The 72089-nt window shown below is 47.2% G+C and overlaps 1 protein-coding gene, 1 non-coding gene and 2 pseudogenes across 2 annotated transcripts; 3 read left to right on the top strand and 1 right to left on the bottom strand.

Annotated features, from left to right (window-relative positions):
- Positions 1–11614: 11614 nt before the first annotated feature.
- LOC125979070 (U1 spliceosomal RNA) lies at positions 11615–11780 on the top strand. Its single transcript, XR_007485195.1, has one exon. It is a non-coding gene; the product is annotated as a U1 spliceosomal RNA (small nuclear RNA).
- A 1300-nt stretch (positions 11781–13080) lies between these two features.
- On the top strand, positions 13081–13165 carry LOC125979065 (U5 spliceosomal RNA; annotated as a pseudogene).
- A 4621-nt stretch (positions 13166–17786) lies between these two features.
- LOC125979064 (U2 spliceosomal RNA) lies at positions 17787–17994 on the bottom strand (annotated as a pseudogene).
- Positions 17995–27511: 9517 nt separating this feature from the next.
- On the top strand, positions 27512–38131 carry LOC137840806 (janus kinase and microtubule-interacting protein 3-like). The gene is made up of 4 exons (XM_068652630.1): positions 27512–27657; positions 27879–27941; positions 28028–28144; positions 38096–38131. Exons 1-4 carry the CDS (start codon positions 27589–27591, stop codon positions 38129–38131), a joined length of 285 nt encoding a protein of 94 aa, XP_068508731.1. The 5' UTR covers positions 27512–27588.
- The last annotated feature ends 33958 nt before the right edge of the window (positions 38132–72089 follow it).

Raw genomic sequence — 72089 nt, forward strand, 5'->3', positions numbered from 1 at the left:
GACAGAGCTTTCTTTAGGTCTTCAAATGCTGCTTTTGTCCTTTTGGGGCACGACCACCATGCCGGCACACCAATCAGTTGGCTCCTTCACCCGACTAATGACGCCCAGAGCTTCCATGCGCTGGAGCTCTCTCTTGACTTCACCCACCAGTGGTAGTGGAATCCTCCTGGGTTTTTTTACTGAATATGGCACGGCACCTGGCTTGACCTTTATGGTGTATGGTTGTTGTAGCTAACCCAGACCGCTGCGCAACTTGGGGTAACTTGCCTTGAAAGTCTCCATGTCTATGCTGTCGACTCGGATAAGCAAGCCAAGAAATGTGCTCTGGTTTTGATCAATATATCAGTGTTTGTTTTCATTTGCCGTTCTCATCCCTGATGTTTAGCTCTGCTTCAAAATGAGGCTTGTCATCTTTCTGTGGCAACTGTGATTTTTTTCTGTGGCTCATCACCTGACACCTACCCACAGTTTGCGGTGTATTTGTCTCCCTAGACTCAATATATATATTTGTGTGTGTATATATAAACAGTGATCTCCAAGAACCACCATCATGTGTTTTTTTTTTTTTTTTTTTTAACAACGATTACTTCTAGAACATTCCTTGAAAATAATATGTCCTCATCAGTGAGTTGTTTTAGAACAGGCCTGTCGGCTACTCATGTGGTAGTTGGGGGCTGCCTTTTGCCAATGGGCACAACTGTAGTGAATGCAAACTTCCTGTGTTGCAGAGAAGAACCAGCGGACACACATAGTCATTGCTTTTCTTTTTGTACCTTTAATCAGAAATCTGCTATTGGCTGTAATGAAGATTTGGCACACAAAACGTACCTATATTCCTGGACTTGGACTCTGACTCGGGGACTCGGACTCGGTCGGACTCTGTCATTTTTGCCGGACTCGGACTCAGACTCGGTGCTGATTTTGACCGAGTCCACCGAGTCCGACAATAAAACAATCACGTTCAATTTTATTTTCATCATGCTGCTCAGAATGCGAGTAGGAATACTGTCCACAGCCCTGCTTACGATCAATGCGGCCACGTTGAGTTGCACTTAGGCTAATGTTTACATTATGTACCAATGTCAAGGACGATTATGTCACCCAGCTTATATCATTGATGTGTTTCGATAGTTGTGGGGTCGTCACTAATTATTTGTGTTTAGATAAATGTCTGAGCTATAATGGTGTAATTAATGATTAAAAAATATTATCTTACATGTCCCGTGTTTCAGAATGGTTATTTAATTGGGCAAGAGTGTTTTCAAGCATTTTGCCTCATGCCAATGGCACTCAGGGCTAAGGGTGGGCTTCAATGACCATTTTTGTAAAGCCACGCATTTAATACCATGTCAAATAATATATTAGAGTGTAGGTTATGTTCCAATGTATCCACTTCTATCGGTTAAATTGTCAACCGTACATTTATGACTATGCCTCGAGTGATCTACGTTATGAACTAGCACAACTCCGGTGGGGCAGGGAAAATGTTATCGATCCGACGTCCGATTGGAACGTCGCCTCACTTTTACGTCCGCCCTCTCAGCAAGGGATCCTGTATAAGCCGAACCAGCCAGTGTGAAAGCAGTTGTGTTCGTTCTGATAGATTTTGATCTAAATTAGCCTTGACTAAAGACGAAGCAGTCACATGAATTAACGGAAAAAATTGACAGCCGGACTAGGACCCGGACTCGGACTCGGTGGTCAAGAGGCCGGACTCGGTGCAAAAATCCGACCGAGTCCACAGCCCTGGCTCAAACCTCATTGAATAAAGTACATAAGCAGACAAGTATATTCACATATTAAATAAATAAAAGAAACATTTTAAACATATAATTATACCTACACACCAAATCAATAAAGAAGACATAACTAGACATTTTTGATAAGTGGTAATGAGAAAGGTTTTTATAACTTTATGATCTGATATATATATTTCTGAGCACTTTGAAATAACAAATGTTTTTTGATATATTGCCTGAATAGCTTAATGACCCTTAAGGAACTGTTCAATGCATGCCTGATGATTTTCTAAATCACGGACACTGCCAAAGTCGTCTAAAAATGTTCAGTACTTGATTGTATCTTATGTTTTGACTAATTCTAGACACCAGTTTTCGATTACTACTGAACGTTCTGGACAGAGGGAAATATTTTGCCTAACAAAGAAAAGATATGGTTGAAAGCATGATTAAACTAAGAATATGATGACGTAAGCAAGTACATGGAGATCAAAAGAACAAACAAACAAAAACATGGTAAGTGGTGAGTACAAACTTTGCATGGTCAGGGAACATTAATAAATAGGTAGATGATGTCACAGCCAAAAGCTCACATAATTCCGTACAAAATGACAAAATTGAAAGAATGATGAATGGATGAGGTGGAACAGTATATGTGCAAGAATGTTTACAGGAAGGTCACTTGGAGATAAAACCAGCAGGTGCCAGAGGGAGACAGCCAAGCCAAAGACGATCGTCAAGGCTGAAAGACGGAAAGGACAACAACAGCCCCCACAAATCGAATCTCCCATAATCAGCACCCAACCCCACGGAACCAGCTCTCACCGAACCAGCACCCACTCCCATGGAATCAAACTCTCCTGTGAACTTGCCCCACCCCAAAGACTCATCACCCATCAAACTCGGCCCACACTGGCCGACTGAATATAAGCTGACCAAAGAACCTTGAACGTGGCCTTTTCTGAATGGAGACTTTGCGCTCTTGAAAGGCCCAGCGCTGTATTGTACTTTCCTGAAGACAGAGCTTTCTGAACAAGAATTGTGATTGAACTCAACCAACCTGTGTAAGTCTAATTTCTGCTTCAGTGTCTTAGCATTTTCCTAAATCTGAAGAAATCAAACGAGCACACAGTGAGTAAATTGGATAACTGGTGATTGGCAATGACTTTTGCCGTGAGGCGCAGATAGTGCGCTCCCTAAATTGTGGACAAAATCCAACAGGTGCATGAACTCAATCTGTTCTTCAACAGATTTGATTCCGCCTCCCCCCCACCCCTTCACCTCGCTCCGCATCTTTTTCTACCACCTTCGACACTCCAGCCCCCCCGCCAGCTCACCAACCCCCTCCCCCGGAGTCACTCTTCTGTCTCCTGTCTCCACTCCATCACCCTGGTCTTCCGACATCCCCCTCTTCTTTACAGATCTTCAGGTTCACTTCAGAAAGATCAAAGCAGGGAAGACCCCGGGCCCAGACGGCATCTGGCCGAGACTGCTCAGGGATTGTGCGGACCAGCTGAGTGGTGTGGTCAGGTACCTGTTCAACCTAAGCCTGAGCCTGAACAAGGTCCCAGTACTGTGGAAGACCTCCTGCGTGGTCCCTGTACCAAAGGTGCCATGCCCCAAGGAGCCTAACCACTTCAGGCCTATTGCCTTGACTTCCCACCTGATGAAGACTATGAAGAGGATCATCCTGGGTCACCTGCGTTCACTAGTGGGAGCGCAGCTGGACCCCCTGCAGTTTGCTTATCTGCCTGGTGTTGGGGTGGACAATGCATTGATTTATTTACTGCACAGAACACTGCTTCACCTGGAGGACAACAGGAGCACTGGGAAGATCATGTTCTTTGTTTTCTTCAGCGCTTTTAACACCATCCAGCCGTCACTGCTTAGGGTGAAGATGGAGAAGGCGGGTGTGGACCAGTGCCTGACTGCATGGACAACGGACTTCCTCACCGACCGGCCGCAGTTTGTGAGGTTACATCGCAGTGAGTCCGACGTGGTGCACTGCAGCACTGGTGTCCCCCAGGGTAGGGTGCTCCTTTCCTTTTCACCCTGTTCACGTCAGACTTTACCCACGACACCGCACACTGCCAAATCCAGAAGTTCTCCGACGACATGGCCATTGTTTGAAATGTCGCAGAGGGGAACGATCTGGAATATAGGTTGGTCATCAAGGACTTTGTCAGCTGGTGTGAGCTCAACCAGCATCAGGTGAACAACACCAGCAAGACGAAGGGGTTGATTGTGAGCTTCGGGAGGACAGCACCCATCTTCACTCCAATGAACATCCAGGGATCGGACAGTGAGGTAGTGGAGAACTACAAATTCCTGGGTGTTCGCCTTAACAACAAACTGGACTGGACTGGACTGATCACACCCATATCCTGTACAAAAAGGGCCAGAGTCGCCTCCATCTGCTGAGGAGACTGAGGTCCTTCGGTGTGTGCAGGGCTCTCCTCCGGACCTTCTATGACTCTATGGTGGCCTCGGCCATCATCTACGCTGTGGTCTGCTGGGGTGGGGGCAGTAGTGACCGGGACAGGGGGGGACTGAATAAGATGCTCAGAAGAGCGAGCTCTGTTCTGGGCTGTCCCCTGGACTCCATTGAGGTTGTGGGTGAGAGGAGGACGTTGATTAAGCTTAAATCCATCATGGACAACACCTCTCACCACCTCCATGAGAGTGTGCGGTTCCTGAGCAGCTCCTTTAGCGGCAGACTTTTGCACCCTCGGTGTAGGAAGGAACGGTTCCTCAGGTCCTTCATTCCCTCTGCTGTCAGACTTTACAACATGCATGCCGCCTGATAAAATGAATGTGTTTCGTCTCTACTAGCAGCACTTGTGTTTATCCTTGTCTGTTATTTACCCTTTTTTGTAATTCTGGCACTTGTTCTATTCTTGCACTCGTATTATTATTGCACTGATATGCGCTGCTGTAACAAGTGAATTTCCCTGCTGTGGGATGAATAAAGTTCAATCAATCAGTCAAGAGTTGGTTCAGACTGAAGTCAAGTTTTTGATTTCAAAGCATGACACGTTAAATTGACTATGAAAGGGATCGTCTGATCCGAAGTCAGGTGCCTTATCCATTAGGCCACATCGCCATGTGAAATACTCCATGTTTTCAGTGTGGCCTTGATAAGACTGTTTAACGGTTCCCAACAAGCAAGGATGCCCAATGTGGGAACCGAACCCACGGCCCTGAGTTTAAGAGTCGCATGTTCTCCCCACTGAGCTAACCAGGCTTTTCGACCTTGGAATTGTTTCATTTTTTCATTTTTTTGAATGGGTTAGGGGAAATAGAGAAATGTTTTAAGTGTGGCCTCTGAAACACATCTATTGATAAGACTAAAGAATCAAAGGTTCCCGACAAGTGTGGGCTGCCCAATATGGGGATAGAACCCACAACCCTGAGATTAAGACTTGCATGCTCTACCACCTGAGCTAACCAGGCTTCTCCTATTAAGAACTGTTTCATTCTTTCACTTTTTTTAATGGGTTTGGTTCACGAAAACCAGAAGCCACGTTTTAAATCTGGCCTCTGAAACACATTCGTTGATAAGACTAAACATTTAAAGGTTCCCAACAAGTGGCAGCTGTCCAATGTTGTCTCTAATTGGAAACCCCAGCCCGAGTTGGAAACCCTAATTGGAAACCCTTGCCCCAGTTGAAATTCCTAGTTTGAAACCCTACCCGGAGTTGGAACCCTAGTTGGAAACCCTAGCCCTAGTTGGAAATGCTGGCTCTAGTGTGCAATAGAGAAAGCATTTTTTCTTTTGGTTTTTGTCACTTTGTTGCACTGAAAATGGAGATTGGGGGGGAGTCAGCACAACAAAAAAGAAATCAGAAACCAAAACCTTTCTGACAGTATAGAAAAGAATAATAAATAATACATAGAATAAGGTTTACTGTCTGTGAAGTTGAGTTTAATTGAAATGGCCAGTGGTTGAATCAATTTTACAGTAAAATAGCTTTGTAAAACCAACTATTCATTGCCTCGGTAGCGCAGGCGGTAGCGCGTCAGTCTAGTAAACTGAAAGTCGTGAGTTCAACCCTCACACGGGGCTATGTTTTATTTAGTCCTAACCCTAACTCGAGCCCTTGTTGGAAACCCTAGCCCCAGTTGGAAACCCAACTTTGAGAATGGTCAGACAGAAGTACCTTTTTCTTTTGATGAAGTTCAGTTTCATGGAAATGGCCGGTGGTTGAATCAATTTTACAGTAAAATAGAATTTTAAGACAGGTGCCACAAATTCTCGTTGGCGCAGGCGGTAGCGCGTCAGTGTCGTAATCTGAAAGTCGAGAGTTTGATCCTCACACGGTGCATGATTTATATATATTCCAACCCTAAATCTAGCCCTACCTGTAAACCCTAGTCCTAGTTGGAAATCCTAGCCCTAGCCTAGTTAAGTTTGATCAAAATGGGCGGTGGTTGAATCAATTTTACAGTAAAAAACAATTGCACAAATTGCAAATGCATAGCCTCGTTCGCGGAAGTGGTAGTGTGTCAGTCTCATAATCTGGAGGTCGTAAATTCGACCCTCACACAGGGCACACTTTTATATAGTCCTAACTCTAGCCCGAATTGGAAACCCTCATCCTCGTTGGAAGCCCCAGTTGGAAACCCTGGCCACAATTTGAAACCTTAGTTGGCTTCCCTAACCCGAGTTGGAAACCCTAGTTTCAGAATGCTCAGACTAAAAGTCACTTTATCTTTCTGTGAAGTTCAGTTTGATTGAAATGGCCGGTGGTTGGATCAATTTTACAGTAAAAAAGAATTGTAAAACTGTAAATGCACAGCCTCATTAATGCAGGTGCTAGCATGCCAGTCTCACAATCTAAAGGTCAAGAGTTCGGTCCTCAGGTGGGGCAGACTTTTTATATACCTAGTCCAAACTAGCCCTAACCCTAACTCTAGCCCTAGTTGGAAACCCTAGTCCTAGTTGGAAACCTTAGTTGAAAACCCTATTTTCAGTAGGGAGCAGGTTGCTCAGACTAAAATAACTTTTTCTTCTTTTAAGGGGTAGGGCAGCAAAGTAAGCAGGGATTGTGAATATCAGCAAGCACAGGTTGCTCAACTGGAGTCAAGAGAAACAAATTAAAAATTGTACATCAGATGAAAAATGTGCCTCTTTCTTTTGGCTTTTGTCACTGACATTTGGGGTCACCACAACAAAGATCAAAACAGCACAAAAACAGTTTACCTATATTTTGTCACGTCTCGCCCCCAACTGCTCCACTATGTGTCTGTCTTGGTTTCTGTCTGTGTGCTCGCCCCTCCCCTCCTGTGTGCCCATGATCAATGTGATTGTTCCCACCTGCCTCTCGTTACCTGTCGTGTATAAAAGTCCTGTCTGCCCCTCTCTCCCTGTCGGATCATTGGTTTTGGTTTTGGTTGCTGTCGTTCGGTGTTGGCGTGCTGTCTTGGTGCCGTCGTGTCCTGCTGTCTTCTTGTTTCACGTCCTGGTCAGTCAAGTTATTGTTTAGGTCATGTCAGTTTACCGAGTCTGTATTTTGAGTTGCTTCGGTGGACCCTGGTCCGGGCTGCACTTGGTCGTCCTGCTCCATGCTCCACACCCGACCGTGACAGAATGATCCGACCATCACAGCGGCCAGCGCTTGGACCACCCTTCACCACCAGCTCCCGCTGCGACGCACGATCCACATCCGAGCATGTTCCAGCGCCATGGGCTTGCAGCCGCCATCGGATCTTGCTCCAGCGACGCCGGGCTCACGGCCGCCATCGGAATTCCCCCCCGGCGCCATCAGCTCTGCGACCGTCGTCGGACTTCGCTGCCGCGACGCCGGACCCGCGGCCGCAATCGGAGTGCCCCCCCGGCGTCATCAGACTCACGGCCGCCATCGGGCTCCACCCCAGCGTCGCAGGACCCGCGAACGTCGCCAGACATCCAAGCCAGCTGCGTCGGATCCGCGATCGTCCCTGGCTCCGCTCCCTCTGCTGCGGCGCGTGATGGCTCTTGCCGCCGCGCACAGCCCCGCCTTCCGAATGTCGCCGATCACTGTACGGACTTTGTGAGTGGCCGCCGATCGCTGTACAGACTTCCCAAGGCGCCGCCCCAGTGCGGTTGTGTTTCCCCGAGTTTCCGCGGAGTGCGGTTCTGTTTCCCCAAGTCGCCGCCCGTGTGCTGTTGTGTTCCCCAAGTCGCCGCCCGAGCGCGGTTCTGTTCCCGAAGTCACCGCCAGAGTGCGGCTCTGTCCCCTAGGTCACCGCCAGAGTGCGGCTCTGTCCCCTAGGTCACCGCCAGAGTGCGGATCTGTCCCCGCAGTCACCGCCCGAGTGCGGATCTGTCCCCGCAGTCACCGCCCGAGTGCGGTTCTGTCCCCGAAGTCGCCGCCAGAGTGCGGATCTGTCCCCGCAGTCGCCGCCAGAGTGCGGATCTGTCCCCGCAGTCGCCGCCAGAGTGCGGATCTGTCCCCGCAGTCGCCGCCAGAGTGCGGATCTGTCCCCGCAGTCGCCGCCAGAGTGCGGATCTGTCCCCGCAGTCGCCGCCAGAGTGCGGATCTGTCCCCGCAGTCGCCGCCAGAGTGCGGATCTGTTCCCCGCAGTCGCCGCCAGAGTGCGGTTCGGTTCCCCCAAGTCACCGCCCGAGTGCGGTTCGGTTCCCCAAGTCGCCGCCCGAGTGCGGTGCGGTTCGGTTCCCCAAGTCGCCGCCCGAGTGCGGTGCGGTTCGGTTCCCCAAGTCGCCGCCCGAGTGCGGTGCGGTTCGGTTCCCCAAGTCGCCGCCCTAGTGCGGTGCGGTTCGGTTCCCCAAGTCGCCGCCCGAGTGCGGCGCGGTTCGGTTCCCCAAGTCGCCGCCCGAGTGCGGCGCGGTTCGGTTCCCCAAGTCGCCGCCCGAGTGCGGCGCGGTTCGGTTCCCCACGTCGCCGCCCGAGTGCGGCGCGGTTCGGTTCCCCAAGTCGCCGCCCGAGTGCGGCGCGGTTCGGTTCCCCTAGTTTTTTTTTTTTTTTGGGACGTCGGGAGACGTCCCTTGTGGGGGGGTTCTGTCACGTCTCGCCCCCAACTGCTCCACTATGTGTCTGTCTTGGTTTCTGTCTGTGTGCTCGCCCCTCCCCTCCTGTGTGCCCATGATCAGTGTGATTGTTCCCACCTGCCTCTCGTTACCTGTCGTGTATAAAAGTCCTGTCTGCCCCTCTCTCCCTGTCGGATCATTGGTTTTGGTTTTGGTTGCTGTCGTTCGGTGTTGGCGTGCTGTCTTGGTGCCGTCGTGTCCTGCTGTCTTCTTGTTTCACGTCCTGGTCAGTCAAGTTATTGTTTAGGTCATGTCAGTTTACCGAGTCTGTATTTTGAGTTGCTTCGGTGGACCCTGGTCCGGGCTGCACTTGGTCGTCCTGCTCCATGCTCCACACCCGACCGTGACATATTTTCCTCTTTCAATTTGATGATACACTAGACATGAATACCTGTTTAGATTTGAAATCTTATCCATTAGGCCAGATAGCCATACAGGAAATTCTGACAAGTGATAGCAGTGCAATGATTTTTGAGCATATACAGTAAATCTACAGCCTAGATTCAAGTGGAGTTAACTGACTGGATCAGAAGATTAAGGGGTTCAAGTCCCTTCGTTGTCAATTTAATGAATGTCAAGAGGAAAGTAGCCTAGTGGATAATGTGTCTAACATTAAATAATAGTTTTTATTTTGTTTCTGCATTACCCAATACATCTCCTTCACATTGTGACACATTCTCCCATTATCTGTCTGTGTTAGGTAGAGAAAAATATTTTAAAGGAAAGGTAAGTATTGTTGTGTTGTGTTTTGTTGTATTGTGTGTTGTCATTACCGTATTTTCTGGACTATAAGTCACGTTTCTTTTCATAGTTTGGGTGGGGGGGGCGACTTATACTGAGGAGCAACTTATACGTGATTTTTTGTCACAAATTTTCAAAATAAAAAAAAAAAACGAAAAATGGATAAACGAACCGTGATGTAGCAAGGGATTACTGTAGTTTGAACTGCAAGTGACATCAGCGGCGCGGCGGTTGTTTACTTAAAGGACAAAGGATTCGATCACGGGATGACGAAGATGACGAAGGGCCCCATGTACTACCGGCATCTTTAGTGGCTTTGCTTGTAAGTGACACAGAGGACGAAGAGTTTTTTTTTTTTCCCAATGATCATCACACACACATCTGGGTGTGGTGAGATTTGTCCTCTGCATTCAACCCATCCCCGTGTGATTTTGATCCATCCCCTGGGGGAGAGGGGAGCAGTGAGCAGCAGCGGTGCCGCGCTCGGGAATCATTTGGTGATCTAACACCCAATTCCACCCCTTAATGTTGAGTGCCAAGCAGGGAGGCAATGGGTCCCATTTTTATAGGTATGACCCGGCCGGGGTTTGAACCCACAACCTTCCAGTCTCAGGGCGGACACTCTACCACTAGTTTGAAGGATTTAATGATTTGGAGTGACACAGAAGGTTTGAAAAACTATTATATGTTTCACGCACACCCGGTCCTATTCTATGGAGCTCTCTTCCACCTCTGTGGCTGGAAGTGCCACCTCCAGGGATGGAAGTCCACGCTGCCACACGCCTGGAAGTCGATGCCGGTGCTTGGGGCTGTGTGGCGGTGAACTGTTTATGTTATTGTTATTTGATATATTTGTCATTTTCAAAACTTGTTCAGGAAAAAAAATATTATTCAGTGGTAATGTTGGACGTTTTCAATAAATACAAATTCATACAGTTTTAGGGTTCTCAGGTTAAAAAAGGCAATGCATGCACGGGGGCCCCCAGGGCTGCGTGCTCAGTCCATTGCTCTTCACCCTGCTGACGCATGACTGCACTGCGACCTACAGCGACAACCGCATAGTGAAGTTTGCTGACGACACGACTCTGGTGGGTCTCATCACGAAGGGCGACGAGACTCGGTACAGGTCGGAAGTTGACCTTCTGACCATGTGGTGCAGGGACAACAACCTCCTGCTGAACGTCAATAAGACCAAGGAAATCGTTGTTGACTTCCGGAAGGGTCACACAACACACCTGCCGCTGATCATCGACGGTGCTGTGGTGGAGTGGGTGAGCTGCACCAAGTTCCTGGGGGTGCACATCAGTGAGGACCTCTCCTGGTCCGCAAACACCTCGTCACTGGCAAAGAAAGCTCAGCGCCGCCTGTACTTCCTGCGGAAGCTCAGGCGTGCATGTGCTCCTCAGGCAGTCCTGTCTACATTCTACCGTGGCACCATTGAGAGCGTCCTCACCAGTTGCATCGCTGTCTGGGGTGGTAACTGCACTGAACAGAACTTGAAGGCCCTGCAGCGCATAGTGAATACGGCTGGTAAGATTATTGGTGCTTCGCTCCCCTCCCTGAAGGACATTTACACCTCCCATCTCGCCCGCAAGGCAACCTCGATTGCCAGAGATGTGAGTCACCCGGCTCACTCTTTGTTTGACCGTCTGCCCTCTGGGAAGAGGTATAGGAGCCTGCGCTCCCGCACCACCAGACTCGCCAACAGCTTCTTTCTCCAGGCTGTTAGGGCCCTGAACTCGCTACCCCCTTCTGCGTAGCGTGCGGCACTGTTGCGCTATTTTCTGGAATGTCTGCTGTACGCACACTTGCTCCTTTTTTTGCTCCTCTTATTTATTTATTTATTTGTTGTGTTATTTATTCATTATTTATTCAGCACGCTTTTGTTATACTTGTTTACTTGTTTGTCTGTTGTGGGCCATGTCTTGTCACCATGGGATAGGGGGGAACGAAATTTCGGTTTCTTTGTATGTCTTCGGCATGTGGACAAATTGACAATAAAGCTGACTTTGACTTTGACTTAAACAGTTCTACGAATCCTGTTTCATCCACTGAGTGTGTATGTGTGCCACACGTTTTTAGCAATTAAGCCCGTGACTGAAGATGGCGTGTGCGGTAAAGACGTCGGCCCATGATCAAGAAGGTGGTTCACCCCATGTGAGGCTCAGCCATTGCACTACGGTTGTGCTGACCTCTGCAAATTCCCCTACTGTGTGAATCTTGACTGCATTATTTCTGGTAGTGGGGGACTGTGTTCGCGCTCTCCTCTGGTCTTTCTGATGAAAACAAAAATTAAGCGCAGTAGTATGCACATGGAGTTTAAGTCTGCGATGCTGTGACACACTGAACGCTTTTGACTATGTAATTAACTGTACTCTGGAACTGTGTGTCAGGGTTCTCCAGATTATCCTTATCGTATGATTATGTTGGAATGCAGCCTGTAATAAATAACCTAGCTAGATTAGTTTTATGCTTATGTTGGAATGCAACCTGTGATAAATCACCTAGCGTGTCCCATCCTACACAAAGTCGTAAAACACCCCTTGCTATGTTTTGACTAGAGGTCAAGGGCTTTCTCTATTCAGTCCACTCTTACCCCCACCCTGTTTCTCTTAATAAAAATGCTCTTGCAGGAGGCGAGAGTCAGACCTCCATTCGAACATCGCTGTACGCACAGCGACGAATGGACTCTCCACCTGCAGGTGTCTAAAGGGACTTATCGTCTCCCGTGTGGTTCTTGCAAAATAAGTTGGACTGAGCGAATCTCTAACACTGTGCATTTGCTCGCTAAACTGTATTCACCAAATTAGCAAATGCAAAATAATATGTAATTACCACGTTCCTGACTCGTCATATGATATGAACGTATCAAAACCTTTTTGTCGGCTGTAGGTCTGTCTTTTTAAGAATGCGCCCGATTGTTGTTCCTCATACATCACAAGTATGGATTTCTAGAAAACAACTTTTACTTTCTAAAGTAAAATGACAGAAATATTTTCTAATGTCAAATATCAAACGCCACCAACGCAGTGGAGGTGAATTACACTCCAAACCATGCCAGCAACGTCAAAAGCCTCAATTATTTGCGACACAAGGGAGACATAGAGCATTTCCGAAGTTTGAAAAATCATTTGAGAAATTACGATCGTATTTTGTTTCCCGATTTGTGTTGAATAAAGTTATGAAATTACAAATTTTCAAATAAAACACAGGGATGGGATCATTTCCCGTTCTCTCAGACCAAAAGTACACGTACCAAGACATACAACTGTTTTTACCATCAATAATCAAAATAGACGCCCAATATAATTGAAAGAACGAGCGCCATCAGTGTTCGATCAGATACCTACAATCCTGTGCGCCAACAATGTTTAAAGTAAGTGAGACATTAATGAACACAAAATACTCGTTTAAACATTCTATTTTGCTTGAGTCCTTGTAAGTATAGTAAATCCATCAACTTCTATTGTTTGTATTAGAAGGAATGGTTGCTGCAATTTGAGTGTGAGACCGCCTGTGAATTTAGTGAGACCAGCAGTGGGGTGGCCCGTTTTGACTCAGATTTTCAGATCACTCGTTTCTCTTCAGATCGAATAAATCTTTCGCCTTTTACTAAAGATTTCTGTGGAGAGGAACAATAAAGAGTATACCATTTCCGTGGAGAGGAACAATAAGAGTATATCTCAATTTGTTGATGCTCTGCGAAAGAATATCAATATTGCAACGGATAGCCGCCTATATCATACTCCGTGCAACAATCATACGTTCACATAATTCATACCGGCACGTGTGAACATGTTCACATAAACAGAGAAATTATGCCGAGTGCAGACAGACAATCACGTTTAAAACCTCGTTTATCATCCATCCATTTATCCATCCTATTCCGCTTATCCGGGTTGGGTCGAGGGGGAGACAGCTTTAGGAGGGACTCCCAGGCTTCCCTCTCCCCAGCCACTTCATCCAACTCAACCCGGGGAATCCCAAGGCGTTCCCAGGCCAGCCGAGAGACATAGTCTTTCCAGCACGTCCTGGATCGCCCGCGAGGTCTCCTACCGGTGGGACATGTCCGGAACACTTCCAAAGGGAGGCGTCCAGGAGGCATCCTGATGAGATGCCTGAGCCACCTCATCTGGCTCCTCTCACCGTAGAAGAGCAGCGGCTCTACTCCGAGTCCCTCCCGGATGACCAAGCTTCTCAAGGGAGAGCCCGGACACCCTGCAGAGGAAACTCATTTCGGCCGCTTGTATTCTGGATCACGTTCTTTCGGTCACGACCCAAAGCTCGTGACCATAGTTGAGGGTAGGAGCGTAGATCGACCGGTAAATTGAGAGCTTTGCCTTTTGTCTCAGCTCTCTCTTCACCACGACGGATTAGTACAGAGTTCGCATTACTGCCGACGCTGCACCAAACCGCCTCTCGATCTCGCGCTCCATCCTGCTCTCACTCGTGAACAAGACCCAAAGATACTTGAACTCCTCCACTTGGGGCAGGATCTCATCCCCGATCCGGAGAGGGCATCCCACCCTTTTCCGACCGAGGACCATGGCCTCGGATTTGGAGGTGCTGACCCTCATCCCGACCACTTCACACTCGGCTGCGAACCACCCCAGTGAGAGCTGGAGATCACGGCTTGAAGAAGCCAACAGCACCACGTCATCTGCAAAAAGCAGAGACGCAATGCTGAGGTCCCAGAACTGGACCCCCTCAACGCCTTGGCTGCGTCTAGAAATTCTGTCCATAACCATTATGAACAGAATCGGTGACAAAGGGCAGCCTTGGCAGAGTCCAGCCCTCACTGGGAAAGAATCTGACTTACTGCCAGAAATGCGGACCAAACTCTGGTATTGGTGATACAGGGACCAAACCGCCCTTATCAGTTGGCTCAGCACCCCGTACTCCCGAAGCACCCTCCACAAAACTTCCCGAAGGACACGATTGAACCCCTTCTCCAAGTCCACAAAACACATGTGGACAGGTTGGGCGAACTCCCATGCCCCCTCGAGGATCCTGCCCAGGGTGTAGAGCTGGTCCACTGTTCCATGGCCAGGACAAAAGCCACACTGCTCCTCCTTAATCCGAGGTTCGACCTCCCGACAGACCATCATCTCCAGCACCCCTGAATAGACCTTACCAGGGAGGCTGAGGAGTGTGGTTCCCCCATAGTTGGAACACAACCTCCGGTCTCCCGTCTTAAAGAGGGGAACCACCACCCCAGTCTGCCAATCCAGAGGCACCGTCCCCGATGTCCACGCAATGCTGTAGAGGCGTGTCAGCCATGATAGTCCCACAACATCCAGAGCCTTTAAAAACTCTGGGCGGATCTCATCCACCCCCGGGGCCATGCCCCAGAGGACTTTTTTGATTACCTCAGTGAGTTCGACCCCAGAGATTGGAGAGTCCACCTCAGAGTCTCCAGGCCCTGTTTCCACAATGGAAGGCGTGTCGGTGGAATTGAGGAGGTCTTCAAAGTACTCTCCCCACCGACTCACGACGTCCCGTGTCGAGGTCAGCAGCACGTCATCTCCAGTGTAAACAGTGTTGACGGTGCACTGGTTCCCCCTCCTGAGACGCCGGATGGTGGACCAGAATTTCCTCGAAGCCATCCGGAAGTCATTCTCCATGGCCTCGCCAAACTCCTCCCACGCCCAACTCGGGCTCCTTTTCAGTCAGAGAGGCGATATTCCATGTCCCAAGAGTCAGCTTCTGCAGCCAGGGATCGGTCCGCCAAGGTCCCTGCCTTTTTCCGCCGCCCATTTTGCACTGCACCCGACCCCTTTGGCCCCTCCGGCAGGTGGTGAGCCCATGGGAAGGGGGACCCATGTTTCCTTTTCGGGCTGTGCCCAGCCGGGCCCCGTGGGCGAAGGCCTGGCCACCAGACGCTCGCCTTCGAGCCCCACCTCCACGCCTGGCTCCAGATGTGGGGCCCGGTGACCCGCGTCCGGGCGAGGGAAAACAAAATCCATTTATGTTTTTCTTCATAAGGGGCTTGTGAGAGCCGTGCTTTGTCTGGCCCTTCACCTAGGATCCGTTTGCCATGGATGACCCTACCAGGGGCATGAAGCCCCAGACAAGATGGCTGCTAGGATCATTGGGGCGTGCAAACCCCTCCTCCACGGTAAAGTGATGACTAACGAAGGGGCTTCGTTTATCAATGCAGTTTAACTTCTGGTGGGACCCATTTGAATTGGCACATGCCAGTCTATTGTAATTTGGCAAAAAATATTGTTTTTAAATAAAAAACAATAACCAACCCTGTCAATTGCACAAGCACTCCTCTTTACTGTTCACAAGCACAATCACAAGTACAAGTCGTCTTCATCCATAAGCACATGAGTCTTTCCTTGTTAAAACACAGCAGCCCTACAAAAAAAATGTTCCATCAACTTTTAGTGTCTTAATAGACAATGATGGTATTTATTTAAATATTGAAACAAAATATCTACCTCCTTCAATGTTACACGTGAATGCACATACAGAGAGAAGTTTTATTCATTTTGATAAGGCTACATGAAGCAAAATATAAAGGTGAATACACACTGTTTTCGTGCACCATTTTAGCCCAATTCCAACATTTCCTTGTCTGTCTGTGCCTCCTTACCAGCAAATTTCTGGAAGTCCACATGGCGTCTTTGATGGCAGCAAAAGTGAGCCACTGCTTTGTAAAGTCTTCTTACTTGATTTTCAACGGGCTCACCCCATAGAGTACAAGGTTCAAGATTCAAGATTCAAGAGTTTTTTATTCGCCATGTTTGAGCGTGCCAAACAAGGAATTTGACTTCGGTAAATCACAGCCTCTGTTCAACATTTAGGTGACTAACAACAACATGTGAAAAATGAAAGATATTCTCAAACATCCCCTGATCTTAAACTGATCTTAAACTCCCAAGAGGGCAAGGAAAAACTCATAACTCCAGCTAGGGGAAATGAGAAACCTTGAGAAGAGACCACAGATGGGAGGGTCCCTCTTCTAGGATGACCAGGCTGCAATGGATGCAGAGAGGACACATAGTACAAACAGTGTAAACAAAAAAGGTGTGGAAAGTGGGATGTTATTGCACAGTAATGACTCTGAGACTCTAAGAGTGGTGTGAGTTCATCAGAGCGACAGCCTGGGGGAAGAAGCTGTCTCTGTGTCTGCTGGTTTTAGTGTACAGAGCTCTATAACGGCGTCCGGAGGGGAGTAGTTCAAACAGGCTGCAACCTGGGTGCGAAGGGTCTGTTGAGATGTTGATGTCTGCATTCAACACTTCCCTTGCCGGGAACTGCAGGTCGCCCACAGGTATACGGCAGCCATGAACTACCTGAGCAGGTGCCACACTGACTCCTGGGCGCCACAGCCAGGTCGGGGGCACGTTGAGAGCGCTGATATGCCCCGGGAGTGCATAACGGACCTGACTGGGAGGCCATCATGGGCCACCATCCACGACAGGTCCCAACAAGTTTGTTTCGAGAGGGCGGGGTGGTTGACGTTGTGCCAAACTGTTGTGGGCTCGCCGAATGCGGGTCCGAGCACTGGACAAACCACTTCCCGCTGTACGACAGAGATCATAGATCTGTGACTTGTTAAAATGTCACTATTTTCTTGCTCTAATTTAAAGTTCCTCAAAAACATTTTGGTGAAGAAATAAGAAGGTGGCGCGTTAAAAGACACAGGAATTCATTGGTCGATGGGTATTAGCTTTAGTTTCCGGAGGTATTTGTCACGTCTCGCCCTGCTCCACTATGTGTCTGTCTTGGTTTCTGTCTGTGTGCTCGCCCCTCCCCTCCTGTGTGCCCATGATCAGTGTGATTGTTCCCACCTGCCTCTCGTTACCTGTCGTGTATAAAAGTCCTGTCTGCCCCTCTCTCCCTGTCGGATCATTGGTTTTGGTCATTGGTTTTGGTCATTTGTTTTGGTTCCTGTCGTTCGGTGTGTCGTCCTGTCTTGGTGCCGTCATGTCCTGCTGTCTTCTTGTTCCACGTCCCGGTCAGTCAGTCAAGTTATTGTTTAAGTCATGTCAGTTTACCGAGTCTGTATTTTGAGTTGCTTCAATAAACCCTGGTCCAAGCTGCACTTGGTCGTCCTGCTCCATGCTCCACCACCCGACCGTGACAGTATGAGCCCATCCAGAATCGTGTCATTGCTTGGCTTTTCGATGCATTTGGTGTAACGAGCGCGCTTCGCAGGTGCAGGGCAACATATCTGCTTCCGAGGAAGAGTTTTAAGTTCGGGACTCCTTCTCCTCTGTTTTTTTTTCTTTTTCTTCATGGTGTCCCTCTTCAGTCCCTCTGACTTGGATTTCCAGGTGAAGTAAAAAATGGCTCGGTCCAATTCTAAAAGCAACTTACTTGCTGGGATGAAAACAGAACTGATTAGTAAAAGCAAGGGTAAAATCACCACTTTTATGGTTAAAATTCTCTCTTCTACGGTCAGCTCTCTTAATCCCCCAAACCCAAGAACAGATACTACACTTTATCTTAGCCAAAAGGCAGAGAAGCGATGGAGTAGGCGAGTGAGGGACTCGCTTACAGGCTTCCCCGTCTACCCATTCTCACCAACGGTTTGTTAGAATAGGCCTCTTTGGCACATGTGATTAGCTAGGGAGCTTGAGCTATGCCATTATATCGCTGTAACACTTTTCTTGCTTTATTAGCTTTCTCTACTCTATGAAACCCTTTGCACATATGTAGAAGTCGCTCTCGGTTAAGATGACAAGGTCACACATTATCACACAGGCTAGGCAGTCGCCTCCTTGCAGGAAGGCGGCCAGAGTAGTATAAGAGCAGGAACCTTGGCGCTGGGAGAGGAACCTTCTTCTGCATCTCGCAGAAAGGGCTCCACAGCTGTGCATCAATCATTTTGGCATACATTAAATAGTTAAACTGTGAAGGCTTTCTCTTGGTAATTACTGTTAGCATATCGAGCATTAAAGATAAAGAACTGGGAACAAACCTAACAGGTTACAGTACGGAACAGAGTGCTGCTCTAATGGGCACTAAAAAATCGGCAAACTTGTCTGATGACTTATTTGTTCACTCTTCTTCATCCACAGTAATGCATGTAGTAGTTCACGAGGCATGTATGTGTCCCCTTTGACCAGTCTCTATCCAAATACACAGTGTAGATACCTATTAAAATGGTAGACCCGATGAACATGAAAGGCAAAGATTGAGAATTTGCCAAGAACTTTCCAGGGTCATCATATGTACAACGGCTGCGCCAAAAGGAGTCAGGCCAGAAGAATAGAGCGGAACTAACACAAGATTTGAACGCACGCCTTAGTAGAGACTGAGAGCCTAAATCCAGCGCTTCAGCGACACTACCTACCAACTGCAATTTCAACATTGAATTTTGTTGACATTTCTAATAAAATGTGAAAGTGGATAAAAAGTTGGTTTCTCCACCAGCATCCAGGTTAGTGCTGCCCGACTGAGCTTTGTTCATAATGTAATGAGTGACAGTCAGAATCCAGTTACGAGTTGGAACCGAATGCTTGTTAGCCGATTAGAGGACTTGATGAATTGCTAGCACTGAGCAGCAGAGTGGCGCAGCGGGAGCGTGCTGGGCCCATAACCCAGAGGTGGATAGATCAAAACCATCCTCTGCTGTTTGTCTGGTTTGGACCTTCTTTCAAGTTATGCTTTTGAGAAAAAATGTCGTGCGCATTATCTTTTCCACACGTTGGTTGTGCTGCACCTGGAGGCGGGGCTCGAAGGCGAGCGTCTGGTGGCCGGGCCTTCGCCCATGGGGCCCGGCCGGGCACAACCCGAAAAGGAAACGTTGGTCCCCCTTCCCATGGGCTCACCACCTGTGCGAGGGGCCAAAGGGGTCGAGTGCAGTGTGAGCTGGGCGGTGGCCAAAGGCAGGGACCTTGGCGGTCTGATCCCCGGCTGCAGAAGCTAGCTCTTGGGACATGGAATATCAAGTTCAAGTTCAAGTTCAAGTTTACTTTATTGTCAAAGATCTCTGTAACAGGGTTACCACAGAAGTTTGAAATTGCATTTTACCAGTCTCCAATGTGCAGATTAACTAAAAACATGCTGATAAACATGTGCAGTACTATACAATAAAATACTCTCTCTCACATTCACACGCACACACACACACACACACGGTGTGTAATAAGAGTATTGACAATACAGACCCACACACACACACACATACATACACAGCAGCAGAAGTACAATCAGTGGTCATAGAAGTAAAGTGAAAAAGTGTATAACTGTATATAAGGTGCAAGAGTAAAGTGCCAAGTGGCATGGTGACTTTGGAATCTTCAAGTGGTTTTCCTCAGTGTGTTCATGAGTCTGATGGCTTGAGGAAAGAAGCTGTTACTCAGTCTGCTTGTGCGGGACCGCAGGTTGCGGTACCGCTTCCCTGATGGTAGAAAGGAGAACAGTCTGTGTGCAGGATGAGTAGTGTCTTTGATGATGTCCATTGCCCTCTTGGTACAGTGTGAAGTGTACAGTTCCTGAATGGCTGGAAGGGGTGACCTGATGATCTTTTCTGCTGTCCTCACCACCCTCTGCAGCGCCTTTTTGTCTGCAGCTAGGCAGCTGCCATGCCAAACAGAGACGCTGCTGGTCAGGATGCTCTCAATAGCACCTCTGTAGAAGGTGGTGAGAGCAGAGGTGGGGAGGTCGGCTCTTCTCATCCGTCTCAGGAAGTGGAGTCGTGTCTGCGCCTTCTTGACCAGTGCAGTGGTGTTGGTAGTCCATGAGAGGTCATCAGTGATGTGCACTCCCAGGAACTTTGTGCTTTTCACAGACTCTACTGCACTGCCGTTGATGATGAGTGGGATGTGTGTTGGTTGTTTCTTTCTGAAGTCCACAGTGATTTCTTTTGTTTTGTTTACGTTGAGAAGCAGATTGTTCCTATCACACCAGGTGATGAGTTGCTGTACCTCCTCTCTGTATGCTGAGTCATCGTTGTCTTTGATGAGGCCCACCACTGTTGTGTCATCTGCAAATTTGATGATGTGATTCGTTTCAAATCTGGCAGAGCAGTCGTGGGTCATCAGCGTGAACAGCAGGGGGGATAGCACACATCCTTGCGGCACCCCGGTGTTTATGACGGTGGTCGCTGAGGAGTTGCTTCCGACTCTGACTGTCTGCGGTCTGTTCGTTAGAAAGTCCAGCAGCCAGTTGCACAGTGGAGTGCTGACGCCTATTGTACTCAGCTTGTTCACCAGATGTTGGGGGATGACTGTGTTGAACGCAGAGCTGAAGTCAATGAACAGCATCCACGCGTGACTGTTTTTGTTCTCCAGATGAGCCAGGCAGAGGTGGAGTGCTGTTGCTATGGCGTCATCAGTGGAGCGCTTGGGGCGGTAGGCAAATTGGTATGGGTCCAGAGTAGTGGGGAGGGTGGATGTTAAGTGGGTCTTCACCAGTCTCTCAAAGCACTTCATCATGATGGAAGTGAGTGCTATGGGTCTGTAGTCATTCAGTGATGATGCCGGTGACTTCTTGGGTAGTGGTACGATGGTGGTAGCTTTGAAAATTGCTGGTATGATGGCTTGGTTCAGAGAGGTGTTGTAGATGTCTGTGAGGACGTCAGTGAGTGAGTCTGCACAGTCTCTGAGCACGCGCCCGGGTATGTTGTCTGGACCTGCAGCTTTCCTGGGGTTCACCTTGAGTAGGGTCCTCTTCACGTCCGCTGGGTCCAGTTGAAGTGTTGTGCTGTCTGGGTGTACTGGGGTTTTTGTGGGTGTTGTGGTGTTGTTTTCTTCAAACCGGCTGAAGAAGGTGTTGAGAGAGTTGAGGAAGTCTATGTTGTCCTCACACGGTGGGGGGGATGGTTTGTAGTCTGTGACTGACTGGATGCCTTGCCACAGGCGTCTTGGGTCTTTTGTGTCAGTGAAGTGTGAGTTGATTTTTTGACCATATGCACGCTTGGCTACTCTCACGCCCCGGTGCAAGTTGGCCCTAGCAGTCTTGAGGGCCTCCTTGTCCCCAGACTTGAAAGCAGTGTTGCGTGCCCTCAGGAGCTCACGTACCTCCCTGGTGAGGTTGACGTCCTGGTTGGTGGTGGCCGCCTCCCTGAAGACAGACCAGTCTGTGCGTTCAAAACAGTCCTGTAGAGCTGCTGTGGAGCCCTCTGGCCAGGCCCTGATCTGCTTCACAGTTGGTTTGCTTCTCGTCAACAGAGGTCTGTAGGCTGGAATTAGCATAACAGAGAGATGGTCTGATGAACCCAGGTGGGGGTGGGGAACCGCCCTGAAGGCCTGTCTGATGTTTGTGTAGACCTGGTCAAGTGTGTTTTCTCCCCTTGTTGCAAAGTTCACACACTTGTGGAAGTGTGGCATTACTGTTTTCAATTTGGCCTGGTTGAAATCGCCAGCGATTATGCAGACCAAGTCCGGGTGTGTGTTCTGTAGTGTACTCACAGACTTGTACAGTATGGAGAGTGCGTCCTTTGTGTTAGCGCTGGGGGGGACGTAAACAGCTGTGATGTTGACGGTATTGAATTCACGTGGTAGGTAGAATGGACCGCAGTTGAGGGTTAAAAACTCAATGTTCTCTGAGCAGTGACTTGTAGTAACGACAGCGTTTGTACACCAGTTGTTGTTAATGTAAATGCACACACCACCTCCTCGAGATTTACCCGTGCTGGCGTGGTTTCTGTCCGCGCGGAAAGTTGTAAACCCATCCAGTTTAATGGCGCTGTCCGGAACGTTGTTGTGAAGCCACGTCTCTGTGAGGATGACCGCGTTGCATTCTCTCACCTTTCGTTCTGTAGTTAAGTCCAGCTTGAGATAGTCCATTTTATTTTCCAACGACCGCACGTTTGAAAGGAGAATAGATGGAAGTGCTGTTTTGTGAGGGTTTCTCTTTAGTCGGTGTGTGATGCCGGCTCGGGAACCTCGCCTTCTCCTCCGGCGTGTGCTCAGACTCCACCCCCGCTTCAGCTGCTTCCAGTGTCGGCTGGTGGGGGAGGGGGAGCCCGCTGCCTCGGAGGTTCCTTTGTCTCGGGACATTATTCCAAGACCGCGAAGAGTTTCACGATCCATGGCAAAGTTAACTCCGGATATATCCTTTGTGCAGTTGTTGCTTCTAAGTCCCAATAGTGTACTTCTGTCGTATGCGATTCTCGGAGACGATTTGGACGGTACATTTAACACAAAACACACATTTTTATCGGGAGCCGGCTTGGCCGCAGCCTCACAGGGCGCCGCCATCTTTGATCAACCTCATCTTTGAATATCACCTCTCTGGCTGGAAAGGAGCCCGAGCTGGTGTGCGAGGCAGAAAAATTCTGACTAGATATAGTCGGACTAGCCTCCACGCACAGTTTGGGTTCCGGTAGAAGCCCTCTCGAGAGGGGCTAGACTCTCTTCCACTCTGGAGTTGCCCACGGTGAGATGTGTCGAGCAGATGTGGTGGGTATACTTATTGCCCCCCCGGCTGGGCGTCTGCACATTGGGGTTCACCCCGGTGAACGAGAGGGTAGCTTCCCTCCGCCTTCAGGTGGGGGGGACGGGTCCTGACTGTTGTTTGTGTCTATGCCCACCCTTCTTGGAGTCCCTGGAGGAAGTGCTGGAGACGCTCCTTCTGGGGACTCCATCGTTCTACTGGGTGACTTCAATGCTCACGTGGGCAATGGCACCAGGACTTTGTAGTTGTGTCATCAGATTTGCGGCCGCATGTTTTGGACACTCGGGAGAAAAGAGGGGCGGAGCTGTCAACTGATCACCACCTGGTGGTGGGTTGGCTCCGATGGTGGGGGAAGATGCTGGTCCGACCTGGCAGACCCAAACACTCTGTGAGGGTCTGCTGGGAACGTCTGGCAGAATCTCCTGTCAGGAAGAGCTTCAACTCCCACCTCCGGCAGAGCTTTTCCCACGTCCCGGGGGAGGCGGGGGTCATTGAATTTATATAACTCGACCTCTACGTTTTAAGCTTGATGAGCCAAAATATCAGATCTTGCTCTTGTTTCCTACCGTTTTAGCCTATTTGTTTTATCCAAATCTGTTCAATCTCTGATTATAATCTGTAGCCCTACGTATTTTTCAAATTTTTATTTATTTATTTATCAAATCTCCTCAGTTCTGTCAAACTCAGTGCACAATGAACCTCCCTTCCACTTTGAACCAAGCTTCACCAAATTTGGGAACGCCGTAGCAAGGAGTGCGATTTGGTTGTCGGACACTCCAAGTCCATATCTTTTTGCCGCACTTCACCCTCTCAAGTTGGTGTTCTTTTGTTGTTGCTTCAGAGCGACCCCATCCATCACTCTTGAATGAGTCCATTGTTCAAATGAGTCAATTTTCATCATTGTGAGTTCCTCCGCTTTTCACTGTCTTTTCTCGTCCCCGAGGATGTTGTCTGTCCTCCGGAGTGTACTTGTCCTCCTCCAAGCACAACAGCAGTCTTTTCTTGTCCTTCGCCAAAGGTCAAAGGTGCTTCAGAGCCAGGCACCATTTTGTAGTTGTTCACGGCTGCAGGCGAAGTCTCGGATTGGGTTTCAGGGACTCTGACACTGAGAATGACAGGCTGGGACATCAAACTTGTAAGACTATTTCCAAATGTAGCTGCTTCCATCAATTTGCTGGTAACGTTTATTTACCAAACTTCAAATTCTCCTAATAACAGCGGTCTCGGTTTTATATCGTAAATCCTGCAACTCATCCTATTTTTGAGCTACATTTTATCTATAGTTCCAATTTAATCGGACAGTATGTTGTCTTCAGTATCATTATTGAAAATCAACTCATCGAGGTCTGCTTTCCACATCAAGCCCTGATCTGTATGTCTTGACCTCTCACATGTTATTGTCATGCTTGCTCAAAAATGTGACTTAGAGTATGGTGCTGTGAATTCTCAATCTCCCCAATGAAATTGGATCCCACCTCGTAGTTCTTATCGTTCTCATGTTCCTGTTAGCCTGCAATTGTCCAAATCAAAAATGTTTTCTTTTAACTGTCTTTCTTTTGAACCTCTAAATCTCTCGTGTTGCTAACCTATCTACACCAGAACAAAAAAATTACCACAATATATCACCAAATGTATTCGAAAATTCATTGTCATAACGTGTTGTATTATTACTATCTTCCACTATCTGTCCTACTCACTCCCCCCTTTTTGAGGCTTGGCAACGCCCATGCCTCACACCTTGACAAACTTTTTGGGAGAATGCGTTCTTTACTACATACGATTCCATCATCATTTAAGTTGACTTTCTTTCCAAAACACTTCTCAATTTCTCAGTTCACACATCTTCTGCATGTGTTACTGGTTCTCCAGTTTTTTTTCTTCTAGTTAATTATCAATCCAAAAGCTATGTGTTTCTTTCTAACATTCAACCTGCTCAAAATCACTCTTTCATCGAAGTCGCTCTACTAATTTTCTATAGTAGTCGCCAACGACTTCAACCATTCAACCTGTAATTTCTTTTCATTCAGGCTATCATTCATCAATGTTCATTTGCATCTCACACACAGTCTCCAAAAAGGAGTCTTTCTATCACATTGGTCCCAATTCATCCAAGCTCACCACACAACATTCATATATCATTTTCAACTCAGGTTTCCTGGTAGAACAATCCACCAATTCAAAAAAACTTAACTAAAACAAACAATTGGCAAATTAATCTGAATTTCTTTTCTTTGTTTTTAAATTTGAAGAACTCAATCTCTCAGATTTAGCTTGCATTTAAAAATTTGCATAATCTTATAACACAACCAATCAATTATTCCTATTAAATGTAGCATTGCAAAATCTTAAATTCACAATTTAGCTTCTCCCAATTCCTGAAAGCATGTTCTGTTGTTTTGTTAACTCCGAATTTCTCATGAGGGCTTGACACTAACATGCACTAGTGTGGATTATTTTCTGTTCGCAAACAGATTTCTCTCTTTTTCTTTCATTTTTATCTGTCAAAATTGTTTCTGTTCTGCGGTGTAAATTGAATAGACCACAGTCTAGCAAATTTTTTTATACTAAAACTTTAGCCAATGTTCATCATTTTAACATATACGCACACACATACACAGCTCTCGCATGCAAAAGGTAGTTCCCAGCACCAATGATTCGTCACAGGCTGGCCATTTCCTGTGGTCGATCATGAGCTGGTCCCTCCCATGCACACGAGGACAGCACATTCTACTTTTATTTATTTATCTTCTAGAAGCAAGTTGCATTTCTTTACCACTTGATTTGCATATTTTAACTTCAGTGTAACACAATTTGATCCCTATTCATTTGTAATTGGGCCTACAAACAGCATTGTCATACTTCTTGTGTGGACAGGGGCTCTAACAATCTAAAACGATTTTTGATAACCTGACAATGACATGTTTTGCTGTCATATGGGAGAGGTTTCAGATCTTTTAAATTTCGATACATGATTTGCATAGGACCGGAAACTCCTCTTGCCCCTTGCTTGAGCCGCGGCTTGAGCTGCGGCCTTGCACCTGCTCACAGGGGCCTTATTGTCTCCTGGTCTGACAAACACTTGTGACCGCATCAGTTTTCATCTTTCTAGCTTTTGTCTCTTGAATTCGTTCTCATCTCTTTGTGAAGATTTCAACCACACTCTAGCACTTCTACCACTTCAGCATGTATTCCATACAATTAAGAAATCTACTTGCTATGAACTTCTCGTTTTAAAGAAGAGCAGAGCAAGAGATTTACCGTTCTTTTTTCCCATCTTAATTTCAGTAGTTTAAGGTTTTACATTTTTTTTTCAATTTTTTTTCTTTGAGGATCCTCAATGCAGGTTTAAATTGACCTTTCGACAGATTACTAGCCTGTTTTATTGCCGTGGATCAACGCTAGAACTGCTTCTTAGTCAATTTATCCTACCAGTCACACACTCAATCACACAAGTTATCCCTGCCTACGCGAAGTCCTCCTTTTAAAAAAAAAAAGAGCTGCTTCATCCAGTGAGGGGACTCTACAACACCCCCCACCTTCCCTGGGAACTAAAGACAAAAGTCCTTGTCCCCAGCCCTGCCAACGCGAAGTCCTCCTTTTTTTTAAAAAAAGGAGCTGCTTCATCCAGTGAGGGGACTCTACAACACCCCCCACCTTCCCTGGGAACTAAAGACAAAAGTCCTTGTCCCCAGCCCTGCCAACGCGAGGTTGTACTCCCTAGAACAGTGGTCGTCAAATAATGATTCACGGAGGTACTGAGATTTTAAAACAGTTTGAGAACCACTGCTCCAAAAGAGACACCTCATCCAGAGGGGGACTCTACAACACCCCCTCCTTCCACAAAACTTATTCCTGTGCACTTCTTCCTTTTTACGCGTTTCACAAGCAACAACACAATCACACAACTTCAGGCCTTTAACTTACTTGTCCCCTGGTTCATTGCACTGCCGGGTCCCGTCAATCCACCTCTGTCAGACGAAGGCAGACCTAAGATGCTGGCCCAGCGAAGAATTCTCTTCCCAGGACTTTCTCTTCCAGGTCCTCCTAATGGACGCTGGCTTGTCGACAATGCAGCACGTCCTCCTTCGCCGGTCAGATGGTGGGTATGAGGATCCCGGGTTTCGGCACCAAAATGTTAGAGATTTGCTCACTCCAACTTATTTTGCAAGAACCACACAGGAGACAAGGCAAGTTCTTTTAGACACCTGCAGGTGGAGAGATCACTCGCTTCAGGAATGAAATCTGCCCTCCTTCCTGCACGTGGATATTTATTAAGAGAAACAGAGTGGGGGTATGGGTAGGCTGGCTAAAGCCCTTGTCCTCTAGTCTAAACATGTCAGGGGATGTTTTACGACCTTGAGATAAGGAGGACAAGGTAAGGTATTTATTACCTGTTGCATTCCAACATAATCCTACGATAAAGATAACCTGGAAAACCCTAACACTAGTGCTGTGTTGCATTGGTGTGTGCATGAGGAGGCGGAGCTTCGCTACCGCCAGCTGACGCAAGAATATCAAGCGCTGCAACGAGCCTACGCGCTTCTCGCCCAGACCAGCGGAGGGGACTACGACGCCGAGAAGGAAATCAAGGTGGCGCCCCTTCCCGCAACCCCCGGCCGGGTCGCAGCCTCCCCGTTCTCACCCAGCCTCGGGTGTTCTCTGGTCTGAAAGGAGGAGGAGGAGCCTCCCTCCTCCTCCTTTCAGACCAGAGAAAAGCTGATGGTAGAAATGGGTCACTATCAAAGCAGAGTAGCAGATCTGGAGTCAGCGCTGACGCAACAAGGACAGGTAAGCTCATCAATGAGCACACCTTTTTCTCAGACAAAATAGCTACATTCTTCAGTCACTCATTCGTCTGGCATTACTGGACCAACCCCCCCCCCCCCCCCCCCCCGAACGTGGCTGGGAAAATGCGGAGAAAAGCAAATGTCATTTTCCAGTCAACCAAAGAATTTGTGGATGAAAATGACACAACATTCCAAAGCTGTCCACGCGTTTGTCTCTTCTAGAATGTCAAGTGGGTGGAGGAGAAGCAGCTGCTGCGTCAGAGCAATCAGCAGTTGGCCGAAAAGGTGACGGAAAGAAAGGCGCTGGGCGGAGTCGCTTGGCGTCACACCCGTCGGGAAGCCCCGCAGATGAGGTCTGACTGTCTTTTCAGGTCAGGCGGATGGAGGCGGAAGAAGCGCGTCTGAAAGAGCACATCCAGGATATCCGAGACCAAAACGAACTGCTTGAGTTCCGCATCCTGGAGCTGGAGGTGGGAAGACTCGCACAAGCGTGTTGAGGCCAGAGATGTGACAGACGGACGGACGGACGGATGCATGCCTCTGCCTTTCAGGAGAGGGAATGGCGCTCCCCCGTCTTGAAGTTTCTGCAAGTCCGTTTCCCAGACAGCCTCAGCCCTTTGCAGATCTACTGCGAGGCCGAGGGCGTGAGCGTACGTAAGGCATCCCTCGCAACCCTAACCTTAACCCGAGGTCCCAGAACACCTTACATTGCTCCTTGCGCCTTTACCCCGGACATCGTCATCAGTGATCTGATGAAGAAGCTGGACATCCTGGGCGATAACGCCGTAAGTGTATGTCGAACTCCTTATGTTCGCACTCCACGAGACTCGGCGGCTCAAATGTGACTTTTGGAAGGCTTTGCGATGAAAGAAGCTTGTTGACGCTGTGCCTTTGGGCTCTTGCAGAATCTCACCAACGAGGAGCAGGTGGTCGTGATTCACGCCAGGACCCTTCTCACCCTAGCCGAGAAGGTAACGGGCACGTCCACGCACGCTCTCGCATTCTGCTTATGTGACAGCAGCCTTTCCTCAGTGGTTAGAATACATCAAAGTGACCAAGTCAGCACTTCAACAGTAGATGTTGGACATTGAAAGTGAGAAGGTAGACAGACACGCGACATCAGCCAAGGGGAACTCCGGCAATGTGCCCCAACAATTCTGACCTTGAGCTGTGCTAGGATATGTTCTGTAAGCAGAAGGGCTACCTGGATGAAGAGTTGGACTTCAGGAAGCGTTCCATGGACCAGGCTCATAAGGTAAGCCGCCCTCAAATCTCCCGCTGGACCACTGATGGACGAGGATTGCGGCCCAGAGGATCCTGGAGCTAGAGGCCATATTGTACGAGGCGCTACCGCAGCGGGACTGGCCCGCCACGGACGGCGAAAAAGCCAGCCACGCTGGCGTGAATGACGTGCTGACGGCGGATCAGAGAGAAGAGCTTAGGAGCGCCGTGGACCAATGGAAGCGAGCCCTGATGTGCGAGTTGAGGGAGCGCGACGCTTGCATCCTCCAAGAGAGAATGGATCTGCTGCACAGCGCGCAACAGGTAAGGGCCCAAAGCCAGCCCGGCACTTACTTGCACGCTTACTGGCTTTTGAAGGCCGCTTTCCATTTCTCCGTCCTAGAGGAACAAAGAGCTGAAAGAATTCATCAGCTCAGAAGAGACAAATCAAACAATTGGAGGAGAAGTTTCTGTTTCTCTTTCTATTCTTCTCCTTGGCCTTCATTCTGTGGCCCTAACACCAGCTGGTGAGTGAGCTCCAGCGGCACCGCACTCGACACTTCCGATACACCGCCAGCCGGTCTCAGACGTTGGCAGACGCTCCGATGCCGACGTATACCCCCCGCCACAGTGACAGAGGCACCGCGTCACACCGGCGCTCATCCAATCAGAAGGCAGGAAAGGCAAATTCACATGCAGGGCACTCTTGAACCAGAAGAGAGCGCCACAAAAAACGGTTGTTGCCCCAAACGCGCACTAAAAAGGGTCAGAATAACAAGAGTCCCACCGGCCAGCCGGGGCCACCCGTCCATCCATTTCTTCAGGGGAGAAAAAAATTGGAGTCACCGGTGAGTACATTTTGCATTTAGCTCTGCTTTTCTGCTTCTGTCTTCAAGTGTGTGGCATCCTGCGACCAAAGATTCAGCCAACCCCAAAGCGGTTGACCTCAACATCCCACCACCATGCCGACCAGAGCAGGTGACGTGATGCTTTGGACATCCTTCCGTCTCAGATGCCCAAAAGTACTCTTTGCCACATCTGCGGCAATACGGTGTCTTTTCAAAGGTGCAAATAAATCCAGCGTGGGCGGAACACGCACGTCTTCGTTTTTTCCCGCTTTGTTTGGGGGGGGGGGGTTGTGCGTGTTGGCTTCACTTGAGTTCAATTTGGTATTTTGGTCAAAAGCGCATGTGGTGAAATTCCACAAAGTAGGATGGGCAAACACATTCCAGTAAACTATTAGTGTCAATTGGGCTCTCGAAATGGCAGAGAAAAGATGCACAGCAAAACGGAAATATGTAGATGAACACAGGACGTTTTTATCAGAGTGGGAAAGTTTATATTTTTTGTTGAACTTGATGGCAAACCATTCTGCCTGTTATGTCAGACCTCAGCGCATTTCAAAGATTCAAATCTTCAGCGCCATGCACTTCAGCTCACTCCATGGCTAACATTGATCAGGCGTCGAACCCGCAACATCATGCTTAAGAGGTGGACATGCTAACCAGTGCGCCATTATGTCAACGCATAATAACTAAGTCTACTGATCAAAACAGCGGTTACTATATGACGTCGCTACGTCGTGGTCAAGTGACGCAGACAAGACGTCAATGGACGGACCTTCCTCCGAAATTAGAATCCGTGGGCAGAGTTAACTTGTTTAAAAGGGAGTGGGCAGAAGAAATATTTAATTTATTTAAATCTATTTTGAGTGCACACCATTATGCCAATGCATAACAACTGTAAATCTACTAAATGGAATGTCTGCTGTACGCGCACTTGCTCCTTTTTTTTCTGCTCCTCTTACTTATTTATTTATTGTTGTGTTATTTATTCATTATTTATTCAGCACGCTTTTGTTATACTTGTTTACTTGTTTGTCTGTTGTGAGCCATGTCTTGTCACCGTGGGATAGGGGGGAACGAAATTTCGGTTTCTTTATGTGTCTTTGGCATGTGGAGAAATTGACAATAAAGCTGACTTTGACTTTGACTTTGAAAACAAAACAGCGGTTGCTATATGACATCTGCCACGTTGCGGTCACGTGACAGACGTGACGTCGATGGGCGAAACTTCCGCCGGAATTCAAATCCGCGGGGAGAGTTAACTTGTTTAAAAGGGAGTGGGCAGAAGAATTATTTAATTTATTCAAATCCATTTGGAGTGTGCGCCATTATGTCAATGCATAACAACTGTAAGTCTACTAAACAAAACAGCGGTTGCTATATGACGTCTGCCACGTCGTGGTCACGTGACGCGGACGTGACGTCGACGCCTACTTTACATCCCACCGATCACAGGACCCCTCGGCTGCATAACCGCGCCCCCTTCCCAACCAATCGGATTTGCTATACGCGAAAACGACGCCAATGGGCGGGCTCTTCCGCCAGAATTTAAATCCGTGGGCGTGGCTTGCAACAGGAAGTAGGAAAATGGCGATGTTGACAAAGACACAGCGGATGGTAACATACGACTAACGAGAGAAATATTTTTATTTTCTGCTTGCAACTGGACCGTCCAGAGTGTACACGGTAAGTACAACTCATCGTTTTTAAAAAGAAGTACTTTTGTTGCCCTGAAAAGCGAGTGAGTGTGGCGTTTGGGGGGAACGTCGAATTTCGACGATTATTTCGACTGGTCAACGGTTGTAAATGATTGCGTTGATTAAAAACTTTATTTAACTCTACTCTTAACTTTGCCGTTTCAGATATGCGGGTATTACACCGCGGAAATGACGTCAATAGGCTGAACTGTCACCAAAATTCAAATCTGTGGGCGCAATGGCCTTGAGCGAGACAACGGATACAAACACGACGACTATCAACAGAAATATCTTTATTTTCTGCTTGCAAGTGGACCGTCTAGAGCACATATGTCAGAGTCAAGGCCCGCGGGCCACATCCGGCCCGCGAGAAGGTTTTGTACGGCCCCTGGGATGATCTTGATTTATTATTAGAACCGGCCCGCAGACCGCAGCAAGCCGGCAGCCCGCAGATCTTTCACACGCACCAATACTACATTTCCCACAATGCAACGGTGAAGCACCGAGCAGTAGGCTGCTTGATTTCAGTGTTTATTAGCAAAGCAGTCGTCAGCATAACTGTAAAATTAACCCTCAGATACCCATCATAAATGGCAAAAAGGAAGGTGGACACTGAGAACCGGGGGTTTCAAACAAGGTGGGAGTCGGAGTATATGTTCGCGGAGGTAGCTGGAAAATCTGTGTGTCTTCTGTGTGGAGAAAGTGTGGCGGTACTGAAAGAGTATTATCTGAGACATTATGAAACGAAACACGCGGACAAAAACAAGAATATAGACATGGAACAAAGGCTACAGAAGGCCGAGGAATTAAAACGAGGCCTCAAATCTCGACAGGCTCTGTTCTAAAAAGCCAAAACACAAGGCTAGGCTGCTGTCAAGGCCAGTTTTATTTTGGCAGAAGAGATCGCTAAATTAGCCCGGCCATTTAAGGAGGGGGATTTCATCAAAAACTGTCTGATTAAAGTTTGTGTTTTTACTCAGTTCAAGTTTAAAAGTTAAAGTTTAATATTTTTTTCACTGCATGTTACTTATCCTTGAGGAAAGTGTTGTTTTTGATTAACAGATTTCTGCACTTTATTTTATTGTATTTCAATCCAATTATATTTTTAAAATATTTCAGTTGAGTGGATAATAGAACATTGCTATTGTTTTTTTCTTTGAAGTAAATTACCTCACTTTTGCTAAAATAGAAAATATAGGTTACTGGTGGTGCCTTGAATAATACAGGTTTCTTTCATTTAATGTTCATGTTATGGGGATTTTTATATAAAGGAAATTTGTCTTTTCTGTCTGTTGAAAATTAAAGATTATTGACAAAGCCATAAGAAAATATTGCTTTATTTATCTGATCATATTGGAATATATTTGTTAGGTTTTCAGTAGGTTCAATTAGGTTCACTAGACTACATGCGTCATTTAAAAAAAAAATCAATGAACATTCGATCAGTCCGGCCCTCGGCTTGTAGCTAAATTTTTTATTGGGCCCTCCATCCATTTGACTTTGACACCCCTGGTCTAGAGCGTACACGGTAAGTACAACTCATTGTGTTTAAAAATATTTACGTTTGTGTAGTTTGCGTTGCGTTACATCTGTGAATGTTGGTTGAGGCCACGGTGTTTGTTGGCTGTAAGTTTTCCACTGCAAGAAGAGGCTCGTATCATTGACCAGGAGCGAGCTACAAGTATCATTGACCAGGAGCGAGCTACAATGGTGAGTAGCCATAACATTCATGTTAAACACTTCCTATTTCATGTCTAACAGTACTTGATTTAACAAATAACCATAAATAAATACAGTGTGGGCACTGAAGTTAACATATGTGATTATACTGCCTAATCCGTCACCGAGTATATTGTTGCAAAGTAATATAAGATCCAAAGTTGTAATTCAGAATAGTTTTCAAAAGAAGGCCATTAGAATTATATACAAGTCTGATTACCCTGAACATAATAACAAGCTATTAATTAAATCACAAATTCTTCAACTCAAAGATTTGGTAGATTATCAGACAAATAATGTCTAACAGTAATTGATTTAACACATCACGATAAGTAGATTGAGTGTGGGCACTCTCAAGTTAACATATGTGATTATACTGCCTAATCTGTTACAGAGTATGTTGTTGCCAAGTAATGTAGAATAGATCCAAAGTAGTAATCCAGAATAGTTTTGAAAAGGCCATTAGAATAATAAACAAATCTGATTACCTTGAACATAGTAACAAGCTAAGTGTTTAATATGTCCTATGAAGTCAAAATTGGGCACCATCATGTGGTGAAATTTGGAATTGCATCACATCCAATTTTGCCTGGGAACAAACAGATTAAATAAATCTTAGTTTTGAATAAGCCACTCCTTCTCAAACAAGTAAACTCTGCCCATTTTGCGCAGTAGATGTTCTGTTAATATCTAGTATTTATACAAAGTCATAATTTAAATTGCTTTCAACCTTCATTCATCGGTTCAACCAACATTACTCGCTCTTATTACCAATTTGTATCGATTTAACTAAGCGTTTAATACTTCCTATCAGGTCTCAAGTCAAGATTTGGCAAAATACAATTTCAGCAAATCCAATTTTGCCAGGGAACAAAAATAGATTAAATAAACTAAATAAGTCTTCTTCCCATTAAATACATCAGAAAAGTTTGTCTTGTAACCAGTCCTCTTCAAACAAGTAAAGTCTGCCCATTTTGTGCCGTAGATTTTGTGTCTATGCCTAGTATTTATACAAAATCATAATTTAAACGACTTCTTTCCTTCATTCACTTTGGAAATTTGGAATTGCAGCAAATCGAATTTTGCCAGGGAACAAAAATAGATCAATTAAACTAAATAAGTCTTCTTCCCATTGAATAAATTAAAGAAGTCTGTCTTGTAACCAGTCATTTTCAAACAAGTAAAGTCTGCCCATTTTGTGCCGTAGATTTTGTGTTTATGCCTAGTATTTATACAAAATCATAATTTAAAGGATTTCATTCCTTCATTCACTTTGGAAATTTGGAATTGCAGCGCATCAAATTTTGCCTGGGAAGAAAAGTAGATTAAATAAATTTAATAAGTCTTACTACTTCCCATTAAATAAATTAAATATGTCTTACTTGTTCCCACTCCTTTTCAAAAAAGTAGTTTAAAACGAGGGCCCTTCACTCAACCTTTAACCCTATTTATTCACCTTCTAGGCTAAGTGTTAAAGGCTAAATGTTAAAGGCTAAGTGTTAGAGGCTAAGTGCCAGAGGCTAGGCGCCAGAGGCGAGTTTTTGTGGGCTGAAGTTTTAGTAGGGTTAGTGTGAATACAATCCAAAAGAATACAACAGAATACAATACAATACAATATAATACATAGATTAAATTCAATAGCTCTTACTACTTCCCATTAAATAAATTAAATACGTCTTACTTGTTCCCAATCCTTTTCAAAAAAGTTGTTTAAAACAAGGGCCCTTCACTCAACCTTTAACCTCAACCCCGCACGTCACATTGTGTTGTATCTGTGAATGTTGGTTGTGGCCAAATGATAGTTTTGTTTCATTCGTTTAGGTTCCACGGTGTTTGTTGGCTATATGTTTTCCACTGTCAGAAGGATGAAAATACAAAGTACAACGCTTGGACGTGGGCAAAGACGTTACCGGTGAGTCCTTCCTGTTAAGGATCGGACAGTACAGCCAAGTGCGGGACGACGGACTTTATTGGAAGGGGATGAGGGGAACAGCCGGCGCTGGAGCGGCGATCGGGCTGGAGAGGACAAACGGTTCTGCGGGGGTTTCGAATAGTCAAGCGAGTCAAGTTTCTCCGGGACTGATGAGCGAAGCAGCATCAAGGGACAGACTGGCACTCGGTTCTGCGCTTGCGGCGCTGATATAGCGCTGTCCATGAATCCGTGGCAGGTGACGGTGATTCCACTGACAGGGGGGGCGTGGTCCCGTCGCAGGTGGCACCAACACGTGACAGAACCCCCCCCACAAGGGACGGCTCCCGACGTCCCCAGGAACCGAAAACAACAAAACAACAACAACAACAAAAAAAAGGAAGGCAATACCCCGGGCGGCCAGGTGGAGGGGTCAGCACACCGCTGAAACGTCCGACACCTCGCCAGACGCAGGCTCGACGGGCGCGGGGGCAGAAGAACCCGGTACCGGTGGGCAAGACCTCCCCGGACCCTCACCCCTGGTCCCCTCGTCCCTCCTCGGGCGCCCGCGCCGAGGACCCGGTTGGTCCGGATGACAGCGATGGAACTCCGTGATGAGCGAACGGTCGAGTATCCAGCGGCTCGGAACCCAGGAGCGGTGCGCGTCGTCATAACCCTCCCAGTCCACGAGATATTGTAGGCCCCGACCACGCCGCCGCGATCGGAGCAGGGAGCGGACAGCGTAAGCCGGGCCCCCATCGACGAGCTGGGGCGGCGGAACGGGCGCCGGCGCCAACGCGCTCTCATGGATGGGCCGCACACGGGACACGTGGAACGTGGGATGAACCTTCATGGAGTCTGGAAGGAGCAGACGGACTGTGGCCGGGCCAATCACCTTCTGGATAGGGAACGGTCCAACAAAGCGGGGCGCCAGTTTGCGGGATCCCGCTCGCAGCGGCAAATCCCGCGTCGAGAGCCACACACGCTGCCCCACTCTGTACTCCGGAGCCGGCGTCCGGTGCTTGTTTGCCTGGCGGGCGTAGCCTGAAACAGAGCGGAGAAGAGTGACCCGGCCCCTCGCCCAGGCACGATGACAACGGCGGACACAAGCCTGGGCCGACGGGCACGCCGCACCACGCTCCTGGTGGGCGAACAAGGGTGGCTGGTACCCGAAGACGCAGTGGAAAGGCGAAAGTCCCGTGGCCGAGGTGGGAAGGGAATTGTGAGCATACTCTACCCAGGAAAGCTGTTGAACCCACCCGCGCTGGTCCCCGGCGGCCATGCATCGGAGAGCCCTGCCCAGTTCCTGGTTCAGGCGCTCCGCTTGACCGTTGGACTGAGGGTGAAACCCCGAGGAGAGGCTGGCCGTGGCGCCGAGGAGTCGGCAGAACTCCATCCAGAAGGTGGACGCGAATTGAGGTCCTCGGTCTGACACGATGTCTTGTGGAAGACCGTGGTGACGAAACACCTCCCGCACCATGATGGACGCCGTCTGCTTCGCAGATGGGAGCTTAGGCAGAGGGATGAAATGTGTCATCTTGCTAAAACGGTCTACCACCGTGAGGACCACCGTGTTTCCCTCTGAGGGGGGGAGGCCTGTGACAAAGTCAATTGACAGGTGAGACCAGGGACGCTGGCGAACCGGCAAGGGTTGAAGCAGCCCGGCCGGAGGATGAGTAGACGTCTTGTAGCGGTTACAGATTGAGCAGGCTCTGACGTAATCGCTGGTGTCCACTTGCCAGGTGGGCCACCAGAAACGCTGAGCCACCACGTACCTCGTGCGTGCAGCGCCGGGATGACAGGCCAGGCGTGAGTCGTGCGCCCATTGCAGCACGGCCGATCGCAGGCCTTCAGGGACGAACAGGCGACCCTCCGGGCAGTTGCTGGGGCCGGGTTGATCGCGTGATGCGGTTTCCACTTGGCGTTCGATCTCCCATGTGAGAGCCGCCACCCGAACCGAGCTCGGGAGGATAGTGGGAGGCGGACCCTGTCCCTCCTCCCCACCAGGAAACAAACGCGACAGGGCGTCCGCCTTCGCGTTACGGGAACCCGGTCTGTAGGAAAGAGAGAACTCAAACCGGTCAAAGAACAGAGCCCACCGTGCTTGTCTCGCGTTCAGTCTCTTGGCCGATCTCAGATACTCCAAGTTGCGGTGGTCGGTCCAGACAATGAACGGAGTGGTGGCGCCCTCCAGCCAATGTCGCCACTCCTCCAAAGCCAACTTGACGGCGAGGAGCTCACGATTACCGATGTCATACTTCCTTTCTGAGGCTGACAAACGGCGAGAAAAGAAGGCACACGGATGGAGACGATCGTCTTGGCGGCTACGTTGAGACAACACCGCCCCGACACCCACGTCCGAGGCGTCCACTTCGACCACGAACTGTCTGTCGGGATCGGGAACTCTGAGGATGGGAGCGGATGTGAACCTCCTCTTAAGCTCCTGAAATGCCTGTTCCGCCCGTTCTGTCCATTTGTATGGGGAGGCGGGGCTGGTAAGGGCGGTGAGTGGCGCGGCCACCGTGCTGTATCCACGGATAAAACGTCGCTAAAAGTTCGCGAAACCTAAGAATTCTTGCAGCCGCTTGCGTGTCTCGGGAACAGGCCATGACGTGACCGCCTCCACCTTCCCAGGGTCCATTTTGATGGATCCCTCACGCACCACGTAGCCGAGGAATTTGACAGAGGAGGCGTGGAACTCGCACTTCTCTGCCTTCACGTAGAGCGAATTCTCTAGGAGGCGTCGCAGCACCGCCCAAACATGCTTGATGTGCTCAGGAAGCGAGCGGGAGAAGATGAGGATGTCGTCCAAATAAACGAACACAAATTTGTCCAGCATGTCTCGTAACACGTCGTTTATCAGGGACTGGAAAACTGCTGGGGCGTTGGTGAGCCCAAACGGAACCACCAAGTACTCGTAGTGTCCGCTCGGGGTGTTGAAAGCCGTCTTCCACTCGTCTCCCTCCCGGATGCGGATCAGGTGGTAGGCGTTGCGAAGATCCAGCTTTGTGAAGATGGTGGCACCCTGAAGGCTCTCAAAGGCGGAAGAAAGAAGAGGCAGAGGGTATCGGTTCTTTACGGTGATCTCGTTTATTCCCCGGTAGTCGATACACGGGCGGAGCGTGCCCTCCTTCTTCTTCACGAAGAAAAACCCCGCTCCCGCAGGTGAAGAGGACGGCCGTATGATACCGGCTGCCAGGGACTCCCGGATGTATTCCTCCATAGCCCGGCGCTCAGGAGCGGACAGGGAGTAGACGCGTCCCTTGGGAGGGAAGGTGCCGGGCAACAGGTCGATGGCGCAATCGTAGGACCGGTGTGGAGGAAGAGAAGCGGCCCTGGCTTTACTAAAAACCTCCTTGAGTTCGTGATAAACTGCTGGGACATTGGAGATGTCGGGACTGTACCTGGGCAGGGCTCTGCCGAGTGGGCTGGTGGCCGCCTTCAGGCACACTCGATGGCAGCATTCGCTCCACTGCCGTACCACCCCCACCTCCCAGTCCAGCACCGGGTTGTGCTGCCGCAACCAAGGGTGCCCCAGGATGAGCTGCTGTCCTAGGAGGGAAAGAAGAAAAAACTGGATGGTCTCGTGGTGATTGCCGGAGAGCATTACCTTAACCGGTTCCGTCACGAAAGCCACCTCGCCAATCAGACGGCCATCAATGGCACGCGCGGGAATGGACGGGCTCAGCGGGAGGAAGCCGACACCCCACTGACGCGCCAGGCTAATGTCCATGATGTTCCCCTCCGCGCCGGAATCCACCAAGGCCGCCACGTTCTGGTCGCCCGCCGCAAGCTGGACACGTGCCTGTAGCATGAGTGTGCTGGGACTGGGAGAGCCGGTGCTGGTCGAGCTCACGCGGATCCCCCGACGCCGCGTGAGCTCCGGCCTTTTAACGGGCACCCCGCCACCCGATGGCCCCCCTCCCCACAGTAAAAACACAAGCCCAGCGAGAGGCGTCGACGGTGCTCCTCCGAGGGAACCCGAGCCCCTCCCAGATCCATGGGCTCGGCGGGTGGTGTGGTTGACGGGTCCCCAGCAGACGGAGGAATGTGGCCACGCGGATTCCGCGGGAACCTCCTCTCCCGATCGCGCCGCCGCGTCCGGATCCGCAGGTCTACTCGGGCCGCCAAGTCCATCGCGCCCTTCAGGGTTCGCAGGCGATCGTAAGACACCAGTTCGTCTTTCATATACTCGGCGAGGCCGTTTAGGAATGTGCTAACGAGCGCTGGCGCGTTCCATCCGCTGCTGCCGGCCAACGTCTGGAACTTAAGGGCGTACTCCGCGACCGATCGGCTACCTTGACGCAGCGTCGCCAGTTCCTCGGCGGCGTCTTCGGCGGCGGATCCCAGGTCGAACAGGCAGAGCAATTCCTCTGCGAAGGCGTCGAAGGAATCGCATGCCGGGGCCATCCTTTCATACTCTGCCAAACCCCATAGCCGCGCCTCGCCCGTGAGGTGGGTTAGAACGAACCCGACCTTGGCTGATTCTGACGCAAATGTGACGGGCTGGAGGCTGAACATTATGCGACAGTTGGTCACAAACGCCCTCACGTGCTTGGGATCGCCGTTGAACTTCTCGATGTTGCCGAGGCGGGGCTCCGGGACGTCCACGAGCCTCCTGGCCTCGGCAGACGGGCGGTGCTGTGACAGCCGGGGACGCAGCCACCGACAGTCTCTGGAGGGCTTGGGCCATCTCCTGCTGCTGCAGCTGTTGTTGCTGACCAACCTCGATCAGGTTCCGGATGTCGGCGGACAGGCTGCTGATGGCGGTCTCGGCTCGCTCCAGTCGGCTCAATGCCTTCTCGTCGTTCGCTGACTGCATAGCGTTGGCCAGTCTGTACTGTTAAGGATCGGACAGTACAGCCAAGTGCGTGACGACGGACTTTATTGGAAGGGGATGATGGGAACAGCCGGCGCTGGAGCGGCGATCGGGCTGGAGAGGACAAACGGTTCTGCGGGGGTTTCGAATAGTCAAGCGAGTCAAGTTTCTCCGGGACTGATGAGCGAAGCAGCATCAAGGGACAGACTGGCACTCGGTTCTGCGCTTGCGGCGCTGATATAGCGCTGTCCATGAACCCGTGGCAGGTGACGGTGATTCCACTGACAGGGGGGGGGGGCGTGGTCCCGTCGCAGGTGGCACCAGCACGTGACACTTCCTTCCTATTTATTTACCTTCTAGGTGCTAGAGGCTAAGTGTTAGAGGCTAAGTGTTAGAGGCTAAGTGTTAAAGGCAACACAATCCGAACAACACAACACAATACGAACAACTCAACACAATACGAACAACACAATATGAACAACACAACACAATACGAACAACACAACACAATACGAACAACAGAACACAATACGAACAACACAACACAATACGAACAACACAAGACATTACTAACAACACAACACAATACGGACAACACAACGATACTGCACTGAACAACACGATACCGCACTGAACAACATGATACCGCACTGAACAACACCATCCCGCACTGAACAACACCATGCCGCACTGAACAACACCATGCCGCACTGAATTACACCATGCCGCACTGAACTACACCATGCCGCACTTAACAACACCATGCCACACTTAACAACACCATGCTGCACTGAACAACACCATGCCGCACTGAACAGCACCATGCCGCACTGAACAACACCATGCCGCACTGAACAACACCATGCCGCACTGAACTACACCATGCCGCACTGAACAACACCATGCTGCACTTAACAACACCATGCCGCACTGAACAACACCATGCCGCACTGAACAACACCATGCCGCACTGAACAACACCATGCCACACTGAACTACACCATGCCGTACTGAACAACACGACGCCGCACTGAACAACACGACGCCGCACAAACAGTTTTAGATAATATTATGTCGCAGTCATGTGACGCGGACATGACGTCAATAGGCGGAACTCACGGCAAAAATTTAATCCGTGGGCGTGACTTGCAACAGGAAGTAGGAAAGCGGCAATGCTGGCAAACAAGACACAGCGGTTAGTAACACGACGCCTAACAAGACAAATATTTTTGTTTTCAGCCTGCAACTTGACCGTCTAGAGCGTACAGGTAATTACAACTCATTGTTTTGAAAAGTATGTTTTTTTTGTGTAGCCCTGAAAAGCGAGGGAGTGTGGCGTTTGGGAGGAACGTCGAACTCGGCGTCTGCTTCCAGCCACAGACGCCAAATTTCGACGATTATTTCGACTGGTCAACGGTTGTAAATGATTGCGTTGATTAAAAACTTTAACTCTACTCTTAACTTTGCCGTTTCAGATATGCGGGTATTACACCGCGGGAATGACGTCAATAGGCTGAACTCTCGCCAAAATTCAAATCTGTGGGCGCAATGGCCTTGAGCGTGACAACAGATACAAACACGACGATTATCAACAGAAATATTTTTATTTTCTGCTTGCAAGTGGACCGTCTAGAGCGTACACGGTAAGTACAACTCATTGTGTTTAAAAATATTTACGTTTGTGAATGTTGGTTGAGGCTAAATGTTAATGTTTAATTTCATTCCTTTAGGTTCCATGGTGTTTGTTGGCTGTATGTTTTCCACTGCAAGAAGAGGCTCGTATCATTGACCAGCAGGAGCTACAATGGTGAGTACCCCTTTCGTCGTCCATTTATGTGAAACACTTCCTATTTCACGTCTAACAGTACTCGATTTAACAAATAACCATAAATAAATACAGTGTGGGCAGTCAAGTTAACATATGTGATTATCCTGCCTAATATGTTTATCACAAATATGTCACTAATCACTAAAATGTTTGTTTATCACAACACCTTTGGACCTTCAGCAATCGATTATTTCCCTTCATCTACATAGAGACAGAACGATGGTGTCATAAACATCTCATTCATTTCACCAAATAACTTCACGCAGGTGGATAACGGCCGTCTCGGTCACGCTATGTTGCGTGATGCAGTTTTGAAGAACTAAATGCATTTATTCAATGAATAAGTCAAGCTAGATCTATGTTTATGATGTTGTAAGTTACGGTACCGATTGAAGTTGAGTCCGAAGCCAGTGGAAAACAGCACTGCGTTTGTGCTCTCCAGGTACAAATGTTGTGATCTCTGACTGACGACCGGGCGAGACTCGAGTAAGAGATGTCCAAACGAGCTCCGGCAGGGCGGGCCGAGGCGGAGTGAACGGGCGCCCTTCAGGCCGCCAATGACGAGCTGAGAGCCAAACTTATGGACGTCCAGTTAGAACTTCAGCAGGAGAAGAACAAGGTGAAAACCTCAACAGACAGACACTGCCTGCCTCCAGTGGCAGAGTTTACTTGTTTGAGAAGGAGTGGCTTATTCAAAACTAAGATTTATTTAATCTGTGTGTTCCCAGGCAAAATTGGATGTGATGCAATTCCAAATTTCACCACATGATGGTGCCCAATTTTGACTTCATAGGACATATTAAACACTTAGCTTGTCATTATGTTCAAGGTAATCACATTTGTTTATTATTCTAATGGCCTTTTCAAAACTATTCTGGATTACTACTTTGGATCTATTCTACATTACTCGGCAACAACATACTCTGTAACAGATTAGGCAGTATAATCACATATGTTAACTTGAGAGTGCCCACACTCAATCTACTTATCGTGATGTGTTAAATCAATTACTGTTAGACATTATTTGTCTGATAATCTACCAAATCTTTGAATTGAAGAATTTGTGATTTAATTAATAGCTTGCTATTATGTTCAGGGTAATCAGACTTGTATATAATTCTAATGGCCTTCTTTTGAAAACTATTCTGAATTACAACTTTGGATCTTATATTACTTTGCAACAATATACTCGGTGACAGATTAGGCAGTATAATCACATATGTTAACTTCAGTGCCCACACTGTATTTATTTATGGTTATTTGTTAAATCAAGTACTGTTAGACATGAAATAGAAAGTGTTTAAGATAAATGTTATGGTTACTCACAATTGTAGATCGCTCCTGGTCAATGATACGAGCCTCTTCTTGCAGTGGAAAACTTGCAGCCAACAAACACCGTGGAACCTAAAGGAATGAAATTAAACATTAACACTTCGCCTCGACCAATATTCACACGTACAACGCAACGCGGCTACACTTCTGCTAGGGTTAGCGCCTCAGCTACACGTTGCTATTACCGTGAACGCTAGCTACATCGACAACTTTAGTCAAACTACACAAACGTAAATCTCCTTAAACACAATGAGTGTTACTTACCGTGTACGCTCTAGACGGTCCAGTTGCAAGCAGAAAATAAAGATATTTCTGTTGATAATCGCCGTTGCTCAGTGGCTCACGGCCATCGCGCCAACAGATTTGAATTTTGGCGGAAGTTCCGCCAATTACGTCATATCCGCGGCACATGACTGCGACGTAATACCCGCTTATCTGAAACGGCAGTTAAAAGTAGAGTTACATCAAGTTTTCTTGGAACCTAAACGAATGAAAGAAAACTATCATTTGGCCACAACCAACATTCACAGATACAACACAATGTGACGTGCGGGGTTGAGGTTAAAGGTTGAGTGAAGGGCCCTCGTTTTAAACTACTTTTTTGAAATGGAGTGGGAACAAGTAAGACGTATTTAATTTATTTAATGGGAAGTAGTAAGACTTATTAAATTTATTTAATCTACTTTTCTTCCCAGGCAAAATTTGATGTGCTGCAATTCCAAATTTCCAAAGTGAATGAAGGAATGAAGTCCTTTAAATTATGATTTTGTATAAATACTAGGCATAAACACAAAATCTACGGCACAAAATGGGCAGACTTTACTTGTTTGAAAAGGACTGGTTACAAGACATACTTTTATAATTTATTTAATGGGAAGAAGACTTATTTAGTTTAATTGATCTATTTTTGTTCCCTGGCAAAATTCGATTTGCTGCAATTCCAAATTTCCAAAGTGAATGAAGGAAAGAAGTCGTTTAAATTATGATTTTGTATAAATACTAGGCATAGACACAAAATCTACGGCACAAAATGGGCAGACTTTACTTGTTTGAAGAGGACTGGTTACAAGACAAACTTTTCTGATGTATTTAATGGGAAGAAGACTTATTTAGTTTATTTAATCTATTTTTGTTCCCTGGCAAAATTGGATTTGCTGAAATTGTATTTTGCCAAATCTTGACTTGAGACCTGATAGGAAGTATTAAACGCTTAGTTAAATCAATACACATTGGTAATAAGAGCGAGTAATGTTGGTTGAACCGATGAATGAAGGTTGAAAGCAATTTAAATTATGACTTTGTATAAATACTAGATATTAACAGAACATCTACTGCGCAAAATGGGCAGAGTTTACTTGTTTGAGAAGGAGTGGCTTATTCAAAACTAAGATTTATTTAATCTGTTTGTTCCCAGGCAAAATTGGATGTGATGCAATTCCAAATTTCACCACATGATGGTGCCCAATTTTGACTTCATAGGACATATTAAACACTTAGCTTGTTACTATGTTCAAGGTAATCAGATTTGTTTATTATTCTAATGGCCTTTTCAAAACTATTCTGGATTACTACTTTGGATCTATTCTACATTACTTGGCAACAACATACTCTGTAACAGATTAGGCAGTATAATCACATATGTTAACTTGAGAGTGCCCACACTCAATCTACTTATCGTGATGTGTTAAATCAATTACTGTTAGACATTATTTGTCTGATAATCTACCAAATCTTTGAATTGAAGAATTTGTGATTTAATTAATAGCTTGTTATTATATTCAGGGTAATCAGACTTGTATATAATTCTAATGGCCTTCTTTTGAAAACTATTCTGAATTACAACTTTGGATCTTATATTACTTTGCAACAATATACTCGGTGACGGATTAGGCAGTATAATCACATATGTTAACTTCAGTGCCCACACTGTATTTATTTATGGTTATTTGTTAAATCAAGTACTGTTAGACATGAAATAGGAAGTGTTTAACATAAATGTTATGGCTACTCACCATTGTAGCTCGCTCCTGGTCAATGATACTTGTAGCTCGCTCCTGGTCAATGATACGAGCTGTTAGAGATTTGCTCACTCCAACTTATTTTGCAAGAACCAAACAGGAGACAAGCAAGTTCTTTTAGACACCTGCAGGTGGAGAGTCCATTCGTCGCTGTCTGAACAGCGATTATCGAATGAAGTCTAAAAGTCTCCTCCCTGCAAGGGCATATTTATTAGGAGGAACAGAGTGGGGGTGGGAGTGGACAGGTTTGGTGAACCCCCGGCCTCTGATAAGATCAGAGCAGGGGGTGTTTTACACTATTGTGGGAAACAGAACAACTTCGATTGCTTCCCCTGCAGCTGGTCAATCAAGCAGAGGAAGCAACCACTTCATCTTACTCTGCATTGTGAGGGCCAGACGTGATTGATTTAATCATTACATTTGTGAGGGCAAGACAAGATTGATTTAATCATTACAGTCTACATTCCAACATAATCATAGGATCAAACTAACCTGAAAACCCTAACATCTCCCTCCTGATTTATCATATGATTATGCCACCCCAAACAACAACGATAAGCAAGAAAAAAACATATATACGTATAATGAAGAAAGTAGAATGGTAAAAATAAAAACAACAAACAATGATAGCAACACTTTCCAGTGAAGATGAGGCATTACCTCAACACCCCAGATCAAACTTATTGTGTAAGCGAAAAACCTGCTGGCCAGATGTTATTAGCAGGAAAATTCTTACACGGCCCCTGTGCCACAGGCGACCAGAATGCTATCAATAAAAACAAAAAGAAAAACACAGAAACAGTATATCTGAGGGAAGAGCGCAAGGACAACTTTGTCTCCGACGGACCATACTTTATGGTCATCTGGAACGTTCGCACCCCAGACAGGGTCATGAGGGTCAAAGGTTGCAACTGCTCTGCGTCGAGTCCAGAAGAGTTGTGTGCTCCTGTCAGCTGATGATGTCATATCCTGTAGGTGTGGTCTGTCACCCACACTGGTGCACACACTCCTGTCCAGTTGGCGGGCAGCATCGGATAAACCACCTTGGATGTAACATGTGTAATTCACTCCAGCTGGTCTCTCTGTGTAGGCCACTTGTGGTATTGTTCGTCCTTTAACAGTCACATTGAGATTTGCCCAGAAGTGTTCATCATAGGCACCGTGTTTCGCTTCAGTGACATTCATTGCTCTGGCCTCCAAGCGAACTTGCGTGGAGGAAGGGGGGAGTTTCGAACACGCATAGCACGCCTCCTGTGTGTGAGCTCTCACAGTGAACCTGAGGGTTGTCCACCTGTGAGGGGGAGAGATCAGGCGGCAGTAAATTTGCATTGGACACATCTTTCAGTTTGAGCGTCCTGATTAGATAATCTGCCCAGGACTGCTCTTCATCTGTTGCTTGCAACTCTCGTAGTCAATTGTAGTGCCCATTTAACTGGCAAATAGGATTTTTTTTTTTTTTTTTTTTTTTTTTTGAAACAAGCTCTACAAAAAAAAAAAAAATGTTTGTTTTGTTTTGAAAATGTTTTGAATATGAATCAAATCCATATGTTGTATAAAGCTGACTGACCTGCCCCACTATCCCTCCTCTTGAGCCATGTGACGCGCACCATGGCTCAATATTGCAGCCCATTTGCATAGGTTCTTTGGTAGGGTAGGTCATTTATAGATGCCATTCTCTAATCATGCCCCTGTTTTGACAACTAGCTTAGCAAGTAAATGGATGGCCTCCCCGAATGGGGAGCGACTCAGCTAGCAAATGATTAGACATTTTCACTTTGTTGTAGTTTCTTTAGTTACTTTTCAATCGTTTTCTCATTGTTTATCACAAGAATCTTAGAAATTTGAATACAAATCAAAACGTATGTTTTATTTTACTCAATTGTATGATTTAGAGAATCCATATGTAGTAAAGTTTTGTAGTACTACATATGATTTCATCATCATTTAGTTTGACTTTCTTTCCAAAACGCTTCTTAATTTCTCAGTTCACACATCTTCTACATGTGTTACTGGTTCTCCATTTTTTTTCTAGTTAATTATCAATCCAAAAGCTATGTGTTTCTTTCTAACATTCAACCTGCTCAAAATCACTCTTTCATCAAAGTCGCTCTACTAATTTTCCATAGTAGTCGCCAACGACTTCAACCATTCAACCTTTCATTCAGGCAATCATTCATCAATGCTCATCATATGTATCTCACACAATCTCCAAAAAGGAGTCTTCCTATCACATTGGTCCCAATTCATCCAAGCTCACCACACAACATTCATATATCATTTTCAACTCAGGTTTCCTGGTAGAACAATCCACCAATTCAAAAAAAACTTAACTAAAACAAACAATTGGCAAATTAATCTGAATTTTTTCTTTGTTTTTAAATTTGAAGAACTCAATCTCTCAGATTTAGCTTGCAATTAGAATTTTGCATAATCTTATAACACAACCAATCAATTATTCCTATTAAATGTAGCATTGCAAAATCTTAAATTCACAATTTAGCTTCTTCCAATTCCTGAAAGCATGTTCTGTCTTTTTTTTTTTTTTTCGAATTTCTCATGTGGGCTCGACACTTAACATGCACTAGTGTGGATTAGTTTCTGCTTGCAAACAGATTTCTCTCTTTTTCCTCTCATTTTTATCTTTCAAAATCATTTCTGTTCTGCGGTGCAAATTGGATAGACCACAGTCTAGCAATTTTTTTTATACTAAAACTTTAGCCAATGTTCATCATTTTAACATATACGCACACACATGCACAGCTCTCGCACGCAAAAGGTAGTTCCCAGCACCAATGATTCGTCACAGGCTGGCCATTTCCTGTGGTCGATCATGAGCTGGTCCCTCCCATGCACACGAGGACAGCACATTCTAATTTTATTTATTTATCTTCTAGAAGCAAGTTGCATTTCTTTACCACTTGAACTCTCAACTTCCTTTCTACTCCATACTTTTTCTTCCACTTCGGCATATATTGCATACAATTAAGAAATCTACTTGCCATGAACTTCTCGTTTTAAAGAAGAGTAGAGCAAGAGATTTACCGTTTTTATTTCCCATATTAATTCTAGTAGTTCTAGGTTATACAATTTATTTTCTCAAAAATATTATTATTATTATTACTTATTTATTTATTTAACTATTGCTTTGAGGATCCTCAATGCAGGTTTAAATTGACCTTTCAACAAATTACTAGCCTGTATTATTGCCGTGGATCAATGCTAGAACTGCTTTTTTAGTCAATTTATCCTACCAGTCACACACTCAATCACACTAACTCCAGCGCTTTTTTAGGCCTCATGGCTCGGACAAACCAAAGCCGTATCTCATAGCTCGGACAAACCAAAGCCGTATCTCATAGCTCGGACAAACCAAAGCCGAATCTCATAGCTCGGACAAACCAAAGCCGAATCTCATAGCTCGGACAAACCAAAGCCGAATCTCATAGCTCGGACAAACCAAAGCCGAATCTCATAGCTCGGACAAACCAAAGCCGTATCTTTAGCGCTTTAACTTACTTGTCCCCTGGTTCGTTGCACCGTCGGATCCCGTCAATCCACCTCTGTCAGACGAAGGCAGACCTAAGATGCTGGCCCAGCGAAGAATTCTCTTCCCAGGACTTTCTTTTCCAGGTCCTCCTAATGGACGCTGGCTTGTCGACAATGCAGCACGTCCTCCTTCGCCGGTCAGATGGTGGGTATGAGGATCCCGGGTTTCGGCACCAAAATGTTAGAGATTTGCTCACTCCAACTTATTTTGCAAGAACCAAACAGGAGACAAGCAAGTTCTTTTAGACACCTGCAGGTGGAGAGTCCATTCGTCGCTGTCTGAACAGCGATTATCGAATGAAGTCTAAAAGTCTCCTCCCTGCAAGGGCATATTTATTAGGAGGAACAGAGTGGGGGTGGGAGTGGACAGGTTTGGTGAACCCCCGGCCTCTGATAAGATCAGAGCAGGGGGTGTTTTACACTATTGTGGGAAACAGAACAACTTTGATTGCTTCCCCTGCAGCTGGTCAATCAAGCAGAGGAAGCAACCACTTCATCTTACTCTGCATTGTGAGGGCCAGACGTGATTGATTTAATCATTACATTTGTGAGGGCAAGACAAGATTGATTTAATCATTACAGTCTACATTCCAACATAATCATAGGATCAAACTAACCTGAAAACCCTAACACGAGCCTCTTCTTGCAGTGGAAAACTTACAGCCAACAAACACCGTGGAACCTAAAGGAAGGAAATTAAACATTAACATTTAGCCTCAACCAACATTCACAGATGTAACGCAACGCAAACTACACAAACGTAAATATTTTTAAACACAATGAGTTGTACTTACCGTGTACGCTCTAGACGGTCCACTTGCAAGCAGAAAATAAAGATATTTCTGTTGATAGTCGTCGTGTTTGTATCCGTTGTCTCGCTCAAGGCCATTGCGCCCACAGATTTGAATTTTGGCGACAGTTCAGCCTATTGACGTCATTTCCGCGGTGTAATACCCGCATATCTGAAACGGCAAAGTTAAGAGTAGAGTTAAATAAAGTTTTTAATCAACGCAATCATTTACAACCGTTGACCAGTCGAAATAATCGTCGAAATTCGACGTTCCCCCCAAACGCCACACTCACTCGCTTTTCAGGGCAACAAAAGTACTTCTTTTTAAAAACGATGAGTTGTACTTACCGTGTACGCTCTGGACGGTCCAGTTGCAAGCAGAAAATAAAAATATTTCTCTCGTTAGTCGTAAGTTACCATCCGCTGTGTCTTTGTCAACATCGCCATTTTCCTACTTCCTGTTGCAAGCCACGCCCACGGATTTAAATTCTGGCGGAAGAGCCCGCCCATTGGCGTCGTTTTCGCGTATAGCAAATCCGATTGGTTGGGAAGGGGGCGCGGTTATGCAGCCGAGGGGTCCTGTGATCGGTGGGATGTAAAGTAGGCGTCGACGTCACGTCCGCGTCACGTGACCACGACGTGGCAGACGTCATATAGCAACCGCTGTTTTGTTTAGTAGACTTACAGTTGTTATGCATTGACATAATGGCGCACACTCCAAATGGATTTGAATAAATTAAATAATTCTTCTGCCCACTCCCTTTTAAACAAGTTAACTCTCCCCGCGGATTTGAATTCCGGTGGAAGTTTCGCCCATCGACGTCACGTCTGTCACGTGACCACAACGTGGCAGATGTCATATAGCAACCGCTGTTTTGTTTAGTAGATTTACAGTTGTTATGCATTGGCATAATGGTGTGCACTCAAAATAGATTTAAATAAATTAAATATTTCTTCTGCCCACTCCCTTTTAAACAAGTTAACTCTGCCCACGGATTCTAATTTCGGAGGAAGGTCCGTCCATTGACGTCTTGTCTGCGTCACTTGACCACGACGTAGCGACGTCATATAGTAACCGCTGTTTTGATCAGTAGACTTAGTTATTATGCGTTGACATAATGGCGCACTGGTTAGCATGTCCACCTCTTAAGCATGATGTTGCGGGTTCGACGCCTGATCAATGTTAGCCATGGAGTGAGCTGAAGTGCATGGCGCTGAAGATTTGAATCTTTGAAATGCGCTGAGGTCTGACATAACAGGCAGAATGGTTTGCCATCAAGTTCAACAAAAAATATAAACTTTCCCACTCTGATAAAAACGTCCTGTGTTCATCTACATATTTCCGTTTTGCTGTGCATCTTTTCTCTGCCATTTCGAGAGCCCAATTGACACTAATAGTTTACTGGAATGTGTTTGCCCATCCTACTTTGTGGAATTTCACCACACGCGCTTTTGACCAAAATACCAAATTGAACTCAAGTGAAGCCAACACGCACAACCACACCCCCCCCCACACACACACACACAAATGTTGATATGAACATAAAAGGGCCGCATGAATCCAAGCAAAGAGCCGCATGCGGTTCAGGAATTGCGGCTTGGCCAAACCTGTACTATACAACTTTATTTGTATAACATTTTCACAACAGCTGTCACACAAACAAAGCGGGAAAAAACAAAGACGTGCGTGTTCCGCCCACGCTGGATTTATTTGCACCTTTGAAAAGACACCGTATTGCCACAGATGTGGCAAAGAGTACTTTTGGGCATCTGAGACGGAAGGATGTCCAAAGCATCATGTCACCTGCTCTGGTCGGCATGGTGGTGGGACGTTGAGGTCAACCGCTTTGGGGTTGCTTGAATCTTTGGTCGCAGGATGCCACACACTTGAAGACAGAAGCAGAAAAGCAGAGCTAAATGCAAAATGTACTCACCGGTGACTCCAATTTTTTTCCCCCCTGAAGAAATGGATGGACGGGTGGCCCCGGCTGGCCGGTGGGACTCTTGTTATTCTGACCCTTTTTAGTGCGCATTTGGGGCAACAACCGTTTTTTGTGGCGCTCTCTTCTGGTTCAAGAGTGCCCTGCATGTGAATTTGCCTTTCCTGCCTTCTGATTGGATGAGCGCCGGTGTGACGCGGTGCCTCTGTCACCGTGGCGGGGGGTATACGTCGGCATCGGAGCGTCTGCCAACGTCTGAGACCGGCTGGCAGTTTATCGGAGGTGTCGAGTGCGGTGCCGCTGGAGCCCACTCACCAGCTGGTGTTAGGGCCACAGAATGAAGGCCAAGGAGAAGAATAGAAAGAGAAACAGAAACTTCTCCAATTGTTTGATTTGTCTCTTCCGAGCTTCGATGAATTCTTTCAGCTCTTTGTTCCTCTAGGACGGACAAATGGAAAGTGGCCTTCAAAAGCCAGTAAGCGTGCAAGTAAGTGCCGGGCTGGCTTTGGGCCCTTACCTGTTGCGCGCTGTGCAGCAGATCCATTCTCTCTTGGAGGATGCAAGCGTCGCGCTCCCTCAACTCGCACATCAGGGCTCGCTTCCATTGGTCCACGGCACTCCTAAGCTCTTCTCTCTGATCCGCCGTCAGCACGTCATTCACGGCAGCGTGGCTGGCTTTTTCGCCGTCCGTGGCAGGGCAGTCCCGCTGCGGTAGCGCCTCGTACAACATGGCCTCCAGCTCCAGGATCCTCTGGGCCGCAATCCTCGTCCATCAGTGGTCCGGCGGGAGATTTGAGGGCGACTTACCTTATGAGCCTGGTCCATGGAACGCTTCCTGAAGTCCAACTCTTCATCCAGGTAGCCCTTCTGCTTACAGAACATATCCTAGCACAGCTCAAGGTCAGAATTGTTGGGGCACATTGCCGGAGTTCCCCTTGGCTGATGTCGCGTGTCTGTCTACCTTCTCACTTTCAATGTCCAACATCTACTGTTGAAGTGCTGACTTGGTCACTTTGATGTATTCTAACCACTGAGGAAAGGCTGCTGTCACATAAGCAGAATGCGAGAGCGTGCGTGGACGTGCGCGTTACCTTCTCGGCTAGGGTGAGAAGGGTCCTGGCGTGAATCATGACCACCTGCTCCTCGTTGGTGAGATTCTGCAAGAGCCCAAAGGCACAGCGTCAACTGTTAGGGTTTTCCAGGTTATCTTTATCGTAGGATTATGTTGGAATGTAAACTATAATGATTAAATCAATCTTGTCTTGCCCTCACAATGCAGAGTAAGATGAAGTGGTTGCTTCCTCGGCTTGATTGACCAGCTGCAGGGGAAGCAATCAAAGTTGTTCTGTTTCCCACAACAGTGTAAAACACCCCCTGCTCTGATCTTATCAGAGGCCGGGGGTACACCAAACCTGTCCACTCTCACCCCCACTCTGTTCCTCCTAATAAATATGCCCTTGCAGGAAGGAGACTTTTAGATTTCATTCCTGTAGCGAGTGATCTCTCCACCTGCAGGTGTCTAAAAGAACTTGCTTGTCTCCCGTGTGGTTCTTGCAAAATAAGTTGGAGTGAGCAAATCTCTAACGTTTTGGTGCCGAAACCCGGGATCCCTCATACCCATCATCTGGCTGACGGAGGACGACGCGCTGTACACCGTCGACGGGCCAGGGTCCATTAGCCGGACCTGGTAAAGAAAGACCTGGGAAGGAAATTCTTTGCTGGGCCAGCATCTTAGGTCTGCCTTCGTTTGACAGAGGTGGATTGACGGGACCCGGCAGTGCAACGAACCAGGGGACAAGTAAGTTAAAGGCCTGAAGTTGTGTGATTGTGTTGTTGTGAAACGCGTATAAAAAAAAAAAAAAAAAAAAAACACAGGTGCACGTGAGATTCGGCTTTGGTTTGTCCGAGCTATGAGATACGGCTTTGGTTTGTCCGAGCTATGAGATACGGCTTTGGTTTGTCCGAGCTATGAGATTCGGCTTTGGTTTGTCCGAGCTATGAGATTCGGCTTTGGATTGTCCGAGCTATGAGATTCGGCTTTGGTTTGTCCGAGCTATGAGATTCGGCTTTGGTTTGTCCGAGCTATGAGATACGGCTTTGGTTTGTCCGAGCCATGAGAAAAATACAAAGTGCTGGAGTTTGTGTAATTGAGAGTGTGACTGGTAGGATAAATTGACTAAATATCAGTTCTAGCATTGATCCACGGCAATAATACAGGCTAGTAATTTGTTGAAAGGTCAATTTAAACCTGCATTGAGGATCCTCAAAGAAATAAATAAGTAATAATAATAATAATAATAATAATAATAATAATAATATTTTTGAGACAAAGAGATTGTAAAACCTAAAATTACTAGAATTAAGATGGGAAATAAAAACGGTAAATCTCTACCTCTTGACGGAGATGAGAAGTACATGGCGAGTAGATTTCTTAATTGTATGCAATATATGCCGAAGTGGAAGAGAAAGTATGGAGTAGAAAGGAAGTTGAGAGTTCAAGTGGTAAAGAAATGCAACTTGCTTCTAGAAGATAAATAAATAAAATTAGAATGTGCTGTCCTCGTGTGCATGGGAGGGACCAGCTCATGATCGACCACAGGACCAGCCTGTGACGAATCATTGGTGCTGGGAACTACCTTTTGCGTGCGAGAGCTCTGCATGTGTGTGTGTATATGTTAAAATGATGAACATTGGCTAAAGTTTTAGTATAAAAAAAAATTTGCTAGACTGTGGTCTATCCAATTTGCACCGCAGAACAGAAATTATTTTGAAAGATAAAAATGAGAGAAAAAAAAGAAAAAGAGAGAAATCTGTTTGCAAGCAGAAACTAATCCACACTAGTGCATGTTAAGTGTCGAGCCCACATGAGAAATTCGAAGAAAATAAAAATGACAGAACATGCTTTCAGGAATTGGAAGAAGCTAAATTGTGAATTTAAGATTTTGCAATGCTACATTTAATAGGAATAATTGATTGGTTGTGTTATAAGATTATACAAAATTCTAAATGCAAGCTAAATCTGATTGAGTTCTTCAAATTTAAAAACAAAGAAAAAATTCTGATTAATTTGCCAATTGTTTGTTTTAGTTAATTTTTTTTTGAATTGGTGGATTGTTCTACCAGGAAACCTGAGTTGAAAATGATATATGAATGTTGTGTGGTGAGCTTGGATGAATTGGGACCAATGTGATAGAAAGACTCCTTTTTGGAGACTGTGTGTGAGATGCAAATGAACATTGATGAATGATAGCCTGAATGAAAAGAAATTACAGGTTGAATGGTTGAAGTCGTTGGCGACTACTATGGAAAATTAGTAGAGCGACTTTGATGAAAGAGTGATTTTGAGCAGGTTGAATGTTAGAAAGAAACACATAGCTTTTGGATTGATAATTAACTACAGAAAAAAAACTGGAGAACCAGTAACACATGTAGAAGATGTGTGAACTGGGAAATTGAGAAGCGTTTTGGACAGAAAGTCAAATTAAATGATGATGGAATCGTATGTAGTAAAGAACGCATTCTCCCAAAAAGATTGTCAAGGTGTGAGGTATGGGCGTTGCCAAGCCTCAAAAGGAGGGAGTGAGTAGGACAGATAGTGGAAGATAGTAATAATACAACACTTTATGACAATGAATTTTCGAATACATTTGGTGTTATACAGTGGTAATTTTTTTATTCTGGTGTAGATAGGTTAGCAACACGAGAGATTTAGAGGTTCAAAAGAAAGACAGTCAAAAGAAAACATTTTTGATTTGGACAATTGCAGGCTAACAGGAACATAAGAACGATAACAACTACGAGAGTTGCAAACAACAGATGAAGAGCAGTCCTTGGCAGATTATATGATCAGGACGCTCAAACTGTGTCAAAGACAAATTCACTGCCGCCTGATCTTTCCTCCTCACAGGTCGACAACCCCATCAATCCAGGAGACTGGGTCTACATCAAGGTCATCAAAAGAAAGAACTGGGCCAGCCCGCGGTGGGAGGGACCGTTCCAAGTTTTGCTTGCTACTCCCATGGCGGTAAAAATTTCTCAACGGCCCAGCTGGATTCACCACAGCCACTGCAAGTTGCAGAGAGTGCTGGACCCCTAATTCGGAGTGGTGGGGAAGGCTGACTACAAAGGGGCCCCATCGTTTAGGGTGAGGCGTCTCAATGTTGGTGAAGAATTCATCGATCCCCACTCCGCTAGGCGAGGGGATGTCCCGGTGTCTCTGCCATCCTAGTAGCAACGGGGCTCCATATGCCAGATGGATCCTCTGCTGCGTTGTGGTTGGAGCGTGCTATGGTCTATTGACTCATCTGAACAGACCAAATGACAATGTTGCCCGTGGTAAACGATGGTCACATGATGAGAACTTTGAAGACTGGTCATGGGACCCCAGAAACCCATACGAAACCAACACTTGGTACCGGTATGTCAGGTTCACTGTGAGAGCTCACACACGGGAGGCGTGCTATGTGTGTTCGAAACTCCCCCCTTCCTCCACGCAAGTTCGCTTGGAGGCCAGAGCAATGAATGTCACTGAAGCAAAATGTATGGCATCCATGGGAGGAGTTGGATATCAGCACCGTGCCGTCACAGTCAAAGATGCCGACCCTTACCGCCCTGGACTTGCTGACGGTGCCTGTGATCAGCTGTTCTGGACAAATCTCAATGTGACTGTTAAAGGACGGACAATACCACAAGTGGCCTACACAGAGAGACCAGCTGGAGTGAATTACACATGTTACATCCAAGGTAACAAGACCCACGTCTGCATTAACGACGACTGCTCTCCAGGAGGAAACTGGATGGGAGCTTTGGACATCACCGATGAGTGTCAAGATAAGAGAGCCATTTCAGGTGGTGAGGGCTCTCCAACCAACATGGCTACACCATCGAACGGAACATACTTCATACAGAATGGCTGGTGGCTTTGTGGTCACAAGGTTTATCCGATGCTGCCCGCCAACTGGACAGGAGTGTGTGCACCAGTGTGGGTGACAGACCACACCTACAGGATACGACATCATCTGCTGACAGGAGCACACAACTCATCTGGACGTCGACGCAGAGCAGTTGCAATCTTTGACCCTCATGACCCTGTCTGGGGTGCGAACGTTCCAGAGGACCATAAAGTGTGGTCTGCCGGAGACAAAGTTGTCCTTGCGCTCTTCCCTCAGATTGGGGTTGGGAAACTATCGCTCTTCATCGAGACACTGAACTATCGTTTTCAATCCTTTGTGAATCTCTCGCTGCAAGTCAACGATGGACAAAATAGAGAGATTCAGGCTATTAGACTGATGGTCTTGCAAAACAGGATGGTTCTGGACTTGTTGACGGCAGCACAAGGTGGTGTGTGCCACATCATTGGGACTTCCTGTTGCACATACATACCTGGAGAAAATGACACCCACATAAACGACGCCATGAATTCGCTGAAGAACTTACAGCAGGCCATGTCTAAAGACAAGGTCCCACATCAGTTTGATTTCTTTTCATGGCTATTCTCTGGCAACTGGTGGCAACTGCTGTTGAAATTGCTGTCTCCTGTGCTTGTTGTGCTGGTGGTGTTGTGCTCGTTTACGACCTGCGTTATCCCATGTTTGAAGTCTGCTGTGTCGAAATTTGTGTCCTCTACTGTAGCCCAAGTTCATATACAACTTCTTAGAGATGACAGATGTGATGACGATAATGACACGTGGATTGCGTAGATGCTGCTCTGTTGGGCATGTTTTACAGAAACTTGATGATTTAACCATCGAAAATGCTTCGCAAGTGATGGATACAATGATGTACTGTTTCTGTGTTTTTATTTTTATTTTTTATTGATAGCATTCTGGTCGCCTGTGGCACAGGGGCCGTTTAAGAATTTTCCTGCTAATAACATCTGGCCAGCAGGTTTTTCGCTTACACAATAAGTTTGATCTGGGGTATTGAGGTAATGCCTCATCTTCACTGGAAAGTGTTGCTATCATTGTTTGTTGTTTTTATTTTTACTATTCTTCTTTCTTCATTATACATATATATGTATATGTTTTTTCTTACTTGTCTTTGTTGTTTGGGGTGACATAATCATATGATAAAACAGGAGGGAGATGTTAGGGTTTTCCAGGTTATCTTTATCGTAGGATTATGTTGGAATGTAAACTATAATGATTAAATCAATCTTGTCTTGCCCTCACAATGCAGAGTAAGATGAAGTGGTTGCTTCCTCTGCTTGATTGACCAGCTGCAGGGGAAGCAATCAAAGTTGTTCTGTTTCCCACAACAGTGTAAAACACCCCCTGCTCTGATCTTATCAGAGGCCGGGGGTACACCAAACCTGTCCACTCTCACCCCCACTCTGTTCCTCCTAATAAATATGCCCTTGCAGGATGGAGACTTTTAGATTTCGTTCCTGTAGCGAGTGATCTCTCCACCTGCAGGTGTCTAAAAGAACTTGCTTGTCTCCCGTGTGGTTCTTGCAAAATAAGTTGGAGTGAGCAAATCTCTAACATCAACAAGCTTCTTTCAGCGCAAAGCCTTCCAAAAGTCACATTTGAGCCGCCGAGTCTCGTGGAGTGCGAACATAAGGAGTTCGGCATACACTTACGGCGTTATCGCCCAGGATGTCCAGCTTCTTCATCAGATCACTGATGACGATGTCCGGGGGAAAGGCGCAAGGAGCAATGTAAGGTGTTCTGGGACCTCGGGTTAAGGTTAGGGTTGCGAGGGACGCCTTACGGTCCACTTGATGTCCGGGCCCCAACCGTCGATGGGCGACAGCTGCACTGCTATGTCCTTCGGGGGAGTGTGACAGACGACATAGTGCTCCGGATCCACAGGCTTGTAAGTGCCCGGAACAGAGTCTTGCACGGCCACAAAGCTGTACGTGACACCGTGGGCTGCGCGAACTGTGTTATGCAGCATAGTGTGGGGCATCTTAATGTACACTAGACTGTTTGCGGGCGCCGGGTCCACCACCAGTCCCGTTTTGGGTACCGTGATGGTGGGAGAACTGCCCGTTAGCTTCTTGCACAGCTCTGCGTGGGTGTACGGGCGCCCGGTATCTTCATTTCTCACATCGATGTTACGTTCTTTGCACATTGTTAGGGTTTTCCAGGTTATCTTTATCGTAGGATTATGTTGGAATGTAAACTATAATGATTAAATCAATCTTGTCTTGCCCTCACAATGCAGAGTAAGATGAAGTGGTTGCTTCCTCTGCTTGATTGACCAGCTAGCTGCAGGGGAAGCAATCAAAGTTGTTCTGTTTCCCACAACAGTGTAAAACACCCCCTGCTCTGATCTTATCAGAGGCCGGGGGTTCACCAAACCTGTCCACTCCCACCCCCACTCTGTTCCTCCTAATAAATATGCCCTTGCAGGGAGGAGACTTTTAGATTTAATTCCTGTAGCGAGTGATCTCTCCACCTGCAGGTGTCTAAAAGAACTTGCCTGTCTCCCGTGTGGTTCTTGCAAAATAAGTTGGAGTGAGCAAATCTCTAACACACATGGCGACCACTTGTCTCATAGACATCGTTCTCATGCACTCACGCATACTTGGAATACGTTGGACGCTGCTGCTGCTGCTGCTGCTGCTGCTGCTGCTGCTGCTGCTGCTGCTGCTGCTGCTGCTGCTGCTGCTGCTGCTGCTGCTGCTGCTGCTGCTGCTGCTGCTGCTGCTGCTGCTGCTGCTGCTGCTGCTGCTGCTGGCCACCGCGGGCCGATGCGAGGCTGATGTAACGGTACTGGTCTGCGGTGAGCCCGAGAGTCTGGCCACTATGGCCGCTTTGTCAACGGCTCTGCCCCTGTCCATGATCACAATATCCGGATCGCTGCACATAAACTGGAGTTGAGTAGTGTTGTATTTTACCAGGACGCGATCCACAGCCTCATCGTGGAGTGGGTGACTCATGGTGCAGTCGTTTTCATTAGGCTGAACTGTCTCTTGGAGCGTGCGTTCGGCCGGGTGAAACAACATCTCACACAACGCGTGCTTAGTCAGGGGCTTGTCTCGCTCATTCAGGTAAGGGATGCCCTTTTCCGTGCACATGTTCTGCAATTGCCCAGAGCCCTATTACGGTTGCCCGACTGAACTAGATACCACCATGATCGAGACGCCCACACGTTACGAGAGCACCGTCATCGACGCCCCCAGTTGGCCCATTGAACCGACACGGGTTACAGTTAGGCAGTGTGACATATCCACATTGCGCATACATAGTGCAGCGGGCTCTGGGCTGCTAAGAGAATGCCAGCATCTGGATGATATTCGAGTTGGGGAGGCAAAAATAACCAGAGGCTATAACCTTCCGGCCGATTTTGTCATCCACACCGTAGGCCCTGTGCTGAAACGCGGCAGTGTCCCAACCACGCAGCAAACCCGGCAACTGATGGGCTGCTACGTGCAGTCTTTGTACGAGGCCATGAACAACCACTTACGCACAATAGCGTTCCCGTCCATCTCTACAGGTGTGTATAACTATCCCATATGGGACGCTGTGCGAGTGGCCATGAACAGTGTGCGGGCCTTTGTAAGGCAACACCCACACGCGTTCGATTGGATCACATTCTGCCCATACAGTGCGGCCGACTTGCAGGTGTACCAGGAGGTGTACGCGCAGTACTTCCCATAGTTGGCCTACACCAGAGCGCTCGGGTCGATCCTGTTGTTCTTGAGCACGTATGCCATGTGCTCGGGCTTGATGAGCATAGTGCCGCTGCTGACTCAGCAGCACTCCCACAATATGCAGGTACACACAAATGTGCTGCTGCTGGATGCGCACTCCAGGCATCTTGTCCTTCATGAGCCTGATGATAGTGCCCGACTTAACGTAGTACATGGGTAGCTGGACCTCTGGCCACCCTGAGATGCCGATCACTTTGAGCAGCTTCTCGGTAACAGTTTTACTGTTGTTATAGTCGAGGCCCATGGTGATACGGGCGCACAGGTCCACAATGTACTGGTTCTTTATGTGGGCGATGACCTCTTGCAGCACACTGTTGGACAGTCTATACTCAGTGCCCATGGCGCTGAGTAGTTGCTCTTTTACTGAGTTGCACGACAGTGTGGCCTCTTTGCGCAGTGGCTGCTCGGTGTCTGCCATTTTATTTTATAATGCTCTGTTGCCTGAGCAGCTCTTTACGCACATACGCAGCCTGCAGATGCACAGCGTACACTTTGCTACACACGGCGCCATAGCCGGCCGTGACAAAGAGCTGATCACACGCATTTATGACGCTCTTCATGTAGTACAGGCGGTCCAACGGGTACACATCCTTGGTGTCGCTCCAGTGGTCATAGTCTAGGATCCTGCCGCCGAGGGGCGCTTCAGGCACCCCATGCTGGTGCCTGAGCACAACGTACTCGACGCGCGCCCCTCACACGACCGCGCGCCCCTGAAGCCTCATGCGCTCAGCGAGTTGGGCCTGGGCAGGCATCTGTTTGACAAGCTCCTCTCTGAGGGCGGCACGGTATGCATCCCCTGTGCCATAACCGCACCTCTGCTGCGCCACCTCCTGCGCCTTCTTGGGGTTGCGTATGCGGTACGAGCCCTGGTCATTGCACTCACCGCCTATGCCCTGTACGCTCTTGGTGAGCACAAAGTCATTGTTGGGCAGCGCCCCGGGCACCATGATGGCCGTCATCATGTCGCTGGCCGTGACGTGGGCCCGGGGGTCTTCTTGGAGGATGGCGGTCATGACGGCTGCATATATGTTACGGGCGCACATGGCACTGTCCCGCCTGGACAGCATGACGCCCTTGCCGCCTGTGCGGGTCGTGCCGTCCCTGGCCGCGGCTACATACACGTACCTCTTCTTTGTGAAGATGATGAACTTTGTATAGATGCACTGCTCGAACTCGAGACGCACGGGCTTATCGAAGAACGACGACACCGTGTCGCTGGCGTCGATGGCCAGGTCCCACAGCTCCTCGAGGGAGGCTGTACGTAGCACGAGTCCGTGTCGCCGTAAACCATGGTGGCCCCCACCACGGTCCTGAGAAGCTCGGCGGCTCTCTCGATGAGCTTGCGCCCACAATACGTGACGGTCATAGCCCCGGCCATGAACGGTAGATATCCCCTCTGTGTGCCCATGGTGCCGTACACGGAGTTTGCGCTGATCTTGTACGCCAGCTGTCTCTTCTCCAACACCATGTACAGGTCCCTGTCCTTGATGTCCTTCATGCGACGGCGTATGGTCGCTCTGCTGTCCAACAGTCCCCTGAGCACCTTGGGCAGCACACCCTCAAACTCTCGAGTGAACCTGTAGCTGAACGTGTTGCACTTTGTGCTGCCGGGCACCATGGCTGCGTACCGTACTTTGAGCTGTTGTATGCGATCCCTGAGACGGGCGCGCTCTTGCTTAGCTTTGGCCGGCAACGCTGCGAGCGAGCACTGCTGCGCCCCTATCTCCCGACCCAAAGCCTCCTTCTCGGCGTACCGCGGGGCATGCTCGCAGCCCTCGTGCTCCTCCCAGGCATACTCCTCGCCGCCGTGCTCTACTATGGTGGTGTAGCATATGTTTTTGCTGATGATGATGTTTGGATACAGGCTAGAGAAGTCTAGGGGTATGACGTTCTTGTACACACCCGGCACGGGCTCGTAGACGTAGGCCCCCGTGGACGAGCCGACCGCTTCGGCTTCGTTGCCGTCGGGTATGACGTATACCTTGTCTGTCACCGAGCGCGGCGTACAGTGCTTGTATATCTGAGAGTACACGCGCACCTGTTGACCCTGGGTGAATAATTGCATGATGGACGTGTTGCACACCGAGGCCATCTCACATAGGGCTTAAGAAAGTGGTTGGCCACAAAGTTGAGACTATACGAGTCGAGCTTATGATCCATGGTCACTATGGGCAACAGGTCTATGGTGAGCACGCCTTCCCACTGTATGTAGGCTATCCTCGCATGCCCCATACCCACGGTCTTTTCCAGGGCCAGTCTGGTGGGATCCCAGCCCACACGCCTAAGTGTGCCCAGGGCCGACAGCCGGCTGTACCTCTTGATCATGTAGGGTATATCGAAGCCCATTATGTTGTAGCCGCACACTGCAACCACCTGGTGATCCTTGAGGTACGCAACAAACGCCTGCAGGAGGTCGGCCTCTGTGTCATACTGGTACACTGTGCTGTCATAGTTGTTACCCCTGAGCGAGAGCAGGTCGGTCTTGAGTACCTGACTACCCTTGCATAGCACCATACCTATCTGAAAGACCACCTCGTCGTCCTTGTCACTGGGGAACACATTGGCAAACTCTGACTTGACCTCTATGTCAAAGTAGCAAATGGTGGGCGGCGGCACGCCCTCTATGTGGGGGGCGGCCTCAATGTCCGTGTTAGAAAAATTGTATATATATGTTATCATGCGTTCTCTAATGAGTACTTATTCACAATATTACTGTTCAGTATGCTTGCTGCTTTGCCTTGCTTATTCTTATCTTGTACAATAGAACAGAAGGATTACGGCTGGGTCAGGGGCGAGATGACGGTTGTGTCAAACAAGATGCTGCTGACAGCTCAGCGTCCACCAGAACAGATCGTGAAAACAACACGTCAAACAATGCGTCATGAACCTTCTGATCTTCCTTAAAGAACGTCACTTTCTCTTTTTATCTCTCGGAATATCGCTTAAACTGTTTTGCTGATATAGCCATATCTGCACGCAACACTTTGTGCGTTACTTTTTGTTTCTTTTCTTACGAGACGGAAGCCACAATCTCTTCCCCCCCCCCCCCCCCCCCCTTAAGGGCTAATCGTCTCACACTGTGGGTAGGGCATTCCAAATAAAAAGAGCGAGGAGTGTAAAACAGATTTTTAGTGTAGTCGGATTGCTGTAAGTCTGAATGCACTCCTTGCGAGAAAAGACTCAATATTCTGCCTCACTGGTTTTGTCTGCTGATCCTTTTGCTGATTTTGAACCTAACAGATTTTTGGGGGCTCGTCCGGGATCTCAATAGACCTATTTCGGGATTCCAGCTGACTTTTCGACCCAGGACAAGTCCTTGGCCAAGGCATATAGAGGAAACCCTTTTCACGGGGCTGACTCGATCAGTCAGCTGGACGCCGGAGTGGTTGACGAGATCATCCGAGGAGAAGGCCCAGCAGACTGTGAGTACGAATCTTGATTCTGTTGAAAGTAATGAAAGTGCAGTGACAAGAGGTCACTTAAAACCTTGACAATTCTAGACCCTATCAAGTGCAATTAGAAACAGTAAATTCCGCTGGGATGATGGAGTCCCCTGACTGATAAGTCAGTTAAATTCCATGGGAGAGCGGACCCATCTGTTTTCTAAAGAAGTAAAGGTAATTTGGAGCAGTTAAATTCCGCTGAGGTGTCGTGGGCCCTCCTAACTTAACCTTCCTAATGTGTTAGCTTTCTGCTGCCATCTGTGGTGTTTTTCTTAACTCTTGTTTAGCTGGTTTGGCTTCTTTATCCATGAAAAGATAGGTTTTATATCTACTTTAAGAATAAGGCAAAAATAAGTTTTTTATTACACAATAGGAAGGTTAAAGAGTTTGTTAAAATCCACGGGAGGGCGGACTCCCCTGCTTGCCTGTGAGACGATAAGGATGCGCATTGTGTGTGTGTGTATGGTTTGACTGAGAGTGATCTCATTTGAGCTCTCCTTTATGTAAACAGTGGTTTTGTGTAAAAGCAGAGGAAAGGAGACTTACCACTCATTGAATATTTTACCACTGTCCGGTGAATAAAGTTGGCTTTCGGACACTGTAGGTGCCATTCGAATTGCCAACTCCGAAATTTAGAGAAATAAACCATGGGAAAATCAAATAGCAAACAAAAGCCGCTACCCCGACATGAATTAAAATGCAAGGGGTCGACACCGAAAATATAAAATACCTTGACAAATGCATATTTTGGACAGAGGGGATTGCATTATGTGACGTGGCGGTGGCGAGGCTCTCCGCACTTCAGTTGCTCCCCCACCCTTGTTATCAGCTGGGAAGATTGTCATGTCTATGTTGTGGGCCCGTGTGTTTGTTTCTGTGTATGTTTGTCTTTGTGTATCAGTTCGTTATAAAGGTTGGAATTGCGCTAAATTGGTGCACGAAAACGGTGTGCTAGACAATGGTTTATCAGATTTGCATTGTTAAATGTAAAAATTTGAAATTATAGAATAATATGACGGTTGTGGGCAGAAACTCATCCCACGAGGAGAGTGCCCAACCCTCATAAAAATGTGAGAGTAAGAGAAAACATACATTGTAGAACTGGATACAATTAGGTTAATGATTATAAATCAATGGTGTTATTATTATTCTCTAATCCCCTGCATTGCAAATGCCTTCTTGATGCAGATAGGTTAACAGGCTAGGACTTTAGTGAGGAGATAATTTATCAATTGATGGGGGTTAGTAATTGTCCAAATTCTAGTCACATGTTTTGAGGGACCACAGCAACAACATTATATTTAATTTGCAGGCCATTATTTAGTATGATATGACAGTGTCTAGCTAAGTAGACTGTTCTATCAAAAAATGTGAGAGTGAAGGGGGAGGTTTGATTTGTAATCTGACATTTGGGTCCCATTTTGAAGAGTCTCTGCAGGAGCATAGATTGTTTTTGTTTAAAGATATGTTTAACAGTTTATCTCGGTGCAGTAAGGATATAGCAATTTTGCAAGACTTAAAATTAAAAATTAAAAAGTAAAATTACATTCTCATTTTCCCAGATGAGAGGAAAAGTGAAAGATAAGGAAGACGAAGAAAAGATAAAAAAGAACTTGCTGTTGCACAGACAGGAAGATGATGACACAGTGTCAGCGCGAGCTCGCTTAAGAATCGCAGCTAAGAATGTGATGAAGATGAGAAAAATGATCAAATTACAAAGACAGATGTTGTGGCACGGCAAAGCGAACCATCCTTTCCGTCTTTGTACCCCAAATTAAACAACTCATTGCTTCCTATAATTTGAGAGGTGATGAAGTACAACAGGTTTTCATGGCATCCTTAACCAAACATTGGGCAAGCGTTAAAGGCACTTGGAGTCCTTTTGATCTCCAGGGCCGTCCATTGGAATATAACAGGGTGCCATTACAAATACAAATTGACCAACTATTGGGCAGGATAAAAATAAAATTCCAACGTAGAGCAAATTACACAGACATTGGCCGAACTAAACAAAAACAAGATAAGTTGTTTGAAGACTTTAGACACAGACCAGAAAGAGTGTTCAACTGATGTCTATGATCAACAACTCAAAAATGCTCTACATGCAAATTTGCGACCAGTATTATGTCGACAACGAATAAATTCGACAAATTTTTCCCTATAAAATGGTGCCGTTTGGGTTTGAAGTACATAGTCGCTTCAAAGGAGGAAAAGCATGATTTAAGATACGCGATTGATCAATGAGAAGGCTATCCCTTGTGCCAGGGGTGTCAAACTCATTTGTTCAAGGGCCGCGGTGTAGTCATGGCTTCTTTTGGAGGGCCGGTATGACTGTCATACCCGAGTAGATGTGTGAGCGCCTCATATTGTGGGAGTTGCAAAACAAGCTGACGAGTAACTCGCTTTCAAATCAGACAAATACAAACTGGTCTAATATTTAAACTTACAACATTATTAAGAGGGAAGATAATTTGCAATTCGAGTAATGACATGAATATGAAGCACAATTTGACACCTGTGCCTTATACAAAGGTAAAGTAGGATTAGGAATTGCTTGCAATATAATTACAAATTAGTTAACACCTGTGTGATTGATTGATTGATTAATTGATTTTCAGATTGAGTGAGTGAGTGAGTGAGTGAGTGAGTGAGTGAGTGAGTGAGTGAGTGAGTGAGTGAGTGAGTGAGTGAGTGAGTGAGTGAGTGAGTGAGTGAGTGAGTGAGTGAGTGAGTGAGTGAGTGAGTGAGTGACTTTTCTGTCGCCTGCACGTCATCTTTCCTGCATGGCTACGTTGCTGTCTCAGCTGCATCTGACCGTTGAAAGATGCACGACACTCATTCCTGCCACTCTCATTCCCCTTCCTGACGACGGTGAATTCCATGATTGTGTCGATGCTGCCCAACAGATTGCAAAGGCTCGGCCTGATTTGGAAGATACGCCTCTGCCAGATGGTGATGTGGTTTTTGTTGATGGGTCTTCTAAGAAAAATGATTCTGGAGTGACCGTTACTGGGTATGCCATTGTTACTGCCGACGAAGTCTTGGAGGCTGCTAAACTGCTATCCTATATGTCAGCACAGGCCGCTGAGCTCATTGCTTTGACTGGGGCCTGCAAATTGTTTGCAAACAAGTCCGTCACTATCTGGACTGATAGTCAGTATGCTTTTGCTACAGTGCACGTTTTTGCTCAGCAGTGGAGCAACCGTGGCATGATAACTTCTACAGGGAAGCCCGTCACCCATTCCACATTACTAACTCAACTTTTGGACGCTGTCCAGCTACCTTTAAAGGTGGCGGTTTGCAAATGTGCTGCTCACACTGCAAGATCTGATCCTGTTTCTCTTGGTAATGCTTTTGCTGACAAATCCGCTAAGGCCGCTGCAGAAGGCCAGCTCCATGTCTTCTCGTCTCTCACTGATCATGATTCGATGTCACACATCTCCCCTGATGTGTTGCTTGACATGCAGTCTCAGAGCCCCTCCCAGGAACGACTCTCTTGGGAAAAACGGGGTGCAACTAAAAACACTGATGGTCTTTTTGTGTGACCTTTGGGCAAACCTGTCTTGCCTCGTAACTTGTTCAAATGGGCTGCTATTTCGAGTCATGGGGTCACCCATGTCTCGACGGGGGGTATGGTGAAACAAGTTGAAGCTATTTATACGACATACGGTTTTGCAGCTTTTTCACGAGGCAATTTAAGACCTCAGAGAGGAAAGTTCCCGACTCCATTGTATCCGCTTCAGACAATACATATTGTTTATATCCAATTACATAAATGTGAAGGGAAAAAATATTGTTTTTTTCTGCATTTATTTGTTTTCTGCATTTATCTTATTGTAAAAAGGTGATCTCCGCAGACCCAACCTAAGTACGGAAGGTGAGCAAAGTCTGGTAATAGTGCCTGATCCTGGTGCCAAGATCCAGGGTTGACACGAAAGCTAGCAGAAGCCAATTTCCAAGACACCAACCCGAAGCTCAGGGTGTTGACTCTGAGGAGATCCAAAAACATGAGCATTAGAGAGTCATTTGGTGAGTACTTTAATCCGGCTGTGGCCTGCGCAAAGTCTGCCATGTGTTTTTGGTTGCTTTTGCTGGTTTGTGTTACCATTGTATTTTTTTTTCGGGGGCTATTTTATTTGGAGGGATGGAGTACCATGAGCCTCGAACATTCTTCTCTCGGGCAACTACCAACGCTGATTCTAATCAATACGGCTCATGGGGAAAAATTGCTAGACATGAGGGCAACAAAAAATCCCCTTTCGATCATGTTGTTTGTACACCAGAAACCGTCCGCGTTCCAACTTGCGTACCATGGCTTTTGTCTTGGACTTACAATAACTCATTAATGTTTACTGTGGCTCCTAATACATCTTCTTCTATTATTTTACCTATGAAAAGTTTGAAAGGTTTCGAAATGGTCACCCCGCTCTCTGGTTCCAGTGAAGAGGCTGTGTTCTTTGCTAAACGAGTGACTTTGAAGAATCAGGGCACAAGCCTCCTTTTGACTCTTACACTCCCTGATGGTCAAATTCGTCCTCCAAATGCCACCTTGTTTGACACTTCTTGTTGGGGTTTTCAACTGTGGGCCTGGTCCTCTGGAATCGATCCTCACTTTCCTATTGCTATTTGCCTTAATAAAACAATGTCGATCGCAGACCGTCCCGTTACAAATAATTACACCTTGTCAGCAGGAGCAAAAATCACAAGTATGCTCCTCACTGATATAGACAGCTATTTTGTAGCTTCCACAGGAATAAGCAGTCAAACCAACAACTGGCTTCTTATGGCTGAGCAAGCCGCAAAAATGGCTAACACCAGTTGCATTGCATGTATGGGTCCAAGACCTCTTTTGAAAATACTTGCAAATATAGTTCCTAAGTGTGCTGCTGTTTTAATGTTAAACTCATCCATTTCACCCACTCATGATTGTTTTAAATGGGATAAGGTTTACCCTGTTGCCTCTATGACAAAATATAAACCCCTTTTTTTCGTCCGATGTAGCTAAGGGTAATTTTACATGCATTAGATTACCTGGTACTGGTGAGAAGCTCGGCGTCCTACCTACTCCATGGTGTGAGTCCATGACCAATGTCACTGCCCCTTTTTTGCCCATTGCTCGTAGTGATATTTGGTTTTGGTGTAATAGTAACAAACTTTATGATAGGTTGCCTTTAAACAGCGCTTTGGTAACCCTATTGTTTCCTGTTCATTTGATACCAATGTCCTCTTATGATCTAACATCTTTTGCTAAGTCCGTAGTGCCCGAATACTGGCCGAGAACGAAGCGAAACGCCGAATGGCAGGGCACAGTTAATCCAACTTACATAGACGCCATTGGTGTTCCTAGAGGAGTACCGGATGAGTATAAGCTGGTGAATCAGATAGCAGCTGGTTTTGAATCTGCCCTGTGTTGGTGGTGTACTCTTAACAAAAATGTTGACAGGATTAACTACATCCACTACAACGTGCAGAGGCTTGGAAACTGGACCGAGGCGAGTTTCAAGGCGGTCCACTCCCAACTGGCCGCTACTTCCCTCATGGCTTTCCAGAATCGAATGGCCCTTGACATGCTACTCTCAAAAGAGGGCGGTGTCTGCGCCATGTTTGGTGAGCAATGTTGCACATTTATTCCAAATAATACTGCAGCCGACGGAAGCCTGTCCCGGGCCCTTGAGGGTCTGAGGACCTTGAATGGGAGGATGAAGGAACACAGTGGGGTGAACACGGAGGTTTGGACCGACTGGTTGAATGTGTTCGGAAAGTACCGCACCCTGGTTTTCCTCGGTCCTGGTCTCCATTGCCGTTTTCTCTGCCATTTTGACCCTGTGTGGATGTTGCTGCATTCCTTGTCTCCGATCCTTAATTATTAAGCTAATTACAACTGCTATCGCTCCACCAGCTGAGACTTTTCCGTTACTCCAAAGGGATGACCTTTCGATCGACGGGAGTTCTTTCTCTAGTGACGACTCTGTCAGCGAATCCATTGTGGTAAACCTATCTGATTTGTTTCGTGACTCTGGCTTTGACGATTAAGACTCAATTTCCTCCCAAGTGTAAGTTAGTTCTTGCGAAATGTGATCCCTTGGCTGAAAATCTTTTGAAGTAGCCATATGGGTGATAAGTTAGTCCCCGAGAATTTATGATAAACAGGGGGGAATTGTTAGAAAAATTGTATATATATATGTTATCATGCGTTCTCTAATGAGTACTTATTCACAATATTACTGTTCAGTATGCTTGCTGCTTTGCCTTGCTTATTCTTATCTTGTACAATAGAACAGAAGGATTACGGCTGGGTCAGGGGCGAGATGACGGTTGTGTCAAACAAGATGCTGCTGACAGCTCAGCGTCCACCAGAACAGATCGTGAAAACAACACGTCAAACAATGCGTCATGAACCTTCTGATCTTCCTTAAAGAACGTCACTTTCTCTTTTTATCTCTCGGAATATCGCTTAAACTGTTTTGCTGATATAGCCATATCTGCACGCAACACTTTGTGCGTTACTTTTTGTTTCTTTTCTTACGAGACGAAGCCACAATCTCTTCCCCCCCCCCCCTTAAGGGCTAATTGTCTCACACTGTGGGTAGGGCATTCCAAATAAAAAGAGCGAGGAGTGTAAAACAGATTTTTAGTGTAGTCGGATTGCTGTAAGTCTGAATGCACTCCTCGCGAGAAAAGACTCAATATGCTGCCTCACTGGTTTTGTCTGCTGATCCTTTTGCTGATTTTGAACCTAACAGTCCGACTGCCAGTTTGCCACAAGATACTCGTGGTCGACCATGGTCTTTGTTCTGGCTACGGCGCACCGCTGCTGTACGGCCACCCACCCCACTGAGGGTAGGCCTGCGCGTGCAGTTAACTCTAGGGTCTTACTCACCTTTGTTTCGTGCAACTTAAATGTGTGTGCCTCTACGTGCTCTTGTATGGCACGCAGTGCCATGTATCCAGACACCCGCGCCCCAAAGAAAGTGCCTTTACCCTTACCGCCATGCAGGTTGCAGGCCAGCGGTGTTTCGTACACTTTGAACCCGTGGTCGATAAACAGCTTTTTGACTTCGACAGGCTCGCCCAGACACTCTACGTACACCACCTGCCTGAAATTGGGTATCCTAACGCACGCTACCTTAGATGTACGCGTTAGGCCGTACCCTCTAATCTCATAATTTGAATACAGCCACTGGTAAATGTATACTGTGTCCATTGTGCATGCTTAAGTATCTGATGCACTTTGTGCTGTTTCACAAATACAATTTTTTTATATATAAAATGCCTCAGCCAAATGTCTTCAGGTGCACTGCCAGCCCACGGTCCCTGCGCCGGATAGCCAGCCCCAAGAGACGCATGTCCCCCCGCAGGAGAAAGTCCCCCGCCACACGACGCTCTCCTGCTAGACGCCGCTCCCCCAGTAGACGCCGATCATCCCCCAGACGGCGCTCTTCCACCGGACGCCGTTAAATAACAACATTCTTGAGGCGCACATCCCTCAGCAGTTTGAGGTGGTCGCGGTATAGGGTTACCTCATGGTGCCGTTGAAAGGGGCTCTTCCCGAGCCGTGTGGCACACTCGTGCCTTTCTCGGTTGACGGAGAGCAGCATGGCGACCACACTGACAGCCACTAGCAACCTGACAAACACGGGCGACCCGCTGGCTATGAGTGCGGCAGCTACGATGGTGTAGATAAACACAAATGTCATTTTTTCCTAAAACATACCTTAAAAAATGCCTACCAGTAAACCCCATTCGTACTACACTCTACACAAGCTCAAGGGTGCCGCTAATGTGGCAGACTACCACGACGGCCAAGACCACTGTCAGGACTGCAGCCACCATAACATGGGCGTTAGCACCGGTGATGGCCCCAAGCCCGACACTCCGACCAACTGGTACGGCAACATATCCACCATGCAGATGTGGGCCATTGCCGCGCTGGTGGCCGCTGTAGTGGTGTTTATCTGGTATTTTGCATCCAGCGGGCGTCATGGCCACAGCCCTGCGCCCGCGTACCCTTACCACCGGGGTGGATTTGAGTTTTAGAGTCCTTATATAAAATATATGGCTGAGGCCAATCTCTGGCAGAATGTCGCTGACGTGTGCGGGCGGGCTTACCCCATAATCCGTGGCTACGCGCTGCAGCTGAGAGACGGCCACGATAGCGGTCTGTCCTTCCGCAACTATTGGGCCATGAGGGGCGCGCACATCCTTGCGGACATGCCCTTCGAGGCTAATGACTACTTTGAGACCATGCTCAGTGTGTTGCGCCACTGCCCTGATCTCAAAGCCATGCTGCGGGAGTACGACTCTGCCGTGGTCGAAAACCCCTCCGACTACCTCGACCTGCCGCAACTCAACGGCTTTGTAACTAACGTTATGGATTCTGATTTCTTCAGGGACATCCGCAAGGACCTGGAGGCTTCGGGCGGCGGTGAGGGCATCATAAAAGTAGTGATAGACAACATGTCTAAGCACCACGACTACGTGCAGACCTTTGCAACAGAACTGATCAGCCACCTCGAGAAGATGTCACCCGAAGAGTTGGCTCAAGTGCTGGCCCGCTTCAAGACCATCGGCAGCAGTGCCGGTATCGACGTAGAATCCATGTTTACGGGCACATGAACATAACAATGTCATCAGCAACAACACAAGTGTTGATGACATTTACCCTGC

The sequence above is a fragment of the Syngnathus scovelli genome, chromosome 12, assembly GCF_024217435.2.
Source record: "Syngnathus scovelli strain Florida chromosome 12, RoL_Ssco_1.2, whole genome shotgun sequence".
In the NCBI taxonomy this organism is placed as follows: domain Eukaryota; kingdom Metazoa; phylum Chordata; class Actinopteri; order Syngnathiformes; family Syngnathidae; genus Syngnathus; species Syngnathus scovelli.

What these genes read in the sequence shown, in the direction of transcription:
- LOC137840806 (XM_068652630.1), top strand. Translation starts at nt 27,589, where the DNA reads ATGGTAGAAATGGGTCACTATCAAAGCAGAGTAGCAGATCTGGAGTCA. An exon ending in ATCAGCAGTTGGCCGAAAAG is followed by an intron (nt 27,942 to 28,027) that starts GTGACGGAAAGA and finishes CTGTCTTTTCAG; the next exon opens with GTCAGGCGGATGGAGGCGGA. An exon ending in AGGTGGGAAGACTCGCACAA is followed by an intron (nt 28,145 to 38,095) that starts GCGTGTTGAGGC and finishes CAAAGGCGGAAG; the next exon opens with AAAGAAGAGGCAGAGGGTAT.